This window comes from Glandiceps talaboti, chromosome 13 (genome assembly GCF_964340395.1).
Source record: "Glandiceps talaboti chromosome 13, keGlaTala1.1, whole genome shotgun sequence".
Taxonomy (NCBI): domain Eukaryota; kingdom Metazoa; phylum Hemichordata; class Enteropneusta; family Spengelidae; genus Glandiceps; species Glandiceps talaboti.
The window spans coordinates 11,457,991-11,530,079 of record NC_135561.1 but is presented as its reverse complement, the minus strand read 5'-3'; the positions used below and the strand labels follow the sequence as shown (position 1 = coordinate 11,530,079).

The 72,089-nt window shown below is 35.7% G+C and overlaps 1 protein-coding gene across 1 annotated transcript; it reads left to right on the top strand.

Moving 5' to 3' along the window:
* The first annotated feature begins 24,479 nt into the window (after positions 1 to 24,479).
* On the top strand, positions 24,480 to 30,597 carry LOC144444669 (two pore potassium channel protein sup-9-like). Its single transcript, XM_078134174.1, has 2 exons — positions 24,480 to 24,857; positions 25,994 to 30,597. The coding sequence occupies exons 1-2, from the start codon at positions 24,575 to 24,577 to the stop codon at positions 26,824 to 26,826; spliced, it is 1,116 nt and encodes a 371-aa protein (XP_077990300.1). The 5' UTR covers positions 24,480 to 24,574; the 3' UTR covers positions 26,827 to 30,597.
* Positions 30,598 to 72,089: the final 41,492 nt, after the last annotated feature.

The following is a 72,089-nucleotide window of genomic DNA, read 5'->3' as shown; positions in this document are numbered from 1 at the left end:
TACGTATGGCCAGACTGCTGATTTATTTACACTGAGTGATGTAATGAGTGAATCGTAAATAGATAGGATGCCACGAGTGTTTGGATTCCACATGTGGTAGGCCATCAAATTGAAGTTCAACATCAAGTGTGTGCATCAATCAATTTGAAACTGACAGTGTGTTACATGCAGAGGCCATTGAACGATATTCCGTCTTATGCATGCGATATGACTTGACGCTAAAATTTCACTCTACACCAAAATTATCATCATTTTTCTACCTAAGTTTTCACTCTGGTTTCATTTGACTAACAGTTGTGGATCTTTCGATGACTCAAAGAAATGAACCATCGGTTTGAATTGTGCACTCACACATTATGTAGCACTAGCAGCATTGTCGACAGTCTTCTTTCGATCCTGAAATTACTCTCGCCCCTTCCACACTCCTCCCCTACCTCACACAATGCACATTCCTTTGATATTATTTGAGCAAATGTTCCTGTTTCCCCGGGCACTTTATTCGCATCTCTCACCTTGATTTTAGAACATAACTTTGTCTAAATATTAACTTTCACTTCAAGTGATAAAAAGTTAATATAGATTTAAGTTTAGCTGTCTTATTTCTGACAAATGTCATTAATATAGATGTAAATTTAGTTGTGTATTGTGGGTGCTTTGCTCGTGCTATGAATAAAAATACCGATGTGCATATATATATGACATATACCTGAACACTCTAACACCCCCCACGCCACCTCTACGGTATGAAAAAATATAAAGTATATGTGTCCGTGTGCAGATGTTCATATATATATATATATATATATATATATATATATATATATATATATATATATATATATATATATATATATATATATATATATATATATATATATATATATATTTGGTAGTACTGGAACTCTTTCTTGGTTGCGCTCTGCCACTGCCGTATAGAGCACTGTCTTAGCAGATTGATACTCACCGAGTTATATATATATATATATATATATATATATATATATATATATATATATATATATATATATATATATATATATATATATATATGAATCAATGTAATCAGTAGAAAATGAGTTTAGCACTGACGCAAACAGCTCACAATTTGCAATTTAAAAAAAATAGGCTTTTTTCCCCGTAAAATTAATAAAAATTTGTCTATTTGATTCAAAAAATGTGGAAACGTAAATGATACTTAATGATATATATATCATTAAGTATATATATATATATATATATATATATATATATATATATATATATATATATATATATATATATATATATATATATATATATATATATATATATATATATACACGGGCATATAAATTTGGGTGGAAAATTAGGCAAATTTCAGAATTTCTCGTTTTTAATTCGTTAAAAATCGTTTATCTCTCACTAACATTGAGGGAGAAGCCAGTCTTCTGCCGAGGAAGTGATGGGATGAAGCCACTTGTCTTAATACTATAGCTAATTCCATTAAATTGAAAATTACCTGAAATAATCTGCGCGAGAAACGGGAATAGTAGTAAAGCATAAGACTAAAATTGATAAGAATATTAATTTCTGGATGAAAACACAATCTCTGTGTTTCGGAAGACGATGATCAACGATTTTCCATCTAATATTCTCACATGGACCCCTACTGTTTTAATGAAATAGAAACTCTAACTATTAATTAAGTTCCATCGAAAATTGGTTTCTAATCAGATAAATGACACCCTCTTAGATGTAAATTGAATTCACGCAAAGATCACCATGGCAACAGTGACCCCCGCCTAGTTACTGTATAAGGAGACATTTGTGAAGTGTTTGTTGCTGTTTTTGAAGTACGTCACCGTCGTCATGACGATAAGTAGCATCTCTGAAGACGTCGTCAAGGTCTAATCCAAACTTTCATCATCACCGTTTCTACCTTTTTATTTCTCCAACAATATAACATTTATGAGTACTTGGAGAGGTATCACAACTCATGATTCTTTCATACCGCTGTGCTAGTATGAATACCACTCTGTACTGAGTGATGACGTCAAACATATATTGTGCTCATTACTTTTTCATCTAGATAGTGTATATCACTTCATATCATAAGATAACATACTTACCCCGAAGCACAAACCTTCAGCATACAACGTTAGCTTGTTCCTGACAATAGACACATAGTTCTCGTCTCCCCATAACATATTTCTGTGTATCTACATACAGTAATCGGTAGAAAGCCGCATTTTAATTGAATAATTTACGCAGACAACGTAAACAGGATGCAACAAGGAACAAACAAAATATTTTTTTCAAAATTATTGCAAACAGGAAACTTGAAAGGCTGCACCCCAAAGGATAAGAACGAATTAAAAAAATATTGACGAAAATACAATCTAGATGTGACTCAGAAAACGAAAAAGTTTGTTTTTCAATTTTGTTTGACATGTAAATATCTATCTATCTATCTGTCTATCTATCTATATATCTGTCTGTCTGTCTGTCTGTCTGTCTGTCCGTCCGTCCATCCATCCATCCATCCATCCATCCATCTATCTATCTATCTATCCCTCCCTCCCTCCCGCCCTCCATCCATCCATCCATCCATCCATCTATCTGTCTACCAACCAATCTATCTATCTATCTGTCTGTCTGTCTGTCTGTCTATCAATCTATCTGTCTGTCACCGTCCGTCCGTCTGTCTCTGTATATCTCTTTCACACACACACACACACACACACACGCACGCACACACACACGCACGCACACACACACGCACGCACACACACACACACACACATACACACACACACACACCGCCCACTTCCAGATCAATAGGATGCACATTGTGTTGACCAAGTCGAAAATCCAATGATCATTGATTATAAAGAAAGCAATGACACATGCATTATAGAAGTTATCCATATCCATTCACAACCTGTATTCCTAGTTAGTTTTCAGATCTCTCCATAAAACATAAAATTATTAACGATATGGTTTAAATCATTGACAGTAATTATCATTAATATTGATGATTAAACCATGATAATTATAATATTTAAATATGAACAGTAATGATATTGAAATATTAATACCAGTAATCTCATCAATTTAATTTATTCATTATTTTTACTAAAGATGGGTGATTTACATGTAAATTTAATACTAGTACAATTTAATTATCTGTTGGGAGTATTGCTTGTTTTCCAGATTAATAACTATGTAATTCTCTTAATATTTCATTTAGGATCACGAAGCGTTAGAATTTTGAGATATTTATCAAACTAATATAACCGTATGAATATTTATTTACATATACATACATGTATATGGATACATACATACATACATACATACATACATACATACATACATACATACATACATACATACATACATACATACATACATACACATACATACATACATACATACATACATACATACATACATACATACATATATGCATACATGCATGCATACATACATACGTACGTACATACATACATACATACATACATACATACATACATACATACATACATGATACAGAGAGAGAGAGAGAGAGAGAGAGAGAGAGAGAGAGAGAGAGAGAGAGAGAGAGAGAGAGAGAGAGAGAGAGAGAGAGAGAGAGAGAGAGAGAGAGAGAGAGAGAGAGAGAGAGAGAGAGAGAGAGAGAGGGAGAGAGAGTATATGCGAGAGAGAGATTTTAGGCGGTCAAGAACAGTCAACGAAATATAACAAAAGAACTTCACTGTCCCTGGTCTTTCAAAATATTAAAATGCAATACATGTGGGATACATTGGGAACGAAGGCGCTGTTGATACATCTATGTTCAAAAATGGAAGGTTTCAAGCAAATATCAAAAACATCGTAGGATTACCATTTCATCCAAAGTACAATCATGCACATTGTGTTTTCAAAAAAATACAAAAGAGAAAAAAGGCGTAATATTATCCGCATTAAGTAAAAAATTTGCATATGAATGTCTTTAAAAATCGCTTTTGTCATGTATGGAGAGGGGGATAGGATTTGTCACACTCGTCTACTTAACATGCTCAAAATATCCAAAGAGATGATAATGAACGTACAGATACGATAGGTCGTTACGAGGGGCGGGGTAGGGGTTGGATGGAGAGGGGTGTACACTTTACGAAAATAATTCAAGGAAAATTACGAACACCTACTTCAATAATAAAAAAATAAGAAGCATGCTTTTGCGTTTGCGTTTGCGTCTAACAAACTATATTTACTAAATACTTGACGTTTATCTTGACGTTTGTTCGTATTCCAATTTTGGTAAATGTTTTATAGAAGTCGTTTAGATATACAAAGATAAAAATACTTCTTCAAAGATTGCATCGAAAATAAAACAGTAATTAGGCCTAATAAAAAAATGTGTGGTTCCGGTTAGACTCAATTTTAGACTAGGTGGGGTAGGTAGATTTTTTTTTTTGATTTTGTTTTTCATGTGTGGGTGTCTAGTTCAGGTTTTCCACTGTTTTCCATATGTTCTCTGTGTTATTGGTTTCTTTCCATCAGATGTACAGCCATTACAGCAGATTGAAAGAACCGTTTTATATTGTCTTTTTAAGTTGGTGTCAATTTCCGCTGCCACTCTTTCTCGTGAGACTTCACAATATTTGTGATTTTATTATTTTTTTCTCTCGAATACGTAAAACAAGTTTAGGATCGGCAGTGAAAAACTAGGTGGGGTCGGGTAACCGGAGCCAAACAATTATTTCTTTTACGCCTTACATACCGGCGGACATTAAAGTATGGCTGTGCGATTCTTTACGTTTATGTGTTACAACGTACCAACATATGCAAAAAATCAACGCTAGTCACACACGTGCTCTTTATCTCCGGATCCCTTTGGAACGAATTCACGGAATTGTGGTGTTTATCAGAAATGAATCTATGGTGTTATCAGTAGAAATGTAAGGTTCGTTTTATTCCATTAGATACATAAGCCAAAATGTATTTTTTCGTTTTGTTTCATTAATTGCAATAAACCAAAACGATAACGTTTGTTTTAGCGTCTTGTTTCATTGAACATTATAAGCCGAAACCACAGACAAAGAAGAGGAAGAAATTTCTTCCATGTCTGTATGGAAACATAGCCATCGTTCCATTTCATTGAATACATAGAGCTAGCGTATCTACACACATTTTCCTGGATTTGGCTTTCGCTCTCGTCTGATTTTTTTTTTTCATTTCCATATCTTCAAAGCTGTACCTGCATGATAATAAGATGATAAAAACTAACATTACTTTTTTGTTATACAGCTAAGTATGTGTCACCATATTTAAAAAAAAATACATATCCAGGATCCAGGAATGCGACATTGTATGACAGCTGTAAAATGTCCATGCTCACAAATTATCTTAACTTTTTTGAACTCAAATAGGTAATTACTGTTCATTGGTGCATGGAATACATAGACCGTACCACCACTTTAACCTCAGTTGTAGACTGTGTACCCTAACCTCAGTTGCAGACTGTGTAACCTAATCTCAGTTGTAGACTGTAACCTAACCTCAGTTTTAGACTGTAACCTAACCTCGGTTGTAGACTGTACCACTTTAACCTCAGTTGTAGACTGTTTAACCTAACCTCAGTTATAGACTGTACCACTTTAACCCCAGTTGTAGACTGTAACCTAACCTCAGTTATAGACTGTAACCTAACCTCAGTTATAGACTTACCACGTTAACCTCAGTTATAGAATGTGTAACCTAACCTCAGTTATAGACTGTACCACTTTCACCTCAGTTATAGACTGTACCACTTTAACCCCAGTTGTAGACTGTAACCTAACCTCAGTTATAGACTGTAACCTAACCTCAGTTATAGACTGTAACCTAACCTCAATTATAGACTGTACCACTTTAACCTCAGTTATAGAATGTGTATCCTAACCTCAGTTATAGACTGTAACCTAACCTCAATTATAGACTGTAACCTAACCTCAATTATAGACTTACCACGTTAACCTCAGTTATAGACTGTAACCTAACCTCAGTTATAGACTGTAACCTAACCTCAATTATAGACTGTAACCTAACCTCAGTTATAGACTGTAACCTAACCTCAGTTATAGACTGTAACCTAACCTCAATTATAGACTGTACCACTTTAACCTCAGTTATAGAATGTGTAACCTAACCTCAGTTATAGACTGTAACCTAACCTCAGTTATAGACTGTAACCTAACCTCAGTTATAGACTGTAACCTAACCTCAGTTATAGACTGTAACCTAACCTCAGTTATAGACTGTAACCTAACCTCAGTTATAGACTGTAACCTAACCTCAGTTATAGACTGTAACCTAACCTCAATTATAGACTGTACCACGGTAACCTCAGTTATAGAATGTGTAACCTAACCTCAGTTGTAGACTGTAACCTAACCTCAGTTATAGACTGTAACCTAACCTCAGTTATAGACTGTAACCTAACCTCAATTATAGACTGTACCACGTTAACCTCAGTTATAGAATGTGTAACCTAACCTCAGTTATAGACTGTAACCTAACCTCAATTATAGACTGTACCACGTTAACCTCAGTTATAGACTGTACCACTTTCACCTCAGTTATAGACTGTGTATCCTAACCTCAGTTATAGACTGTACCACTTTAACCTCAGTTATAGAATGTGTATCCTAACCTCAGTTATAGACTGTACCACTTTAACCTCAGTTATAGACTGTACCACTTTCACCTCAGTTATAGACTGTGTAACCTAACCTCAGTTATAGACTGTACCACTTTAAACCCCGTTATAGACTGTACCTCTTCAACCAAGGTTATAGATTCAGTCTGTGTAACTTTAACCTCAGTAATAGACTCTATCACTTTAACCTCAGTTGTAGACTGTGTATCCTAACCTCAGTTATAGACTGTACCACTTTAACTTCATGACAATCAGTCAAATGTTTTTGAGATATCATGGATACAGACAGACAGACACACATACACGCAGGCAGACATGATCATAACATTACCTCCCCTTCTTACGAGAGGTAAAAGTGTTAAAAATTGTGCGCCAAAAAGTCCGAAAATGGCTGTAGGCATGTCGTCCTAGCTTATTCGCCAAGGTAAATGTTTTATGACATGATTGGTTTCATTGACTTGTTGTAACTGTTTTACTAGTAATTCTTGATCACACGAGAAGGCTGCTGGGGAAAAGAATACAAATACTTGTCTGACTGTGATATCCTGTGTATGACCCGAGAGAATTGCATTGACGTCATAGTCAAGTCATCATGTGATGATTTCGTATAGTTCCCACTGAGAACCAGTGTCAGCCACAGCTTGGCATAAGCATATCAAAAACATGTTACATAACAGTACTTAATTCGCTTTAATTGATTGTCCTTGAGTCAAATATTCCAGGACTTTCCGCCATGTAATCATCAAATAAATCTGCTAACAACGTGTCGGAGAGTTTTAAGAGATTTTCTCTTTTAATTTAGTTTTCTTTTTATTTCTTCATTATTTGAGATTTTATAGGAGAATTTTGGTCTTGCGCTCTTGCTGACAATGAATGTATTGAAGAGACACAAATGTGCAGTTTTGATTAACTTAATTCGAGATTATTCCACGCACAATCGTTTTAGCCACACACCTCATGTCTGCCATCTTCAGATCCAATGAAATTAAAGTCACTGACATAGAGAGTCGTACATAGTAAATAGAGAAGTATTTTACAGTCCAATTGTAAATACAGCAACCATTTTACCAACAAGATCAGTTGTAATTGTTTGTGTCTACGCACAATTTGAAAATAAACTGCGCAAACACATTATTACTACACCACGATTCAAAACCCAGCTTTCGCTCGTGATTTAAAACGTGATTTAGTTTGTGTGTTGATATTGAATATATAATTAGCACTACCATATATAGGTATAAAGACAAATCAAACTAACATGATATCGGATTCAAAACCAAGGTTTCGTTTGTGATCTTAACCTGTCCCTACACTACCTACGAATAAAATAGACCACTAATTAACTGTTTTTTGGTAAGTAATTGAGCTGTTTTCAGCGAATATGTCTTTGCGTGTTTGAAGAAAACATTCTCCAAAGTTGAAATGACAGATTGGAAATTTCAACATAAAAGAAAGCAGTAAAGTTACAGCTAAAATGGTGTTGACTTGGTGTTTCACTCATGCAACATGACATTGGATACACAATCCTCTGACAGCTTCTAAATGCAAAAGAAACAATTACATTATTATATAATGTGATAGGGCGTTGTATTACCTCAATTAAACAAGTTGGTCTCAAGGACGAAGAGAAAAAGGATACGAGCGTATAACCAATTCAGGACGGAAGGCACGATAAAATGTAATCAAAATGTTGCTAAATTTAGAACATATAAAAGAAATATATGTATTATGGAGGATCTGGAAAATATATGGCCAGATCATATTAAAAGTATATTAGATTTAACTAAATGGTAAATTATTGCAACGTATTCATTTACTGTAAATTGTACTGTGACTGTTGATGTCCGTACAACACAAAGTCATTGTCAGCGTATAAATGCAAAAGAAACAATTACATTATTATATAATGTGATAGGGCGTTGCATTACCTCAATTAAACAAGCTGGTCTCAAGGACGAAGAGAAAAAGGATACGAGCGTAACCAATTCAGGACGGAAGGCACGATGAAGTGTAATCAAAATGTTGCTAAATTTAGAACATATAAAAGAAATACATGTATTATGGAGGATCTGGAAAATATATGGCCAGATCATATTAAAAGTATATTAGATTTCACTAAATGGTAAAATATTGCAACGTATTCATTTACTGTAAATTGTACTGTGACTGTTGATGTCCGTACAACACAAAGTCATTGTCAGCGTATATAGTTTGCAGATAAGTATGTCACGTGACCAACCCTTAGGTATGACGTCACTTTTCAAAAAAAAAATCTAGAAAACAAAATAACAAAATCCACTTGATCATGCATAACAATATTTCAAAACATCTTTATGCAACTGAAGAATTGAGATTTTTTTTTAGCAAAATAAGATATTTTTGAGGTTTTTTTTCTCTAATGTGAAATTTAAAAATCGGGTCAAATAATACATTAGAATAGAAAATTGTCAGCATAACAAATGGTGAAACCTGTTGTCCACTATATTCCCTGGGTTGACAGCTGCAATACCAAGCTCTAATTATCATGATTATTCGATATTTGTCAGAATAATGGATGGTACGGGAAGTAATCCTCGAGGGACCACAGCTATAATAATTGGAATTTCATAATTTATTATTCGTCAAGTGATATATTATTATTTTTGTCAGCAAACAACTGAGAAAGGTCTTCTCAACTGGTAAGCATGAGTAGCGGCTTTCCACTTTAGCGGACTGTATTGAACCTTAGACCACTACGAGATTCACCAAACATGTTGTACTGCTCGTCGTAGGAATTTTTAGTGACTCTTTCAGGAAAACGAACGAAACGAAACAAAACGAAAACTCTATTTGTTTAGACTTGTTACAGCTTGTTTGTGCCATTATTTGTCTATTTAGAGATATTTTAGTGTGACTCAACACACATCGGATTGCTCTTTTTTTACACTATGTAATTTATGCATCGCAAGGTACAGGGTGACTTCTTGACAGCGGTCATATAAAATAACGTTATGAATATAAGTTTTAAGCATAATATTTTTAAGTTTAAGAATATATTATGATAGAACATCGTTTTCATGTTTCCAAATTATTGAATGATTTTTGTCGCCCTTTTAGTTGTTATCTGCACTCTAGCGTATATAGTTCAAGCATTTGTACATGTTCAGTTTTGTGGTCTGAGGTACATGCAAAGGGAGAAAAGCCATCTCCTACCTGGCTTCAAAACTACAAATTCTCCACGAGTCCCGTTTCCCCATGAAATTATTCAAATTTATTTTCTCAAAAGCAATTGGCCAGCTGACTTTTTTATGTAGACTAAGGCAGAAAATGCTGCGATATTCTTAACATTGTCCGTGTTTTGGGCGTGCCCATAGAATGCTTTCAGTGAATTACATTTAGTTTTCCAAAACGTTAGAAATCGGTTGAATATCAACAATAAAGTTGAGCTATATATAGACTGAATTGTCCAATTGTACGATGTAAAAAACCGTGGATGATGACCTGTTTTTATGTTGACCTCAACGTATGGTCGCACTATCTAGTGACGATATGCTAAAAGATGACACAGGTGATAATATCTCAAAATATGACATAGACAACTGACAAGTACAGATATAGGGCAAAAATCCATCAGTTACATTTTCATCTATCACGTATAACGTCACCAAACGAAGTGACTGGCAAATGACTGACTGGATAACAAGCTAGCCAGCCAACCTGCCAAGCAGTCAATGAACCAACCAACCAACAAATCAATCAATTTGATATTCATCTAATAAAAGAAAAATGAAGGTAGCTATTTATCTCACTAGTTAGAACACAGAGTGCATGCACACACATACATGCACCTACATATATACATTCATGAATGCATGTATGCATACCTACGTACCAACCCCCTCCCTCCCACACAAATACACACACACATACATACATACATACATACATACACACACACATACATACATACATACATACATACATACATACATACATACATACATACAAACCTACCTACCTACCTACCTACCTACCTACCTACATACATACATACATACATACATACATACATTCATACGTACCTACATACATACATACATACATACATACATACATACATACATACATACATACATACATACATTCATACGTACCTACATACATACATACATACATACACACACATACATACATACATACATACATACATACATACATACATACATACATACATACATACATACATACATACACACACACACACACATACATACATACACACACACACATATATACATACATACATACATACATACATACATACATACATACATACATACATACATACATACATACATACAAAGTAGTTACGAGTGACATATTTCTGTAATGTATAAAAAACATCCGTTTTGTGGTATTTCATTTCAACAGCACTTAATTACCTCAATAATGGGTATGGAATGAATAGATACATATGGAATTAGTATACATTACAACAACATGTATTTGAAGATAAAATTTTAATGCCTTGGATGATAGAAAACGTGTCAGAAAAGGGGGTTGCTTGCTACTTTTTCAATTTGTACACCTAGTTGAGTGGTATGACTTTCAGAAAATTCGTTAGACTGTAAACTGAAAAGAAGCAACCTTTGGGTCCTGTTATTGCAGAGGCACAGTATATAAATATGCCATGCTATGGCAAACATGTTGAGTTAACACAAACTGAAACTATTGTTGCTGCATGATATAGATTACACAAGTATTAAGTGATAGGAGTGCCTTATATGGAGATAATGGGCCTGTAATGAAGTAAACAGTGAATGTGGTTGAATATATCTCACTTTAGAAATACTGGCTATCACCATACTGTGAGAGTGTAATTACATCAACGACCACTGATAGGGTATAACAACATGTCGCTATAAATGATATTGGTTTATGTCTGTACATGTGTTAGCTTGTGGACTACTGATCTGCCATTGTTGTCATTTCGTTTATTTATGTTATCCATATTACTAAAACATGTTGAGTCTCGCCTAGAAAGTAGTACAGATCTCATCAGAAATCCATCAAAATTGACATTATGACCTTTGCTGTGCCTATATTAAAGTTTGAAAAGTATGACACTATCTCGGTTTGTAAGCCTCGTTCCGAATACTTAACCACATGACCTCTGAACACACTTGTGAACCTCAGTTTCTAATGATTTGATTATTTGCAACAGTTCTTTGCAATGACAATTGTTATATTTTGATTGGTAATCAATCAATCAATCAATCAATCAATCAATCAATCAATCAATCAATCAATCAATCAATCAGTCAATCAGGAATCTTTCACAAAATCATGTATACATGTAAGTTGATATCAGTGATAAATACAAGTGTACTAAAGACAGAAAAAAATAGATAATACTTTTATTGCTCATAAAGACATTGAATGTCATCTTTGCTACCATAAAAATCACGCGGTAAGAAAAGACAATGTTAAACAGAATACAAAGCATATGTATAATGATTAAAATGCAACACTGTGATAAATAACATTGAACAAATTTAAGACTGAAAATAAAATTTCGAAAATGTCTTGATGTTCACAGACCTAGGTCGACAGTTGGAGTTTGGTTTTGATTTAACAATGAACGTTAGACAAAATGAGAAGGAAGATACAAATTATGCTTATAATGGCGATCGATATACCCAAATATTTGCTTTAGTCCAGCCAAGGAAAATACGAGTGATGGTGACCTAAGGTGCCTTTTTACTATGAGTCGCTCGACGAGTATTTTATAGTGTAATGAAGACAAATGTTGAGGAGTAAAAATATGACTGTACCTCTTTTATGAAAGATAATAGCGATTTGGAACGTTTTGACCCATTTTTAGTAGTAGTGACGTAAACACAGGATGTTGTGACGTAGAACAACGAGTGTATACAATCCATATTCTTTGTTAAATGACAATAACTTGGTTTTTGCACGGTATGGTGAGTGTTATTTAGTGTTTGACGTCAAATCCGTCAGGTGTTCTATAATTTACATCTGATTCAATATTCTATTTCCTCCCCTTACGCATAACTCTGGTGTGTTGTATCTTGCTTCACACCTGGATAGGAGGCAGGAAAAGTCTCAGATCCGACCAGAAGGTTTGGTTTTGACTTTGATAAACTAAAATGATGTTTATTGAGACTCTAAAATAGTTCTTACCATTTAGACATTAAATTTTAGTTTGATTTGTAATTTTCATTTCATGAAATGGGTTCCTAGGAGCTTTAAGAGGATCTAGCACCCATTTTACCTAGTAATTGGGCATAATAAGGTGAGCAGTATACGATTATACCTGTGGTAGCGTGAATGGTACAAAAAGGGGTGATATAATGGAAATTCGTCTACAGAATTACAGATTGGACTAAGGTAACAATAACGATGTTATTGATATCATGGCAGCAATATTAGGAACTGTGAGTATTATTTTTACAATTAAGGGAGAGTTCTTATTGAAATTTATTTCCAGTTAGTGCGTGACAGGTGATTCAAATTCCCACACAAAAGAAACTGTATACTATACGGTATAAACTTCAATTGTTAATATACAGTCGCTGGTATTTTGTTCACACACTTATTACAGTGTTGTTGTTTCAATGGTTTATTTTTCCCAGCGGTCAGACCAACAAATCAGTTGATGCAATTTAGTACGAATTTCAAAAGCTAGCAACGTTCAAATATGTACAGTTCCCTTGACGATGAAAGCATACATACAGGCGTTATCACGGTGACAGATTACCAGGTATTCGTGAAAAGAATGTAAATTATAATATTGTACTTTAAAATGGAATTATATATTATGTATGTGCTTTATTGTCAATAAAATAGCTTTCTCGGTCCTATTTCATAGATAACATGCGTCTGCAGTAACTGTTCTGATAATATCTCACCAATTTCATCATTTCAGAAACATGAAACTCTCTCACAATTTTTTTTTCTCGAAAGTTAGTTTAATTGACATGTTCGAACGCATATCCTTGTCGAATAACACTAATAACACTGTACATTCTATGCTGTCACGATAACATTAATATGCATCTATATTTATAAACTTATAAAAAAAAGAAATAGAATCGCGTATTGACCTCTTTCCCTGCTGTGAAAAAAATATTGAATGTAGAGGTTCGATTTTTTACCTTCCTTAAGGGAACTCATTCCGTGTTGTTGTTGTTGTTGTTGTGGGGGGGGGGGGGTGCGGGCGTGCGTACATGTGTGTGCATGTATGTGCCTGCCTGTCTGTCTGTCTGTCTGTCTGTCTGTCTGTCTGTCTGTCTGTCTGTCTCACTCTTTCTCTCTCTCTCCCTCTTTCTCACCAAACACCACTGGCTCAAGTCATACAATTTCAGGTGCAGTCAATGAAGCTATTCTTGTAAAAAGCTATTTTTCAGCGGACGGGCAACGATTTTCGATCGGTTTCTGGAGGAGAGCAAACAGGGAAGAATTACGGTCCTGATTTTGATACAGTGGGGGGAGGGGAATACATGGAATTGTGGGGGAGGGGTGCACATCGTGCACGTCAAAATGAATTTTTAGTATTGTGGAAATCATAAACGTTTTCCTGGTGGGGAGTGGGTAAATCATTCACAGTAATATGTGGGTAGTGAAGTGAGCTGAAACATAGTGGGAGGGAGCGAGGGTAGATATCCTTCACCACAGCTAAACACCCTACCCTCCACACAATTTTTTTGAGGGGCGATTCTATTAAAGACGTCATTTTTGGTCTGAAACAACATGTATGAAAACTACAATCTGCCAGCTGGCTGCACCTGCAAATTGGTACATGAGTTGACATGACAAAGCACACATGCCCTTTTTTAAAGCCTATTGATGTAGTTTTTGTTTTTAATCAGTAATTTGCATAATTAATGAGACTGAGCAATTAAGGGGTATATTATGTATGGCAGCTCAAAATTTTACATTCATAGAAAATGTAGAAACAATACTAATCATAATTTAGGTATTTGTATATTTACATAAGGCACATGATTCTGTTTGCGGCAGCACTCTGGTAAAGATTCTTGTAAATCATGTTGTATTTGAAATTTGAAAACGGAAGAATTGACAAATTGACAAAATATCACAATGTAGGTACGTTCAAAAGTTACTAGAAACAAGATCATTGTCTACAAATCTTTTGCAGGAAAATTGCAAATGTTAGTTGATATGTGACCCAAAAAGTTAAACAAAAAGTTTTATTTTCAAATGTTTGCGGAAGACTAGTGGTTTAACTTGACACAAATATATAGTGCCTAAACGTTACAGGAAATACAGTTTTGTTCGTCAAATTTCGACGGGGAAATGTTGCAGCTTTCCCATAAGTCTCTGGAAAAAATTCCTGACAATTTTTATTTTTTGCGGGAATGTGGTCAGCGCTGAAGCATGACACATTGATTATACTCGTTCTCATCGCATTACGTCATAGTGACGTATCTATAAAATTACACTAAATGAAACATTTCTATTAATGACATTTTGAGAGTTTTGGTTACGCATGATTAAAGTCGATTGTTTAAGCGAGAAAGTAAGGTGAACGACTTTTAACTTACCAAAAAAGATGACTATGTAAAATATGACTTTAACCTAATCAGTCAACCGAAATATATTGCACATTAGGTTTTTTTTCAAAAATAACATAGAACTTCATGAATATTCAATGACGTATTGACATCTGTGTCAAGGTTATAGTACTTGAAAGCACCCGCCACAGTATATTATGTACATGCAGTCTCGTTAAGAATGTGAAGGTGCCGTATGTCATACCTGTCATTCTTTTGTCCTGCTATATATATATATCTTGATAGACAACCGAACATTCACATCCACGATGATGTCATTGAATTAGAAAAAAAAAGTGCGGGCTGTGCTTTGCAAGGCAACGTGTTGAAACCGTATGTTATCATCATAACACCAATATTCAAATTAGTGTGGTAATGGCGGTCACGTTCTTAATGATATATGATTATTATGCAGTCCTTGTGGACACATAGAGATAAAACTGAGGATGCCCTGTTGTTTAGATAAATTTCACCGGTAAGTGTTGATTTGGTTTTACGATCCTATCTTGTTTTGTAATCCACACAGTCAGACATTCTTATTTATTCATCGTAAAACCGGTGTTTTTTTAAAAGATTGTACATGACGACTAGTTAAAATGAATATACAACTACCAGATAGTTAATTTAAAAGGTGTTTGTTTGTTTGTTTGTTTGTTTGTTTTTGTTTATTTATTTATTTATTTGTTTGTTTGTTTGTTTGTTTGTTTGTGTGTTTTAAAAAATACCACATATCGCATTGAAAATAAGTAGAATAATGAAAAAATAACGTCACAGCACCATTACTTGATAGCATGTATTGTATGACACATACTGTTTATTTAATTAGTTTTTAAGCACACTGTGTATACTGAACAACGTTTCTACATTATCGGTAAATATTTACTACACTATCGGGAACAGAAATTACTACATTATCGGTCAGTTGATACATTATCGTTTGTTTTACTACAAAACCAAGTTGTAACACTATGATGCCCCTGCTACCGAGCCAGCATCAATGTATTATCAATGCCAGAAGACAATTGTATGTCATCCGAACAAATACGTCAATGATGAACGAAACCTTATACTAGACATGGTGGGTCGGCTTTTTAAAAGTATTTGTGCACGAGTGAAAAAATATAGGAACCTAGTTTATGCGATTTTAAATATTTTATGGTTGCACCAATGGTTTATGAATATAACGATTATAACGATTATATCGACTATTTAACCTTTACATTACATTGAAAATAATAATAATAATGATGATAACAATGATAATATAAATTTTAAATAGCGCTATCCCATACTTGCTCAAAGCGCTTTACAATTCGCAGTACCTGATTCAGAAATAGAATATTACTTCCTAGGCGAATCATAAAAATAAAGAACATTAGATTTCTCGGCCGATACCAAAACTTCCACTCCACGCGCTTCTCTTATTGCTATAGGCGCGCGTGAGAATAAGTCGACCTTCTTATTCTATTTTGACCCCCAAGGATGGGCTCGAGGTAAAAAGCTATTCGAGGTACCGATCGAGAATAATTACCTCTGGCACGGATCTTTAGCGACACAGCGGCCCTTTATATCTTCTCAACACCCTTGTAAGCACATTGGATTGAAAACATTATATTCATATTGTAAGGCCTAAACAAATTGTATGGTTCCGATTACGCTCAGTTTTTTTTTTTTTTGTTTTTTTTTTGGGGGGGGGTGGTGGTTTTGTTTTTCTTTGGGGGGGGGGGTATTTTTCATGTGTGAGTGTGTTTTCCGTTGTTTTCCATATGATCTCTGTGTTACTGTTCTCTTCCTATCAGATGTACATCCATTACAGATTGGAAGAATAGTTTTATATTCAATTTATCTGTTTATTTTAAAGTTGATGTCAGTTTCCGCATCCACTATTTCTCGCGATACTTCCCAATTTTTGCGACTTTCGAAAATGTAAAAAAATGTTTATGGTCGGTAGTGAAAAACTAGCTAGGTGGGTCGGGTAACCGTAACCAAACAATTTGTTTAGGCCCAACCAATATCCTGTCAGGTGCCCATTGTACAAGGAATTTAGCCATCCAGAACAAACGGTAGCGGTGCGGCTCGAACCGACAACCTGCAGATTACACTCCAACATTCCTAACCATTCAACCATCATGATCCCACTTTTATAGACTGTAATAAGTTGACATGCATGTATAAAGTGCCTGGGATCCACCTTTCCTACACATATTGCGTAATTAAATGGGAATGTCAAATCCAAGGCAATACGTATGGATTTGGTATCAAATTGTAAGTCACCGTAATTCAATTTATGGATAAGCAGAGGTTGAAGTACTCTCTCTCTCTTTTCTCTCTTTCCCTCCCTCCCTCCCTCTCTCTCTCTCCCTCCCTCCCCTTCTCTCTCTGTCTCTCTCCCTCCCTCCCTCCCTCTCTCCCTCTCCCTCTCTCTCCCTCTCCCTCCCTCCCTCTCGCTCTCGCTCTCTCTCTCTCTCTCTCTCTCTCTCTCTCTCTCTCTCTCTCTCTCTCTCTCTCTCTCTCTCTCTCTCTCTCTCTCTCTCTCTCTCTCTCTCTTAAAGATAGCTCATCTAGAGCTGGATGCATTGCGTGAGAAGACGTCACTTTAGGCTTGTTTAATTTGTTTCAAATTCATTTCCATTGTGAAATAATGGAAAGACATGTCGACATTTTTAATTGTTGGTGATTTTATAGAACAAAAACTAAACGCCATCAATGACAGAGTAGGATTTTACTGGTAAACAGAGCGAGGGTACGACCAGGTTATCCCCGCGAGTATCGATTGTAAACCCATTTGCGAGTACATGATACATGGCGTTGTATGGAGAGACGCGCGATGCATCTTGGAACCGGCAGTGGGTCTATTATGTAAATTGGAGAGTAATGAGGGAGTTTTGTCATTAGTTATAGAATGGTTAACTGAATGAATGTTTAATATTCATATATGATAATGATGGTCGTTGTCAATCATCGTGATCTCCAGCGTGAGGCTTGTATGATAACAGGAAAGAAATAGCCTAAGGGAAGTGTGGGCGTAGGTCAGTGAGGTAGTCTCTTATGGCAACAAACAAACAAACAAACAAACAAACAAACAAACAAACAAACAAACAAGCAGACAGACAGACCGACAGACAGACAAACAAACGGACAGACAAACAAACAAATAGACAGACAGACAGACAGACAGGCAGGCAGACAGACAGACAGACAGACAGACAGACAGACAGACTGAGTCAGCTTTTTATGGCCAATTAGCAAACAAACGAACAGACAGACAAAGTCATTAACAATAAAAAAAATAACGACATTCGAAGAAATTGTATTTTATATTAGGCCATTAAACATAACATGAAAGTGACACGAGAATAATTATGTATCTGACCACCCACCCACTCATCCATCCATCCATCCATCCGTCCGTCCATCCGTCAGTCAGTCAGTCAGTCAGTCAGTCAGTCAGTCAGAATGTGAAGGATGTTAACTTTGTAACACATGGTTAATGGAAAGAGTGTAGTCATGTGCACTCGTATATAGAACATTACAACACACAGCAGTATAAGTATAGATAGTGGCATATTGTCATTTGTATGTATTGCAGTACATGATGATATACTCGTATCTAGAAATACGCCAATAAAATTAGCAAAACACTACCCCATGTACTTAGTTGATCACTTGTATGTATGCAGTGATCACATGACCACGTTCTGTATTTCATCATAAACCGTGTGATTGACGTGTGTTAACGGCGTGTTATTTATAGTAGTTATTATGTGTAATAAATGCAGACGTGAGTTCTGACGGCGGATTCAATTTAAGCCAACAATGGAGAGAATTACGGACCCAGCGCTTTCATTTTCGATTGTGTCGGTTCATTTATAAAGATGAAGTAGGCTTTCAGATTCATGACGATGTTTTTTTGCATTGATATCTAAGTGAAAATGATTCAAAAGAAATTGTGTGAAAGAAAACGTCAAATTCAGCGTGTAATCGTTCACATTCACGAAGAACGGGCTTCTAAAGAGAACGTCTTATCTAAAAAAAAAATTAAAAAAAAAACCCGTCACATGCAAAACTATCCAAATTAAAGAGCCGCGTGAAGACATGATGTTTTTGCTCATTTACTCACGGCATCATTTCTGTTTATTATATAATATAGTACATTGTATGTATTTTCAACCTGAATGGCTTTTCGAGATAAATATAAAAACAAAGCAATTATATTAATTGCCCCCCCCCCGCAGGAATAACTAGTCACGTGAACGTCAAATTGCAGTTCAACTCAATAGCGACATTGTGAGTGCAATGCCAAGAAATGCGAATAAAGTGTTTCATGCAAGAACTTTGGCGGGAAATGACAAGGGTTAACGATGTGATTATCCCATATATAATTATCATTATCAAATCTGACGGGAACTTGAAAAATTCTGACGTAATAAACTAAAAGTATAATTCTTCGAAAAAAAGATAAATCTACCTTATTTTTTATTTCATGGTTTTTATTGACAACTTCAATCTGAGTGAGTATTACACAAACCCATCTACTTAATTTGGCGGGAAATTGTCTATTTCTGACGAGTGTCATCGTTTTTGGAATTATTTGCTTTTTAAAATTCAATTTGAAATCTACCCGATAAATTGGGTAATTCCGTCACGTGACTATTGAAAGTACACATTGTATGATTGTATACCGACACTAATCAGAAATTGGCGGGAAAGACGGGCCTTTCATTTTAGTTTTCGTTAGCATATAACAATGGCAAAAGCTGGGTTTATACTTTTGTACTTAGATAAACCTTCGATTAGACTATTTGAGCATTATGTCGATGCATGCATTCTATGCCACTATTCAACTATCACCTTTGTATTGTTAGAAGCGTCTATTGCATAATAGAGATTTCTTGGACATTTTCACCGCGTTTGATATATGACGTCATCATCGGTTCTAAGTTATATATCTTAATACCAGGGTTGGGGTCAGTCACCTACAAGTGATGGCTTCAGTAAGTAGGACAGTGTGAGTAGCTTTTAAACATGCTGCAAAAATTACGCCAAGAAACGTATACACTCAGCTTGTGCACCTTTAATGAATAAATAAAACAGATAAAATACAGTAACCTGGTGATTAGTGTTTTCTTTACCGTTATGGTTGCCTATAGTATCCAATTACAATGTTATGACCACCAGTGAGTAGTTGATATTATTAGCGATAAAATAAATGTATAAGTGATACGGACTGTATCTTGCAGCGAATATCCATTAAACTCTGTTTTGAAGATAACGATGACAGAGCAACAAAAAATGAGAAAAATGATTCGATATTAGAAGATAAGCTGTAGTCGTTACTCGACGATTAGGTGAAGGGCATTAGGTCACAACCACAGTGTGCGTAAATACCAGTAATGTAAATTGAAGGAGAGAGACTGTTGGCTAGAGTTATAGGGTGGGTCCGTAGTGGAAGGAGGATGAGAGTGCGAGCGGGGGCTGATCTGAGGGAGGGAGGGAGGGAGAGAAAGAGAGAGAGAGAGAGAGAGAGAGAGAGAGAGAGAGAGAGAGAGAGAGAGAGAGAGAGAGAGAGAGAGAGAGAGAGAGAGAGAGAGAGAGAGAGAGAGAGAGAGAGAGAGAGAGAGAGAGAGAGAGAGAGAGAGGGAGGGAGGGAGGGAGGGAGGGAGGGAGGGAGGGAGGGAGAGAGAGAGAGAGAGAGAGAGAGAGAGAGAGAGAGAGAGAGAGAGAGAGAGAGAGAGAGAGAGAGAGAGAGAGAGAGAGAGAGAGAGAGAGAGAGAGATGGAGGGAGGGAGAGAGAGGCTTGCACGGACGTGTAATATTGTTTACTTGTTGATCTTCGCACTCAGCTGATAGATCAAGTAACTGCACTCGAATCACTCTCACATCTCATGTACCGACTCAACTTCTTTACCGGATGGATCACTACTTGAACTTTAGGATCTGTATGCCAATAGAATTTCAAGCATGTAACCACACGTAGTAGTAGTACCTGCGCATGCAATATGCAGAAACATTATAAGTTTACAGCTGTAGCGAAATTAATTATCTATAGATATCGTTTGAAAAGAGGTGCAAGTTAATAATCAGAGATTCACAACTCCGTAACCTCTGATCACTACTTGCAAATGATAGAAAAGTCTCATACTCGGGTCCCTCTCATACACAGAAACTTCAGTTCCGAGTTCGCGAGGAGTACGCTTCTGTAATTTTCCGATAAAATAAACCCTTCTCCCCGCTTTATTAATAAGAGATACGATCAACTTGTAAAGAGTGAATATTGTAAGACGAATTTATGACTTCTTGATCAGCTTTTCAAAAAATAAAGACCAGGATAACGTATACTCTCAAAATAATGACATGTAAAAAAATTACATCTTTATTTAAATTAATTTATAGTTATTTAAAGTACACATCTCCATTTTCTGTCAGAGTCATGAAGCAATCCTAAATTCTGCTAAACATCCAAAAATCTTGCCCAAAAATCATGAAAACAAGAAATTTCGTCACGAGCGACTTGATCCGAGTTAAGTCGACATGTCGATGTTCTATTTTCGGTTTCACAAATTCCATTGGTATGGCACTACTCGAGTAAGACATGAATTTTGTGATTTTAAGTGAAGCACTAGTCTATCTACTAGACCTCGGATGTTCTTCCGATACAATACGACACACGACTGAACATCGCTATCGAGGATGGAACATACAGGCCCTCATTGCGAACTTCGTTCGCTTATAGTATCGAAAGAAAGTCCGAACGTCTAGCAGCAAGACTTGTGAAGCACTAGAGAATGAGAAATCTCACGTAATTGTGGTATTTGGGAAACGTGTGGAGGAATTCTTTTGTCTGAGGTATAACATACCTTATGCGCTGCCTATGCGTTCACAATAGACGTAAAGAGCTACTAGGTATATACTGCGGCATCCTTTTGTTTCTGCGTATTTCTTACAAAGTCACCTCTAATAGGCTTACTTTGTTCTGATCATCTACATTGTGAAGTGCCGTGAGAACAACAAAAAAGCACTGCTTTAGGCTCAGACCACTAAAAGAGTGTCTGAGTTTATGGCTGGGAAGGACCCTTGACTACGACGACATTTGGAATGTTTTATTTTTGAACAAAATGTAGAACCCATGGATCATTTCGACATAATTTACGAATCGTACGACGAAAATCATGGCGTTTAAACATATTTATCATTTAATACGAAAATTCATCGTCGGCAAAGGAAATTGTATGGTTTCCCGCCTTCTAGCGCAGACGACAATTTTTGCTCAAAAACGTCACGATTTTGGTGCAATCATGGAGGTATAAGGGGAGATACCTCCATGTTACAATTAACATCATATTCATAGACAGCAGTTTTGGTATTCACCATTTCCCAAAAAACTGATTCATATAAAGTACAGCACCGTAAACGGTTTATGGTGACATATACATTGTGGGTAGAATCATAAAGCCGCGCCATTTCGTCTGACGGTCTGTGACGAAAGACATTTTAGATTTATGAAATATGGTGAAATTGAAAATGGCACTGCTAACATTTCAACCGTCAGTAACATCTGGTACATCAGTACTGACAAATTAATGCTGTTTAAATGATACATGATGCTATCCGAAAAAATGATTAATTTTTCAGTCTTTTTTGTCAAATACTTGTAGAATAATATAGTTGAAATGATGAAACGACGGTTATGGAAATATTACTTCCCTGTATTGTCTATCACGGTACAATCATGGGTGTATTAGGGAGTTCCACAGATTAATTAATTAATTAATTAATTAATTAATTAATTAATTAATTAATCAAATTACTTATCAAAAAACCGTCTAAAGTTGAATCCACAAAATGAACGAAAGTGAGGTTAAACATGTAAACATTTAGTCTCCGTCACGAGCCTTCGAGCTTCACCCATCGCCGCCACTGACGAGAAGACACTCGCATCTACTTGAAACTTGGTGTCATTATCTGTTTGTAATACAGCGGCTGGAGATGTCATGGTTACTCACACCAACCTCAAAGAGCAAAGCATAATTTATAAAACGGAAAAAAAACACGGGGAGCCCAGGAACCGTGTAACAGTTACAAATAAATACATAAACAAGCAAACGAAGGAAGGAATGAAGGAGGGAACATACGAGCACACAAACAAACAAGCAAACACCCCCGACCCACACACACAAACAAACAAACAAACAAACAAACAAACAAACAAACAAACAAACAAACAAACAAACAAACTAAAAAACAAATATAATATGCATGGCTGAATGAATGTAAATATTTTAAACTCATTGACAACTTGATATAGGCCTCCATGAACAATGAACGCAATGCATGTACGGGCTTGTATAATATTGACATACTATAATTCTATATTTCTCTATATATACTTATCCATGGTGTTTGGATAAGCAATTAATACATTTAGAAACATGGTATATTACTTCATTAGTATACAGGCCTGTATATACATACATACATGTATGTAGATAGTTAGCCGTGAGTTTGAAATAATATTTTCATATGCCTGTGTCTATTTGTTTGTTGTTTATTCACGGTTCCTGGGCTGCATTTCCTTTTATTCAGAGCCTCTATGTGGCCTTGATATTGGAATTCCATGTTTTCCCTTTTTCCTGTTTCGGTTAATTAATTTCCCCGGGATGCACTCACACTGCTTCTCAGACCCCATGAAGATTGTGTGTAATTTGTTTATTGGAGGGCACTGGCCGCTTTAAAGTAGGTCGATCGAACAACCAAGGTCAGCTCTCTGTGTGTCTTATTTGCATATTTACAGTTAGTGTACTCATCACATTGTATGTATGAGTATTGATTCATTATTAGTGTTGTTGCTATTGTTATTGTTATTATTATCATCATTATTTATTTATTTTTCACAAAATACGCCATCTGCGTCTTCATCGTGTATTACTATGACAACGAAAGAAGTGTTAAATGTTGTGTTATTCCAGTAGGAACAATTATCGTCCGCATGAAAATTGAACGATCTGAATTACATGGTACCGTTTCTTGTTTTTTTTTTCTCCTTAGATTTGATCAACTAGGTATATCCACAAAGTACAACAGATCTTCATTAATTCAGTGAAGCCAGTCACCGTTGCTGAAATTTTGTTTCCAGTTTTACGCCAGCTGGCGGTCGTCCTTTTACTACATATTTGCATATTCATCAGACTGCGTGGTGCTTTGACGATTTTGGGGCAGTGTTGCGCATTGCCAGGCGAGGAACAGTGAAAGCCGGAGTACAGTACGACTGTGGACTAAAAGGTGCTGTTCGCAGTATGGCGTGAAATTTGGGAAATTCTCCTTCAGATCAGGAAACATAATGAAGAAGCAGAACGTTCGGACCCTATCTCTTATTGTGTGTGAGTTCACCTATCTCCTTATCGGCGCGGCGGTGTTCGACGCTCTGGAATCGGACGCTGAGGAAAAAGATAAAGCCTTCTATAAAGCGTTGTCGGAAGAGTACAAGCACAAATTCAACATGACCGATCAAGACTACGAGGATTTTTCAAAGACGATTATAAAATTGGTACCACATACGGCAGGAGTACAGTGGAAATTCGCAGGGTCATTTTATTTCGCAGTAACAGTCATTACAACCATCGGTAAATACTGTATTCTGTTTTTATTATATTCAGTCTGTGCTTGCCATGTAGTACTATTAGCTAGTCGACAAGCGTATTGTTGCGCCCGGTCTTTTAAAATGCAATTCCGTTCGCTAGCAGACTCATCTTTAGTGCCAGACGTTTCATATAATTGTAGCGCTGTGCAATATCTGTACATACATACACACCCGACCACTGTAGGACGTCAGTGTGGTGTGATATAACACAAACCGTACTCGTTCACGAGTCACTGTTTTATTTACGATGACAGAGGACACTACCTAGTACTAGTATCCAGTGTATTCTTTCAAACAGTGCCACCGTTCTATGCCCTCGGTCTCCGCTACGGTGACCCAACTCAACTCGCTTTTATTCTATTCCACATTGTATGTATACACATCGTAAAAAATGGCGTAACGGACTCCCCTATTTGAAATGCAAAATAACCACGTTTTTTTCTTCTTTAAGTAGCCAAGCGTCTGTTTTAATAACGTTCTTTCAAAGTGTTTGTGTGTAGTAACACTTAATTTAAATATCCCCATACCATTAACAGCCTTGGGGTTATACTGTAATACTCACGGCCACCGACGTACGTATGTGACATCACACTCAGCGACTCACAATTTATTTATTTCATTTCGGCAAAGTGTTGTTTTGATATAGCGTAGAACACTTCTCAAGTATGTATTTTGCGAACACCACAAGGATTCTTCTCTCTAGCCTCGAACAAACGCCGACGTTTTGTAGTGCTTCTGATCTATCACCGGTGATGTTATAGCTGTTTCAATAATCCGATATTATGATATTCTAATGTGCCATATTTTTCTAGTTCAGCAATCATTTTACTCTCACACATATTCATACACATGATAGACAGTACAATTAGATATGTGATAAATTGACACATGTTACATGGCGTACATACTAAATATATTTATGATATATATATATATATATATATATATATATATATATATATATATATATATATATATATATACATATATACATATCACATACATATATGAAACGAGGTGATCACCTTCGAATGATCAAATGGATACAATGGCAAAATTAATGTTTTATTAATATGTTTCGTTCTAATTTCTTTTCTCTCCACTATATCACACCTTAAGGATACGGACATACCGCTCCGTTAACAATTGGAGGTAAAATCTTCTGTATGGGATACGCTCTAATCGGGATACCCCTCAGCCTTGTTATGTTCCAGAGCATCGGCGAGAGGCTCAACGTTTTCACCGCTTACGGTTTAAAACATATCAAAAAGTGTTTAGGATTTCGGAACACGGAGGTGTCGCACACGAACCTGGTTGTTGTGGGAGCTTTTAACGTGACTGTCATCACTGTTGCCGGGGCGTTTGCATTCACCAAATTTGAAGGTTGGACATTCATGAATTCTTATTATTACATATTTATAACGTTGACTACAATAGGGTTTGGCGACTACGTCGCACTACAGGGACCCGATGCCCTTCAAGAGAGACCTGAGTACGTCGCATTCAGCCTCATGTACATACTTGTGGGATTAACTGTAGTGGGTGCCTCGCTGAATTTGTTAGTGCTGAGACTTCTAACTCTGAATACAGAGGACGAACGACGAGAGCAACAAGCTCAGAGAGAAGCAGAACTCGCAAGAGCGAATCAATTCACAGACTTTCACGGGAACAGTATTGAGGCACACCATATAGATATTACGGATATATCAACACAGTATCATAGTCCACACTCTGGGCCTTACCCAGATTTTAAAAGCGCTATTTCATCGGTATGTCCATGTTCGTGTTTGGGAAGACGGAAAAATTGTACATATTCGAAGGCGGGAGCACCAAAATATCCGGGTAATTCACTGCCTCTCCAGCCCATAAATGATATTTATAACGGGTTTTCGGACGAACATAATACCTTTCTTACGTATCAAGCACTCAACAGGAAAAGGGCATCGATCTAACTTGCCGAAGTTTGTGCCTGCGCTCATTACCCTCGGATACCAGGACACATTTATTGTGTACTCGTCGAGACCTCTATAATAATAATACATCTCAAATATTTAATAACTCTTCAGTTCACCCGGAACAACTCTCCAACATAAAGTGCAAATGCAAGAAAGGCTTCTTCGTGACACCCTCGCACTCTAACAGTATCCATTGTTGAGTAAGAATGTTCGAACAAACGGAAGGACGTTTGTTTTCAGTTCTCAACTCACCTACAGGTATTCTTCCCAAGGTATTGTGTCAATTTTCTTCATATACAAGCTATACAAGTGTGTAAGGACGAAGGAAAAGAGTGCAATATATGCTACAATGTAGCGTCAGAATTGCCACAAATACTCAGCATCATTGACATTAAAAATACATCTCGAAATTTTCATCACTTTATACAAAAACATTGACTTTGTCAAATCGACGCCCTTAAACATTTGTTCACTTCAGTCTACATTTTAAGAATTTTTTTCTTTTTATATAAGAACAACCACGGAAAGAAAGTACCTTGAAGATCGTCTTTTCTTGAATTTGTAACGATTTTTCCCAGTGGGTGTTATGCAATACTTCTTAAGCCAAACTTATTCTTATCGCTTTGTGGTTGGTAGTATTAGAAAGTACATTATACATTTTAGATAAAGGAATATTCAGAATTGCTGCAGTAGACATAGTAAAAAATAACCTTTTAATGTATAGACTGTAGACCCTTACACATTTAATATTCCTATAACACAATTGAAGCGTTCCTAATGGTATAGATTTATTTAATCTTTCATTCATCCATCCATCCATTCATTCATTCATTCATTCATTCATTCAAACATTCATTCATTCATTCATTCATTCATTCAATTACGTCACGTGTAGGAGGCCATACAATTTGACCGTACACCCTTGTGGCCAAACCATATACAAGTGGTTTCCTCTTTCGACAGAGCCAGCAATATGACACCAGAAAAAAAAATCATCACCATTTTGTATGTTTATAAAGTGTTATAATGTCCGAAAAATATTGGATATATCGCCAGCCTTTTGTAAATACCTTTCGTAATTTATTGATGTAAGTTTCTACAGTTTCACTTTATCTTGCAAATGTTTCACCCAACAACAGACAGTAATAGTTTACGATTTTAAGGGGGTTCTTAGGCAGAATTCATTGTAGTTATTATCACAAGTTGGTTTTACTAGTACCACCAACATTTCTCCAGTAAAGCCCCAACTGCTTTGAGAAATATTTCCACTATCTTGCATCCGCGTAGAAATGCTCGTTGACATGCAATACGTACACGCTGTCATTGGGCTATCGTCACGTCTCGGTTGATACAGGACCTTCTTGTGCTAAAAATAACCCGCATTTAACCCAAATGCAGACATCACTTTATTATTGCCTACACGCGAGGGTTATTTTCCTCCAAATTGTAAAACCTCGCCATTTGTATATGCATCAATACGGATCTCGAAAATATTGATGTTTATATTGTTTTGGTAACAACTGCCGACGTCTAACAACAGTGCTTTAGTACCAGCACGATGAGACCGTGTAGTGTACCCATAAAATCCTGTTATGTGAGCCACTGACATATGTTTGCCCTCGGATATTTTTAGCTTGGCGAAATCCTCGTCTAGAATAACCTCATTTAGTTACACGTTTACTACTACTAATATGATGGTGGATTGTAAACGGGGTCGTTCCTTTTGGCAAAATATTTAAATCGTTCCAACGCCTTCAAATCTCTTGGTAGCCCCTCCCCCTTCCCCATAGACACAGCCCGAAGAATGATCCATGTTCCCCCGCCCGTGCGTCAGTGTTAGTCTGTATATCCATATCTCTGACACCCACAACAAACAAACCTGGCACAAATTTCAAACTTTATGGATGTATATGGACATCACTTTATTTAGCAGCGATAAAAATAAGTTTCGACTATAACATGGAGTTGAAAACGCAAAAACACCATTACCATGCAAGTATTTACACCCATATTACCAGAGACTGGCTTTCTTGTAAGACCGGTTCACTCTGGCACTGACCTCCATCTTTAAGATCAAATAGGAAGTACACAATAACTGTTATAATAAAGTTTTCAGTGAGACACTGTCAGATGAATTTCACCTTCAAAAACCAAGTAGTAATTTGTGATTTGGGCGTGTATACCTATGTTATGAGGTGAACTTCTGTTCGGAAACTTACTCTTGATTCTGTCCTTTGATTAATATGGTGAAATAGTAATTTGCTAAGAGAAAAATAGTTATATTTCACAACCAAGGTAATTTGCTAAATAAATTTGAATTATTTTTTCACCAAGACATCATTCAAGTGTCGACACCCATTTGGGATCAAATAAACCTCACTTTATGGTATTAATTTACATTTCTATGAAATATTAAGGACTTACATTGAATGCAGGCGTTGGAACTATTGTATCATGTTTTACATGTAAACACAAATTAGCAAGACATAAGCGTTGGGGGCTATGTCTTCAAACATGGAATATTTGTCGAATTGAGTAATCAGTGTAAAGATGGTCACCGCACTATGTCCCGCCTCTCCTCCCAGTTGGGAATAGGAAGTCACTAAGGCCCCTACGGTTGGGAATCAGAAGTACCAATCTTAATTAAAAATGCACATTTTTGAATAATTAATATTCGATGCCGCGACTTTATTTAATTATATTACCACTAGGCCACTGTTGTGTTATGTCGGATTCTAAACCGGAAATACGTCATCGTTGTATTTTGACGACCATCACACGGCCCGGTCAGCCATCGCGAATTTCAAAGCTTGTATTAAAGCATACAGCAAAGTACGGTTGTAACGCAAATCTATTTGCCCGTAAGATATCGGAAAAAGACGGGTCACTTTTTACCCAGATATATTTAATACAGTTCACTACCTGATACTTGCAGAGTAAGAATTATAGTAGCACCAATTCCAATCCAGATATTGCCACAGTATTTGTACAAAAAAAACAAACAAAGAAACGAGCCCAATTTACTTTTGGATTTTTTATTTATTTACCTGTACCTGCTAAGTACAGGGAAACTTGCGGAGGTTAACAGATATTTTATTTATTTGTGGCTCGGTTTAATCGAGATAGTATTCCGTTAGGTTTAATATACTTTTTGGATACACCTCATACATTATGATGGCTTGTCCAGTGCTATTCGCTCGCTTCTTTTCTACTGTAACGTTATCTCGCCCCAAGCTTCCGATGAAATAAAATATTACACCCGATAACGTTACAATTTCAGTTATCATCGAAGCTTTAAACAATCAACATGTTTCTTCGTTGGGGCAGAGGGGTTAATCGAGCATGCGCAGTTGTCACCAGTAACTGTGCTCGATCAAATAACGACCAAATCCGCTGTAGTGAAATCTTCAACCCTGTAGATGTATTTTATTACAATATTTCGTTCCAGGAATTTCTCAGATATCCAAAATTGAGTTTTATTTTCTCCGACGTAAACAGTCGATATGTGCAAACAATTTTTGCAAGTGAATGTGTTTGTTATTTTTTATTTCTACATTTTTGACAGATTTATTGTACACGTCACAGATGTGAATTTTGTTATGTTCGGAGGCAGATGTAAACATTTTGATATTTCCAAGTTTTCTCATTCCCATGTCACGTGACTAAGTCTTATATGGTGTATGTTTAACATTTCATTTTACATTACTGGGAGCAATGGAACTTATGCTGGCTTCAAGTTTTGTACGGAATAAAAAACGGTTTAAAAAGCTCCAACACATATGACGTTTTCATTATATTCTATCGTCTTTGTAGATTTTGGCGGCAATACTGCTGTTTCAGGGGTGAAAGCGTGTGTGTACTTTTGAGAACTTGTTCTGTCGTCTGTGAAAAAAATCGCAAATTTTCAATGCTATAATCCTTTTACACACTGAATTAACTTGTTGACAACAACTTTGCTGATCGTAGATGAATGTTCGTGCGTACATACGATTTCTAATTCTGTCGTCTGCGAAAATATCGCAATTTTTCAATTTTATCGTCATTTTGCCGAACGTTAAACATTTTGCTGACAATTCTGCTGTTTCAGAAGTGAAAGCGCTCGTGTCCATATCTAATTCTGTCGTCTGCGGAAATATCGCAAATTTTCAAATCCATCGTCTTTTTAAACATTTTTGTGGCATTTCTTTCCGTGTCACAATTGTTCAATGTATGCGAACATTTACAAGTTAATCTTTCAACAGGGGAAAAGCTGCACACTCGCGAAAGGTGCGAATTTTGACAATTTGAGAAGTTTAGTTTAATGGAATTTTACGTGCTTGCTGCGCAACAGAGAATATACCGCCACTTCTGACACATTTTATAAACCTGTAGCGTTAACAAGTATATACATTTATGTATAAAGAAAACGATAACCTAGAGATGCTTTTATCCTCAGGTTTTTATAAATAAAAAATATCCTAGAACGGCGGACGCCATTGTCAACAAAGATCACCATTAACTCATCAATAAGGCTATTCCACTATGAAAAGAGGTGGGGCCGTGTTCATATTTTGATATTTAATAGTACAGTAATTATTCATAAGTGACTCATTTAAAAGGTGATGTTTTCAACTTTGGTAAATTAAAAAGGTCAAAGGTCATATCAGCTGTCAATCTCGCACAGTGACATGAGGGGGGAGACTCCAGAACGCATGTCTTTTGTTCTCGGAGCGTGCCCTGTTGACATTATCGAATCGAGCTACATAAATGTTGTACCATATACGATGTCTGTGCGTTTCATACGTCTCGTTTAGTGACAGTGTAATTGCCGTCTTTACTGTACGCTTTCAAACTCAGGCATCGATTAGCCATTGACAGAAAAAAAAAACATACCCCATTATTATGATAATGTTTTTTTTCCATATCTATGGATTCTGAGGTCCATAATATAATTGGAGAGCGGCATTATGTTGTGTTATTTTTGTCGAATATGCAAAACATGTACCGAACGACAGTCATACTGGGTACATGTATGGTTGTATATGCAGGCGTCCAGTTTAGCTAAGCAGATCAAAATAGATAAATTATAATATTAAAAAAGTGTAATAGTATTACTAACTAGGAAAATGGATAAAAAGTAAATCAAATTTTAATCTATGTAAATACATCGTATTGCATATATATATTTTTTTAAATATATAAATAAAATTAATATATATATTATAATTATGTAATATACATAATATATATATATATATATGTATATATATATATATATATATATATATATATATATATAATACGTATGTATATATATCGCAAAATATAAATATAAACAACATTTTGAAATACACACATTTACTATTCAGACGTTGCTCCACGCTGTTTGAATGATAGACGAGAGAACAGTGTCACCAGACATAAATTTTGAAACATGTTTTATTAATACATCATATTATTCTGGCTGGGTATTCATATCAAAATTCTGGTCTGTGTTCTTTTGCTTTGTGTTTTTATTTTGATTGCAACAAGCGAAAACCATATCGTGGCTAATTAAACCGAAGAAGTTGACGATCAGAACAATGTGATACATGACTCCCCAGTGAACTTGGAGGCATCCCACTTTCTCCAAACAGAGTAACCTCAATTGATAGACTAACATCAAGGTAATTCTGGTATCGCGTCAAGTAGCATATGTTATCGTCTGTGGATGAAAATTCGCTTTGGTTCCTGTGAATATGACGTATATTCACGGTCACATGATGAACATGTAAGATTAATACTTAAAGTATACTAACGCTTTTAGTTAACTTGAGGGAGCGGAATACCTTTATCCATCAATATAGCCGTCATTGTTATAGTTATAGTACGGAAACCGTCGTCGAAAGTGACACTCTAACAACCGTTGATTCCACTTTCAAATAAATGCATGTTTAGTCATTTGTTGGTCCCATGTAAATACTCGTGACCGTACGAAGGTATGCTCTCAAATATAGTATTTGAAAAATGAGATCCGAGCAAATCCGATAACAAGCTTCTTCATCCAATAAACAACGTCTTCAGAACACAAAATTGAACCACTTAAAATGTAAGTGTCGACTCATTTGTAATGTTACGTCACCAAGGACAACAAACTGTTCAGATCACTGCCCTGCAGCATCGTACAGAGCAAGAGAAGTTACAACGTAATGCAAATGTAATGTGTTTAAACAAGTCTTTGCATATGAGAGAGAGAGAGAGAGAGAGAGAGAGAGAGAGAGAGAGAGAGAGAGAGAGAGAGAGAGAGAGAGAGAGAGAGAGAGAGAGAGAGAGAGAGAATGGAGAAGACAAAATAAAATGTATAAGACCTAAGTGTTACACAATTATTTAGGTGCTACAGTGATATTAAATAGGCCATATTCGTCCTTTATACATATAAACGGGTCTAAAATCCAGTATGATGTAATACATTCGATAGTTTGCATTTATTACTGTGGGTGCATAAATTACCAGTCGGGCTCCATTCACGAAATTAATATTTGCTTTAATTAGCATAAGCAGTAGACTACGTCCAAACACTCAATTTCCGAAATATTCCACACAACATACGCACTAACCTTTATTTGATCAAATACAATTACATCGGCAGACTTGATTGTTCAATGCATTTAATATCACCCGATTTCTAAAATGAAACGCGTAGAATAAATTATAATTATTTTGTGTGTTCTGAAATCCTGAAATACGACGTCTCTAAAACATAGCAATGTGTCTTGTATGCAATACTAGAATGAATATACTAAAGGCCATATTCGGAGTACGATTTGGTGTGAAAAACAGTTTTCTGGTACAGCTATAAATAGATTTGGTCCTGAACAAAACATTGCCCTTTGTAATCCTTCTATATTATAACACTAATGTTGGAATCTAGGATTTAAATTCAGGCCAACTACTACAAAATATCGAAACATGTTGCTCTTTATGACATTCTAAAAATGCTTATGTCGTCTGCTCTTTATGAAATGCTAAAAGTTCTCTATATCGTCTGCTTTCTTTTGAAAGATTTTAGTGGAGTCATGGGAAACCGGACTCCAGAAGTCGTCCCTGGACTAAATGATTAACATGAATACTGCTCTTATTTTATCATACACTGTGTTGTTTGCAGAAATTCGTGCACTGCGCATCTTTGCTGACATATTAAAAACTAAAAATAGAACAAGCAGAACGTTCACTGTGTGGTTTTGGTGAAATGTTATAAAAATGATGACATTCTTAATTTTTTTTCAGAAAGTTGAGATATTGTATTTCTGATTAAAGTGGTCACGGATGAGGAATAAATGTCTATTTTGGATTTAAAAAAGAAGAAGAAATTTTCTGTATTGTCGACGTCAAAAATACCTTGAAATAATCATAAAGACCAAGTCTATGTGTGTAACTCAATACATTGTAGCAACTGCAAAAAATGTGTCTAAAGTTTGTTTACAAATCACTTCCTGTACGTACAATAACAACCATTTTAGACATATTTGTAGTTGTTTGCAATTCATTGAATTACAAATAACCTTATGGACTTGGTCTAAGCTTCTATTGTTTCAAATTTTTTTCAAGTATAAAAATATGTTTCATTAAATAAAAATCCAAACTAAATACCTCTCATCCATACGGCCAATGTAATCGATAAACGTGCAATCTATCAAATGTGAACTTTTTTCCCGCGCGTGTATTTTATGTAAAGATATGACTTCGCATCATTGTAAACAAAGCTGATCATGTTTTACTGGTGTGCAATTAGATCACGGTGGTAATTCTTCTGTCGTAAATTCGACAACAACAACAACGACGACGACGACAACAACAACAACAACAACAACAACAACAACAACTTTTTCATCATCATCAACAACAAAAGCATGGCAGAAACAAAGCTATAATAAATGCACTTTTTAAAGACAATTCCACTAGGCCTACTATCTTATCAACTTCGTGAAATATTCTAAATTTCTGAAAATAAAGTAATCCTATTCTTATTCACCTTCATAATGTTTTAATATCTATAACAACTGCATATAACTAAATGATAAACACTAGGTCAATATGAAGTATTTAGAATCTGAAAGAAATTAAGTGTTTGGGGAGGGGGACGACATAAGAATATTGATCTTGATCGCTGCGACCATATTATATACCGAGTGTTGACCGTGAGATGGATTGTGGCATCATGTTTATCGAGATTGTGAAGTATTACAGGCGTAGTAGAGTTAATTGTGTACTTCTCCGTGATTTTATAAATGCGTAAATCAAATGTATTAGCCTAGAACATACACAGGGGACACATAGTAATTGGCATGAAACATTGGAAATGAGAAGGGTCCATACGGGATAGTAGATGTCAGACATCGTCACTCATAACACCATATTTCTTGTGCTTTCTAGAGCTCAAGAGAAAACGCAGGGATATTAATATTATTACTAGTCTCCCACAGAGATGTTTCGAGTCGTACAAATATTAGTTCGCGGTTTGTTCAATAGCCATGTAGTTTCGCCCGCTTGTGATTCCACCCCCCGTATCGTACGTTTGAACGATTGCGAATAAATCATGTTGGCATGTGATGGTTTGAAATAAGGGTAAGGCCGTGTAATTTAATACGCAAAGATTTGATGTTGCAGGTTAAACCATGGCTGTGAACACTACTGAGATGTGACTACCTGTCGTGAGTCACTCCTGGTTTCAATTCCACGAACAAATATCTATATCATGAATTATGTCCCCGAAAAATACATTTATTACAATATCTGTAACTGTTTACTCTTTATAGAAATTTAAATACTAAAAATATTATAACGATCCGTGCTGGAGCAGGAACGTTTTTGATTAGTCTGTGTGGGTTTTCTAATTCAATTAAATACACAATATATCCCCTACTGTTACACGCAAAATGTGCCCAAATCGATAAATGTTCATGAAACCAAACCAAACCAAACAGCTCGGCTATTCCACCCCCGCGTATAAATAGATACAGATTTACTCTGCGGGGACGACATATTGCTATACCCGTGTAGTAAGTCTGAAGGCAAAGAGGCGAATTATTTATAGACAGACTATACAGTTAACTCTGAAGGCTGATTGTGGGTTACATGTCTCGAAGCTTGTAATAATGTATACACTCGTTATAGTATACTTTATCATCTATTTTTATAGATTGCAATGAATGTTTACTCTGTGAATTTCTCTAGATACTTCCAGTACCTAATTTGTGTTCCAACAACGAAAGAAATGTGCACTGCGCATACTTTAGCGTGAAGGCGAGGCTTGTGACCTCTCATGTACACATATACGTCATTAAAGGTCATTAAGCAAACAACCTGGCCAGTTTCAGTTTCACCCTGAGTGTCATTTCCATCGTCTTGCTCTAAATCTTTTGATCCGACAAATTACATTCGTTGATTTTTGGTCAAGGTGATTCGGAGGATGTTGGGGATAGCGATGGGGTGGGGGTAGTGTTGAATGTAATCTAAGGTAACGCTGGTTGTGTTGTGAGTTAAACCAAATTTCTAAATTCAAAGGAGTATCATGTTAATATGTTGTTGTTGTTGTTGTTGTGACAATGGCCGTACCTCACGCTAACCAATTTCTTCCGCTACACTTCGAAACATTTCCCAGTGGGGCGGCACGTACGTTAAGAACGGTTTGCGATGATGAAACCAAGTTGAATGCGTTCGAACATAATTATGGGATTTAGGTCTATATTTCGGTTGGTCTATCGTCACGACAACGCGCGAATTACGTCGTGGGTTTGTCGGTGTTCAACATATGAGGCTAAACGTTCAAATTTGCCATTATTTTTCGTGTTTTTTCATAAATTATCCTTGCGCAAGCATAATTACATTATGTCCCGGTACTTTTTTTCAGCCAGAAAATACTGGAGACATAGTGGGTTTGCTATTACTCGTCTTCGACTCGCAGTGACAAGACTCCTTAGTTGAGGCCACTGGTATCCCCTTGGTTGAGCTTCCCAAGAACAATATTGGGGCATAATATCTCATTCTCACAGACTAACAATGATTCGCTCATCCAGGAAAAATATCTTTGATAATAGTACCCACAAACACTAGTCCTTGACAATTTTGACTCGTGAATATTAATTTTCATGGATCCGAAGAGCTTGGAAATTAGACAGTTTCTTTGAAATGTGTCTATTCAAGTCAACCTTTGCCAGAATAGTCGCTCTTTCTCTCGCTCTCGTACATGACAACAAAACTGATGACGTATCTGACATTAAGTTGTGATGTGGATCGAGCATAATGTGAATGTCGTCAACGCCAATTTTAGCCTAATTCGAAAACCACAATTTTGCCAATACAATTTCATCAAGTTTTTGGCGCACGTAGGAATGGCAAGAAGGAAGACATTTGTTCAATATGTGGCCAGCTTAGCTGTACGCATGCAAAGTTTGTTTCGCAGAAGACACAAATTTTTCCCAGGCTTGTACTCAATTCGCAGTTCTAACTTTTAGATCAGCTTTGTGAATTCAGTCGGGGTTAAGACCGACAACCTTTTCAACTTGTAATCTTAATAGATCTTTTCCGCCTTTTTATTTCTACATTATTATTGAATCATACGGCAATCTCCTAAGTTACTTGTTTATTTCGCAGTCTCGTATTCACCTACATTTCAACCATACAATATTGATACTGTCAGCCAAGCGAGCAATGCAACGTCTGTTTGGTATCGACCCATTTCAAACTCTTTGTAGTAGTAGTAGTTTATAAAAAAAAATAAACGTCATTATTGAAAAATGATTTAATGGGAATGTTAGCTGGAAGCGTACTACCACGAGGGTCGCGGGGAGCGAATTTGCAATAAGAGAAGCCGAACCACCGTCACTAAATTATCAAGCGTGCGTTGAAAGTAAATCCAGACGATCGCGACCTTGTCGGCATTTGAATTGAATCGTGTAATATAACCGATATATTGACAACCATCCAATTTTATTACTTCGGGTAATTATCCTGGAAATTTAACTACTTGCATTCATGCTTTCTGAATCATCGAGAGAAAAAAACGCAGATACTTCCGTTATTATCGTTTCATACGTGCACACAAGTTTCTGACCGGATGTAGCTTCTGTCGCCTCGCGTGAAGCTGACGATCAACATTCGTCTACATAATTTATGTGATTGTCATACATCCAAGCTGTCGGTCTTTATAATATCAATGCATTCGTCTTGCATATTGTGTCAGCTTTGATAACAATGTCCGCGAATATGTAAGTGAGTATGCTCATAAATGTATCTATACATTTTGATGTACCTGCTATCAGCATTATCACTCCAATTGCAATTCACTATAATAGTACTAGTAAACAAACAAACAAACAAGCGGAACTGAAATTTCCTCTGAATTTGAAAAAATAAACAATATTTTGGGGGGAATTATTGATTAATTATCGGTTATTCTATTATCTAAATCCAAAATAAATTGAAAATAATAAAAAACTTTAGAATACCGCTAATATATGTTCACATTTTACCTTGGCGGGAAAATGATTTGACGAATAGAACGAGACTGGTGCTTCACATATCTTTGCGCAATCTTGAATTATTTTAAAAGCTAAGTAAGTGGCCCGTAAAATGTTACGATAAGAGGATTTAAAACTTAAAAGTCAGAGTTCTAGTCATTTTTTTATACTAAATTCATTTCTGCTGTTCACAACCATTTATGTAAAAAGAAAAAAAATACTGGGATAGGTTATCGAGTTTTTACCTCACAAGGAGAACAAAATCGAAATATCAAACTATACTTCCAGCCACCAGAAGTAGGTCATATTCATATATTCATATTAATTTACATAATGAATACTAATTTGGCACTCTATGTAATAATTTTTATTTCAATATGTATAATGCTGTTTCCTAACTTGAGCAACAAATAACGACAAAATTGGCTTTTAAAGACGTTTACTATTACTCAAAATTAATTATGTGAACCATCATCTCATGATTTCCTCACAAGTCTTAGAGTACATTTATACTCAAGTTTATAATGTCATCCTAAAGATGGCACTCATCTTGACGAAATGACGCAATAACAGTTTAATAAGTTGATGGCGATGTCTAAATTTTGACAAGAATGCCAATATCAATAACTGTAATACAATAACATGAATATCGTAAATTGACAGCAGAAGTAACGAATTTACATGCATGTCAGAGTTATACGTATAATATACGTGTGTGTGTACATACATACATACATACATACATACATACATACATACATACATACATACATACATACATACATGCATGCATGCATGCATGCATGCATACATGCATACATTTGTATATATTTGTTATATATTCATATGCTATATGACTTGTATATATAATATGTATTATACATATAATATATATATATACACGTATAATATACGTGTGTGTACATACATACATACATACATACACACATACATACATACATACATACATACATACATACATGCATGCATGCATGCATACATTTGTATATATTTGTTATATATACATATGTTGTATAACTTGTATATATAATATGTATTATACATATAATATAATATAATATGTATATATATATATATATATATATATATATATATATATATATATATATATATATATATATATATATATATATATATATATATATATATATATATATATATATATATATATATATATATATATATTATGCACATGCATCTCGAATGTTGATTACTCACAGGCAATTTTCATGTGTCTGCTTGCCAATAGTTATTTATATAGCTACGTACTGGTTAGTTTATACATGGGACATTGAATCGGAATATGGCACTTGTTACATTCACAAGTACATACGTGTATACGGAGTACAGTCACTAATTGGAGTGAATGTGATAGCGCGGCGACCTAGTTTTGGGCTGATTGTGTTCTAAGCCCTCCAAATATCATTTGGCATGTCATGGTCTCCTAGGGAATAGAAGACGTCTTGCTATGTATTACTATACGCGTCACGTCCTCTTTACAAGAGACAAGAAGAAGAAAGGGATGTAAGGAATGCATGTTTCACGTTCTTGTCGTGTGCACAGTCTTTGTGTGTCGTCAGTGTCTATACAAAGACACAGGGGACTTTGAATTGTATTCAATGTTCGATGCCAAGAATGAATTCCACACCCTGGTCACTAAGCTCATTGTTACTACTAGTATATACCACCGTTAGCTTTTCAACCGAGCTCATATTTAATGAAGGGATTTCTTATATCTGCATTGCAAACACCAATCGGTTGATTTTAATCGATACAATTAAAAAATGTCATGAAATAGATATATTTACGCTGTAGAGAGTAGTGTCAATGCAAACTGAACCTCAGCACAGACATGCGCAGTCATTCGCAACTTGCAGGTGGGAAAGTGTGACGACATGACGCACATGTCGTCATGGTGAAATTTCATAAGCTGTTGCAATACTGCCCAAAGGGATTGGCTCATTCAATGTCTAAATTAAATTGAATCGTTATTAGCTGCAGAGGGAAAGGGCAGCCGTAGCCTTCCCAATGACGGTCGTCGCCTTTGAAGTGAATCATCTGTGTGTGTATTTTTAATTCAAAACTTGACTCCCGCAGTAGAATTTTTTTTCAATGTTGCACACAATATGATGATGTTTATTCAAACTGTAAACTTTTCCTCCTTTCACAGTTATGCTCCCCTGAACTGAATCAATGGCAAAGCAAGCATGTGTAAGTGAGACCGGGAGACGGCCCCTTGTGGAAAATGGCGTGCGTGGTTCCATAGCAACGCGCTGGGGAACGCGCTGTAATGACACTTGATACGGCCCCAGGACAATTGTGCGTCTATTTTTAGCTACTTTCGTATTAATGGCCGTTAATGCCAATTACTGAAACCTTGAATAGTGTCTTTTGAAAATGTGCCAGGGCAGTGTATGATCTGATCGTGATTTCAATTACAACTTGACGTCTGCTATCCATTTTTCGTCTTCAGACTCTCACAAATATCATAAGATTCAAATAATAAGGTGTTAGAGTTTTTAGGTTTGTGACTAGTTTATTTTGCATTTTTTGTTGACATTCCACGTCAACTTTAATTCAAACTATTGTGTTGCTATTTCTGGATCAGATTACTGATGCAGCATATAATTCTCCCTTTTTTCTTGATGCACTCAAGCGTGACAGTGAACGTAGGCGTCATACGCATATGCATAGAGAAAAGATAGTCACTGCGCAGTCTCTATTTATATGTGTATATCTCTCTGTGGCATGATGTTGCGACTGCGAAACAGAAATTCATTAATGAGGGCCATAACATTACATGGAAGCTTACAGTTATTAATAAATTCTCGACTTTCATAGTGTCGTTTTGGATTCAGGAAAAAGAACAATAAAAAAGTTGCTGCTTGCAATGTAGAGACATTTGACCGCACTGAACAGATACGTGGCGGTGGCATTATGTACAAGAAGTCAACGACTTCAAGTTCGTAGCCCGCTTACTGAGTCAGACCGTCTCATATATACTGGACTCACCCGACAAAGGAAGGGCTACAGACGGTAAACTAGTGACACTGTTACTTCAGTCGAGATATTGTCGGTTGAGTAACATACCAATCATGTAACATACGCCTTGCTGATAGTGTGCCCACTATATTAAGACAGACCTTCACGCAGCGACGATCAAAGTCGTCTACCGACTCGTAAAATACGAGATCCTCACCTCTCCACGACCCCTGGTATCCGCCTGGCGAACCAGCTGTCTCTTGTTATACAAGTAAATGACAAATTTTGAAAAGCGAAAGTACTGTTTTTTTCTTGTTTCAAAAGACGTAATCAATAGACTAGCAACGACTGATGTCATTGTGGCAAGGGTCATAAAATTCGATTGTCCTCCGTGCTCCTGTCATAAAGCGATGGAGACATATGGTCTGTCTTGTGCAGTTGTGGAAGTGTACAGTTTTGTAGTCCAATATAGCTCCTAACATGTAATAGATCCCAAGTCACGTAATGTACGGTATGACGTCATCCATCAGCTCAGTACGGATATAACTATGACATGGCGATCCGCGTAACTTGGTTATTGCTGAGGATGCGTCATTGGAACTGGTAGGCCTTGTTATTATCATAGAAAGTGTTCGATCTGTCGCTTCTATAATTTGACCGCACGCTGTATCACCTTTTATTCAAATCTAGTTCATAACTTCGAGCATCATGTGGATTATCTTTCCCGCAATTACGATGATTGATATGCACTATGAACCCCCTTGGTGACCTTTGACCCTCTTGACGTCATCGTCCTTCAACGCGCTATCACCCGTTTCGTTACTAGAAGTGGCATGGAATAGATAATACGACTATCAGCACAGCTGACAATCTCCGACAGTCAGAACGAACGTGGACTTTGGAGAATTGTCACAAGTTATAGTCGTTTCAAAAACACATTATTTTCAAACAATAACAACAATAGAGGTATTGGGGTTTTGTTTGGAAGAAGTTCTAAAGGGTCATGATGTTTGATGTGGCTGTTTTAGTTTGAACATAGAAAATAAAAAAAGGACTTTTATTAGTAGTATTGCTGGTAGAAAAAACTTGAACAATACCCACGCTTGTTTCTTGCTATTCCTCAATAGTGTCGTAAACCAGACATGTTTTAAAAGCTCTTCAAAAGTAAGGGTACTTCATTTTTCTTTCACCGTAGATGAATTATTTATTCGTCTCTCAAAGCAACGGAAATTGCGCTTAAGGTACGTTCCTCGATAATAGTTCAGCTGCGCCTGTGTTTTATTGGGTGTACAGAGTCAAATGTAAATTGAGTGCGACGTTATAATGTAACAGTCGAGTAGAATCGATACAATACAAACCTTCCAATAGTATTTTACGCAATGTTAAAGAATGGATCGACAGCTGCCATTCATCGCCAAAATTGAATGGCGGTTTTTATAATCAATATTAAAGTCATATGTTTGATCAGTATAACATGCCTCTCAATGAGGGACGTGTGTATTATTGCAAATTAAAACCATAGCTTGTCTAATGTGATAAGTGCGGCTCGCAAACTGACGTCACGCACGGGGTCATGTCCGACATTTACCGCTTAAATTGCAGACTAGGAAAATTATAGCGCCAAAATGAGGTTTCCACATTTTTTAATACTGAACTATAAAATATGGCAAGTTTGTGCATAAAAAAGAGAATTGCTTGATTTTGAGATGTAGATTAAAATTTAGAAATAATATTTTCGATGACGTATGCAATTATCTATATTTAACAAAATTATTCATTGTGCTTTAGTTCATTGGAATAAGTGATATATTAACTTGTGGATACTGTTGCTGTGGGTGACGAACAAAACATTGAATTCGTTCATATGCTCAAGCTTAGCTATTGAATGGCAACGGATGTCACTGTGATGCAATTTGAATTACAAGCTTCTCTGTGTGTTTTTTTTTCTAAAAGCGATCGTAAATAAAACGCGTGTCCACTTAATTATCCCTCGTCAGCCTGAGTACAAAGTGCGAATGACGTCGACTTTAACGCTGGCGTAAATATGCAAGGATACGGCAATACAGTAACACCGGTTACAGGTTGATTATTAGAGTTGTGGATGTTGGTCGTTTAATTTATATTGCTTAATTACTGTTTTACCTGATTTAGAACGTCTCCACTTGACGTGAAATGCCCCTTGGACACAAAACTGTTTAAATTTTTGCTGTCACTCAGTTCAAGAAAACTCCAACCCATTCTCAGTCAAAATCAAGAAAAAGATCAAGGGGTCACTGTTATGTACAAAATATTGAAATATAGGTCGAATGTCAGCAAAATCAAGCCATTTTAGAATCCAATATTATTGCCGCCAAATACTTATTGTTATATACTATGGTTATTATTTCCCAAGAACCAAAACCAAGCTTTCATGCAGCAAAGTTTGAAGAGAGTTTAAGAACTTTGAGTTCCAGTGAAATTCGTCCCAGAGGCACATTCTACTTTAAGGAAGACACAGGCTGACACACAACGGTTGCCCTGAGTTAATACAGTTTTCACGTGAATATATATATTTACTCATTTCTGCACTATTCTTAAATTCTTATTTTAATTACTGTTCTAAATATGGTGTGTTATTTAATATGCAGATTTAAAATACGAACCAAAGATTTTCTGGATAATATTCCTTTAAATAAAAGAAAAAAAGAGAGGGAAAAGCCAGATGTAGATTGAGTATTTTCCTTAAAGATTATTGGTCCTAATATCATCAACGTATATACCAAATTACATGACATTATGCATTATTCAGATATAGAACACGTTCGTTTTGCATTCGTCAATGTATGAACCAAGTCATATGAAATTTGAAATATACATAAAGATATTACATTATTAAAAAAATCATTAATTGTTCAAATAACTCAAAAGAAGTGTGCAGAACTATCGCAGCACGCGATATCAACCATTTGCGCTTTGTTATCACCAATGCAATTACCAAACTTGCATAAATTTGCCTAATTACCAAAAATTACTATTCATGCAAATTAGCCACCTAATTAAAAAAACTACATCATTTAGCTATATCAGACGCTTGGGCTTTGTTATCACCAATGAATATACCAAATTATAGAATTTGATGTTTTTTTTAAATACTGCCTAATTGCCAAAAGTAGTTAAGCAAAGGACTCATTGACATTTTAAAATGTACAATGTGCTTTATTCTCACAAGTGAATATACCAAATTATATGAAATTTGAAGCTTGCAATCGTAAGGTAATGCCTTATTACCAAACAGTAATTATGTAAATTGCTCATTACAATGAAAAGCTATATCTCACTAAGGTTTATAATGCACATGTGTTTTATTGTCGATGTATTTATAACATTATATGAAAGATATAGATTAAATTCTTAAGATATTGCCTAATTATTAAAAAAAACATAATGTATGTAAAGTACTCATGGAAATCAAAAGCTACACTTGTATGCTTGACAATGCACTTGCGCTCTGTTAATGTTAATGTATGTACCAAAGTTTATGGAATTTTAAGATTTCATTCTCAAGATATTGCCTAATGGCCAAAACTCTTTAATTATGCAAATCCTCATTGAAACTAAACTATACACAAACAACCTTTACAGGACACGTGCGCTATGTTATCATCAATGTATGTACCACCTTCTATGGAATTCGAAGCGTGCATACTTAAGAGACAGACAGACTGACTGACTGACTGACTGACTGACTGACTAACAGACATATAGACAGACAGACAGACAGACAGACAGACAGACAAGACAGACAGATAGATAGATAGATAGATAGATAGATAGATAGATAGATAGATAGATAGATAGATAGATAGATAGATAGATAGATAGATAGATAGATAGATAGATAAAAACATAACACAATCTTCCCTTACAGAAGGTAAAAATGAATAAAAGAAAACACATTAATATGTTAGTCACACTTATTAGCGATATTTACTACAGTATAATTTTCATACTTATCCCTATAAATGTTACTGTTTACCATAAAAATTATTGTCATGAAATCTGTTATTATAACGAGCGAACATCAAAACGACCGGCCCCAAGAGACATTCACAGAGAAAGTTGATGTATTTACATCACGTCTTCAGAGGGGGCATGATGGTGGCGTTGTGCACCTTCTTAACCGTCTGAGCAGACGGTCCCAGGACTCATGAACTAATTGACCTGCGTCGCAGTGGCGCGAAAGCGATATCGTCTGGAACTACATCACGAGATCCCGCTGAAATGGACATTTCGAGATAAACGCTCAGACCTGACCAGTGTTAATGATTGTATACAACATCTCGGTGGTCTGACGTAGTTTTTTTTTCAATTTCTACACTACCTTTGCACCACTAGATTGAAAACAAATCAATCGATCTTTTGCTATAATTGTGAGAAGTACCTGTAACAACTGAAGGGTGAAGTCAAGTTGTATCACATTTCTGATATACACAACTTTCTATGAATTGAGTATTTGTAGTTTCTTGGCGGGATCGAACACGGACACAGGAAGTCTGTCGTGCTTATTGATGTAGAACATACAATTATACCTCGTGTAATATTATTCTTTCAATTGTACTTGCCCTAGGTATTCTCCAAAGACCCAGGTGTAGGAGGGTTGTGGTGGTGGTGGTGGGGGGGGTGAAGCCGTGTCTGGAATACTACTCACATTATAGTTTATGAGGTGCCATAGAATACATCAAAAGCGGTGGAGGTGAAACGATTGGACTGTCTTAAGTAATACTTAGGGCATATCCTCGTTACTTTTATGTCGTATCATTTGATTTCTGAAATAACGATGCCACTTTTATTCGAGTTTTGTGGAAAAAAAAAATGGCCATTTTATAAGTTTATGACCGGATATTGAACTCGGAATACACTACAGACGGATCCCTTCATTTTAACGTAAGCCTCGAATAATGAGTATTTTTTATGATGTTAATGTTATTTCTTTATGTTATTGTAGACGACAGTCTGCAAGTAGTGAACGATAATCTACTGAATGGTGTGCCATACAGATCGCATAAAATCGTAATATGTAGCCACGATTGATGGTATAATAAGTCATAATTTCCGTTTCACAACCGGTAATATCGATACCGCCACAAATTAAACAGGATACTTCTTTTCTGAAACCATCTATAAGGTTGGAAAAATAGCATTTCAAACTTACATTCATCTAATGACAAAAACAGACCAATTATATAAATAAACCTTCACGCCACGTGTGATACCGATTGCAACAACCAGGGTCTAATCAGAAATGAAAGAAGGTGGGATAATTTTGTGGGAAAAGGAGTGACGTCAGAGATTGTTTTGGTGAATTGGAAAGCTGTTCTATACGTTTTCAGGTAAGTTTGTTTTAGATTTATTCTTATCACAGTGACATTTTTTTCATTTGATACATAATTAATAATAAAAGGACGATTCTTTGTAAAATTCCTCTACAAATTGAACAACATAAAACAAACAAAACTTGCCATATATGCATTCACGCACGCACGCGTACACACACACACATGCTTACATACATACATACATACATACATACATACATACATACATACATACATGTATATACATACATACATACATACATACATGCATACATACATACATGCATGCATGCATGCATACATACATACATACATACATACATACATACATACCTACATACATACATACATACATACATACACATGCACGCACACACACACACACACACACACACACACACACTAATAGTGATTAAACATTGGTCTCCCCAACAACCTCTCTCCTGTCTCTGTGTACCTGTCGCCTGACGCGCAACAATTTTTACGATGCGTAATTCGATTCTTGTTTTCACGATAAGCAGGGTAGGTACGTCCTCATATTATACGAACACATGACGTATTCTATACATGACGTCATCGGAGTGAAACACGTATAGTTTATTAATATATTCCATTTCTCCGCCAGCAATTGTGCACTTCCGCCTACGGGTTGATCATGTGAACTCCTGCTCAACAAGCTGGAGAATGGCAAAATTGTTCAACTCCCTACTTTACAGTCAACCACCTTCCGTCTTGAATTACGCACGTATCAATCAATATGTCCCATCGCTATCCCTGGCCTTCCAAATCAATTTTGAAATGGTCGACAGATCTAGAGATAGAGAGGAAATGGTTGAATGACTAGAATACCAGTTTTACTAGTACAACGCGTCAAGGATAAGTGTTTCGGCTACTTGCCCCATTCACTTATTAGAATGTTCATATCAGGTGTAAAATGACGATGGATTGACTGCTTTTATTATCAGCTCAGTAGCTGTAGCTCTAAATGTAATCTATCTGTATACAATGTTTACTCATTGGAAAGGATAGACCCTAGCTGACTGCCATCAGTGAATGAAATGTCAATAAAAGTTGTCTGTATTCTAATTGTGACACAGTTGGCTTTCGTCTGCTGGCGACATTGTTTACAAAAAGTGAGTACACTTAGAGCACTACTATAGCTACTGGGCTGATAATTAACACCGGCATTTTATATTTCAGTCAACCCAGCTGTAAAATTGGGGACCTGGTAGGATGTAGGTTGCAATGTGAAGGCTTTAATCCTATGCGCTTAAGTGGCTGACATGGATTGTATGCTCCCCGGGGAGAGATGAGGAAGACTGAAGGGCCGTTGTGCCGTTCTGATCCGAGCCAGGAGTAATAACTGTAAAGCTCTTTGAGCACGGTGTGGGAAAAGCGCTATATGAGAACCTAACAGTATTAATACACCTGATATAAACGTTATAAGTGAATGAGACAAGTGGCTGGAACACTTTAGTTATCCGTCACGCGTTGTATTGTGGTACTACACATTCGAGGGCGCGAAACGAAAGAAGGAACACTGTTGAATGTCGATGATTTATACCCTTATATTTTTACTGTACAGCAAGTCAAGTGGAACATTCGTGTTAATGATACATGTAGCTAATTCTGTCTCTAAACCCGCCATGGAAACGTAGATGATTCAGTTCTGCGTGGGTAAACTATAATACCCTCAAAGCTTACCAAAACACGGAAGGAAGCTCCCTGGTGGTTGTGTCAACTACAAATTATAAAGACGTCCTGGGTGAACTGTGGCGTAGAAACCTTAATTCCTCCACGTACTGAAGAAGGGTCATAACCGACAGCTTTCAAAGGAAATGATAACTTTTTGTATTTTTCAAACTCAGCGATATGTCTGCATTAAAAGTGACCGTAATTGGCAATGCGTTGCCGTTATATAATTTCACATTTTTATTTTTTTTAACTTTTTTTTTTGCAGAAAAATCTTTAAAATGATTTTTAAATAGTATTTTCTTGTGATCCCTTCACTTTTGGAGGGCCGTGATCAGGTTGCTCCCAGATAAAAGAAAGAAACTTGCATTGTATGTTTAGCTTGGAATCTTTATGTGAAATGTAAAGAAAAGGAGTCTGTTATGCTCATATATCATTGGATAATATTTGCATTTGTAAATATGATATGTAAATTAGGTTTAGGATAACGCGTGTACTATGTTGACACTGTAAGAACCATGCTAGCTTTTCTTTCATTGACCCCTTTATGCGGCAATATATTTCTACTTGATAGTCCTTTGGCCTAGTTTTCAGTAAGGGCAATTTTATGAATGTAAATTTAGATGACAGCTATGTAGCGTTTGCATTTGACTTTCAAAGTTGAAAACACGATGAGTGCTACTTAGCACAAATATGAAAAAAAAACCTGATATCTTTTGACGTTAAAAGGAATTTATAATAACCACATACACATATTTAGGTAAACGGACTTTGTCTACGCAGATTGAGCAGAGATTTCATCTGAGAAATAAATCATGATTTTAACACCACTGAGTTTATGTACTAAATGATATCGGAACACGCTGTGCAATTTGCAAATGTCGGAAAACGGTGTACAAATACCGGGAGGGCATTGCACGAAAGAACTATCGGTAGCTCGTGTTACCCGTACTGCCTTAGATGTAGTAAACCTGTATTATCATTAACTATGCATGTAATATTTATATTAGTGCATCAGTAATTCTACCTGTTTTTATATTTATGGATATTCATAATATATACTGGATTAAAATATTGCGGCTTGATTATTTTATTCGCCTATTCACCTAATCTGTCTTGTAGTCTTTCTGTTTTCCAATAGGCCTCGGTTGATATGACCTCGATCGAAGAACACGCGGAAGCATTTGTGAAATTATTACTAAATTATAATTTCATGTCCGATGTTTTTTGTATTTGATTTCGGAAATAGCCTAATGTTTTCCCAGGGTATTACGATATTTACATATGGCAACGGGCTGCAACAACATACACGACGCATATACAGTCACGTGATCTGTTCGCGTGTAGAAAACGGTTGAAAAGGTCACAATGTGGGGGTATCCAACAGCTGTTAATATTTCATACTCATATCGTGGATTACAACGGATGATGTATTGTAGTGTGTCGGGAACACATGGGCACTGTTTACAGTAATAATACCCTGCATTTAAAGTCTTAACCGGCCTTTTGTAAATTGTCATTGTTGATACTGACAGCTTTTGCGTACGAAACTGCAAACAGTAGGGGAAAAAAATACTGCCCGGATCAAAACAGCAGTTATTTACTTTTCCAGGTGACGGACTGTAGAATAAATATGATGATTAGTTTGTTTCCGATTTTTGTGTAAAGATTCATAACAAATACAATATTCCGAAAAAAATGACTTGTAAATTGATATTAGTGGATTTTAAACGCACCGTCGCCAAAACCATTGACGTCAAATGTTGGCAGTCACTGTTTATCCCCAAATATTATTTTTCTACCTTTTATCTACAAAAGTCTGGAGTTACCTTTGTTAACTATCCAAATACTTGAACACTGACAGCGAAACACCGTTTGAATTCTTAATGCCATTCGCTTTGTCTGTTATCCGTGGGGACAAAAAATGTTATGAACTTAATTTGACTAAAATGTCACCCGAGAGGTATCACCCCTGACCCGGGACAGTGTTCCAGTTAGTTCGCTTTGATGTTTGTATTTTATGACCTCCAATTAGTCTGAAGGGCAAGACAATGTACTAGCCAATGGCGGCGCATTTTCTCACAGAACCCAAACATATTTTGCTCTCATCATTTTCCAGGACACGAAGCAATGAATTTTGCTCCTTCAAAGCCCTGTATTGTTATCTCGAGTGGTAACTTGCAAAATATCCATTACAAAAACAACAACATCTCAATATCTTGGCGATCGCCCAGCAACCAGTGGTGTCTTTTCTTTTTTCAAAGTAAGGATTGCAACTTTGTCTGTGAGATCGTGCCTCATCTGAAGGTAAAAACTTAGAAAAGCCATTGTCTGATTTCACCCACCGGCTAGTGGTGCTAACCCCAATGATTTCAATAAAATTGTCGTACGTTCTAGAATGCGTAAACCAACACTCACGCCAACAATTGGCTTTCGTTTTGTCAGAGAGTAGTTTAACCCTTGCAGTAAAATGAAGCGGGTTGTAGTTTCTAAAAGTGTAAATTATATTGTAGGTTAAGGGTGCACAATTATTGATAGCAAAGACTCTAAAAATAGTAACTTCATCACGTACTCTCTTATCAGATAAATATGTGGGTTTATTTGTTCTTGGGAGCTTCCTGGATGATGGTGATGTTGTTGATGATGATGATGGTGATGGTGGTGGTGGTGGTGGTGGTGGTGGTGGTGGTGGTGATGTTGTTGCTGTTGTTGTTGTTGTTATTATTATTATTATGATGATGATGATGATGGTGGTGGTGGTGGTGTCGTCGTGGCGGTGATGGTGGTGATGATGATGATGGTGGTGGTGATGTTGTTGTTGTTGTTATGATGATGATGATGATGATGATGATGATGGTGGTGGTGGTGGTGGTGGTGACGGTGGTGATTATGATGATGATCAGAAATCTTGCACATTTGCTTTGGGTCATTTTAACATTAAACTGCTTCAGTCGTTTTGTCGTCAACTGTGGTCCAAGTTCAACTTCAAAAAACAGACAACAAAGGTCGTGAACAAAGGTCGTGCAGCGTATACTAATTACTAGTATTTTAGAAATCTTTTTACGTTGTGTGTTGTAGTATTCGTTCTACGTTTTGCCTGTTTCTTACACGGTCTTGTCTTTTGATGACCTTATGCGTGAAAAGGGACGTAATTTTGTTGAGAGCAGCAGACAGTAGCAACGTGTAAGGTATAAACATGTATGTATGTATGTATGTATGTATGTATGTATGTATGTATGTATGTATGTAAACATGTATGTATGTATGTATGTATGTATGTATGTATGTATGTATGTATGTATGTATGTATGTATGTATGTATGTAAAGATTGATTTTTTCCATCAGCTCTGGATTTTTTGTTGTTGGTTTTGCTTGTTATTTTTTTGATAGGATAGATCAAGCTTGCATTTTATGTATTTTCTTTTTATTCTAATGGGCCTCGCGCATTGTAGCTTGAAACAATTAATCGCGTAGGTTTATTTGCTAGTGAAAGGACACTAGCCCAGAGAGTATACGAAACGTCTCAAATGAAAATACAAAGAAAATGTAAAGACGTTGTCAAAAGGTATGAAAATGAAAGTTCTCTTATATTCATGGCATAGTATACACTATTACAAATACAGATAGTTGATTGGTTGTACGTGTACATAAAAAGATATACACAAACTTCCCACTATTGTGGATTGTTCGGTAATAATTGGTATTGCAAGGCAATGTGCGAATTCTAACCCAATATTTCGACGCAAGCAAACTTAATGCGAATTCAATTCTAACTTCAGGAGAGGGAAATGTCGCATGTCGTGATGTTTGTACAGGTCATCTGAAGGTAAAATAGGTATGAACAGTACAAATTAGATACCATCTCAGCACATTAATGCCAACGGTAACGACTGGAGACGTCTGAACTTCAAATCGTGATATGTCAATATTTTAAGCGGGAAATACATGGAAGATGCAAACGACATTTTGTCGTGGTACAGTAAAAATTCAATGACTCGTTACAATATATATAACTTTAAACTAATTTCTTTGTCTGTCGACAGGTTTAGCAAAAAACCACAACAAGGTAGAAAATGACATCACACAAACAGTTCTTTGGGGTTTTTTTGTAAAATATTAACTTTGATTTGAAATATTGGCATGGGCGTCTCTTAAAACAAAACCACAAATCCCATAAGGCCTACATCATCAGTGGTATTTCTGTTCATCTAAGTTTTAAACGGATTTGATTTGGCATCTAAGCTAGATTGATAGACACGCTCAACGAATGTAGTTGACGTTTATTGGTTGTTATGTGTCGTCTGCCCATTTACGGACTTTTCATATGGATCAAATTATTGAGTGCGGTGTATTGTAATAATACCGCTGACGAATTAGTCGACAATTTCCCAGTAATGACCCTTAATAGAGGTCAGTCAGGGGAGATTGCAGATGATGGTACAGCACCTCTCTTGAGGAAAGTCTCAATCCCTCGGATACATCACGCTACCTGACCACATCTCTTTTGATCAGCGGTAATTTCAGTGAACATGACTCCGCCATCAGATTTCTCCAATCACCACGTTCAGTCACATATAGCCCATAAATACAGAATATTAAAATTATTATGAACCTGACACAAAGCCCGTTTATTAAGGCGGAATATACATGCGAATAAGATACAGGCGATTATATGTTTAAGGAAATATTAAAATTTCCAATCAAATCGAGGCTGTTTCGTCTTGTAGCACGGTTAATTAAACCATTCAGTGACTTGATTGACCGCGTATTCATACCTGCCAAGGATTGCTATTAAAGCCCAGGTCAAGCATTACGATAATCGTAGATACATTGTACGGAATGTCATTTCTCATTTAGTCGGTTTTATTAATAGATTATATTGTGCATAAAATCGAGGTCTAATTCATCACTGACAGGGCCAAACATTGTAATATTACGTAATACGTCTTCTACGTGACTTGCAATATCGTATTATTATTTCCTACCTTATGGACAAGAACAGAAAAGAATGCATTTTTTTGTCTCAAGCACTCTCTTTTTCTTAATATCACGTTGTGTATTTTCGTCATGTGTGTGTCCCTAAGGGGTAGCACGCAATGCCTGCAGATAAGGACAAATGGCAGTGTACAGGATCAGAATTCTAGAGTGAAAACCATGATCGAAATATTAATGGTTATGACTCTAAGCTTGTCAAAGGCTGTCACAGATCAAATGATAATTTATTGTCGTACTGTAGGTATACAGCCGAGGGCAGTGTGATTGTTTTTTATGGCATTTCTTTACTATATTAATATGCATTACCGATTTTTACGCGATAGAACTGTGCATCTGCAATTTCAAGATTTCAAAGTACTTGCTCAATTAAACCTGTGTACTGTGCAATTTAAGCGACTATCCAGCTGCAAAAGAAAGTACTAAGAAAAACCAACTTTGTGTCCGACCAGAACACCAAATTTTGGCTCTAATTATGGAGGTATTCAATGCCTACCCATTTATTGCGTATTTTGGCTGTAATTATGGAAGTATTCAATTCCTACACAGTTATTGCGTATTTTGGCTGTAATTATGGAGGTATTCAATTCCTACCCAGTTGTTGCGTATTTTGGCTGTAATTATGGAGGTATTCAATTCCTACCCAGTTGTTGCGTATTTTGGCTGTAATTATGGAGGTATTCAATTCCTACCTAGTTGTTTCGTATTTTGGCTGTAACTATCGAGGCCTACCCAGTTATTGCGGCACTCATATTAAATATCCATAACAGGCAACAACTTAAGTGTCAGTTTAACGCTGGGCATGAAAGACAAGGTCGTTCCAGATATAATCATTATTGATTAATTCTTGTAGGCTAAATCGTCAACTCTTAAATAGAGAGGAGAGTGTTTGGAACTTTTATAGCATACTAGCTATTAAATAAATGCCTTCATTTCACTAGCGCATGCTCACTGGATACTTATTGAAAGTGACTAAAGGCTTTTAAAGGGGCACAAGCTGAGTTGATATGTTTTGGGGATGTCATTTTTTCTGCATATTTAAAGGTACTCACAGTTTTGTACTTAATGTATACTTAACCATCACTTGCAATAGGGAACTTGCAATCCAGACTGAGCATGCTCAGACGCAAAGGACTGTGGGATTATCTGTGGTTATCATAATACCTAATCTTCAGCTACCGATAAAATAAACCTCCCACAATGGTCAGGGTAACTATGAATTGATTATTTGTGGTTACAAACAATGTATCAACATTGTTTACAATACTAATTGATTAGTATTTATTATCACATTCCCCATGATGCAACATTCAACATGGCGGGTTTGCAAGTTCCCTATTGAACTCGAAACTGGAATTATAGGATATAACCTACAAAAGATGCGATGACGTAATTTATTACACGTATTAAAATATGTACAGGAACTCCCTCCTATTGCAATGTCAACAGTTCTAAGAATGCCAGAACACACAATGTAATGTCATAGAATGTATGCGTCGGCATTGACATACGACAAAAGTGAATCGACGTTAGTTTAAAGTATCTACACGTAAGCAAAAAGGTTATAAATTCAGCTTGTGCCCCTTTGAGCGAACACTTTGGTAGACTGGAGTAATTTGGGTTAGAGATTTTCAATAATGTATTGTTCGTTGTTAGGTATACTAGTCAAAGAAATAAATAAATGTGTATCAACAGTTGAACACGTTATCAAAGACTTTTATGAAAAAAGTGCACCATACTAAAACAAAATGGCCGAAAATTAGTAGAAAGCTATAAAACACTTAAAATAATAGGAACTACTTAAAAAAGTTAATAAAAAGCTATTTTAAAAAGGCAAATTTTACGAACAGATTTAAAAATTGACAGGTTTGTAGGGTTGAGAGGTGCAGTCATATCACGATATGTTAAAGGGTAGTGTAATTGTAATACGCATGCGTCCACTTTTCACATTTCCGTGCCATGAATATTATAGGTTTACTGGCAGGTACACTTTCATAGCTTGAAGCCAGCACACAATTACATTTCAGGTTGTATAAAATAGTAAAAACTCTACTGGTAACACTGGTATCTGATTGATAACCAGACTTCTTACAAATTATCATAGATTTTAAATTTCAACAGAGATGTCATTCATGGCGTTTTACTGTAAGCATCCAATGTTTGTTTCTCATGTTTCTCATTACTTTTTAATGGCAACTATGGGTCAGGCGGTCTCTTTGCCTCTCCTTTTCCCCCTCTCGTTCTTCTTTTCATTGGATTTCTGGTAACAGGCCCTTTCCCAGCGTCTTTACACAATTGGCATGACCCCCTCTACTTACTTTTATTTTGTCAAGTTTTTAAAGAGTTATTTGTGTATGGTTTGTTGTCTTTGTATGGTATGTATTTATGTATTTTTGTGTTGTTTTGTTGTTATTTGGACTTGTTACCGAAGTAAAGTGACTACATATACTAAAACTACGTTAGTTTGTTGGTTTTTTATTTCAGATATAGAAAACAAAAACATTGGTTGTGTTGCACTCATACATGCACATGCGCAGTGAGGCGACTAATCATCTGTGAAGATGCTTTTGTAACAAGGAAATTTTCACTGAAGTCTAATTTTCACATATTGTCCTGGAAATCAACAAAAACGTGAAATTATGTAATAACTGATTGAAATAAAAATACATCCAGGCGTAGTAGTTCTCCCAAAAAATAGTCCATTGGGAAATAGTTTGAGGCCGTAAAAAGTGAGAAAACTTTCTAGACATGCAAATTTAGGTTTACGGTATGTTTTATATATTTAATAACGTCAGACAAAGAATTGAAACATATGTGAGAAGCGCTTCCGGTAATTATTTTATCAATACTATCAAATATGGTTTCTAAAATTCATAAAGCCGGTAGCATATTTTGATGATATTAATATTATATGCTTGTAAAGTTGAACAGACCCTAGTTATTCATATTTGATAATGTCAAAGTAATTTCTGAAAAAAATCTTAACATCGATATTTTTATTTTGTGACATTTATTAGTAGTGTTACTTTTTTATTTACTCGTATTAATTTCTGAAATCGAGAGTGAATATATTCTTGTCTGACGTCAAACTAGAGGGTTTCCTCTTATCTTTTACCAGAATCGACAACAATTAACATGCCTCGAGAAATCCTGTGGGTTTCATATGGATCAAATTATTGAGTGCGGTGTATTGTAATAATACCGCTGACGAATTAGTCGACAATTTCCCAGTAATGACCCTTAATAGAGGTCAGTCAGGGGAGATTGCAGATGATGGTACAGCACCTCTCTTGAGGAACATATCCTTGTTTGATGGCAAGTACTTACCAACCAAATAAGCTAGTGTACAAAATGCACGTACATCATATACATTAAAACATTTAGGAGCAAGTTGCCCTTGGGGAAAGGGGGAGTGGGGAGTAGCTACATTGGTAATCGTACCATGATGGGGGGAAAAAGCTTCACGCAGACCGCCAACCCAATGTGTTGTATGCAACATCTTATGAGATCCTTTCTGATACCAGAGCCTAATATGCATATGTCTTGTCTTTTCTGACGGGGTCATAAATATGTTGTTACGTTGATTGTGTTATAGGTTTTGGAAGACTGTCTCACAGGAAAGGTAATCATGATAAACGTATACTCCTGGAGGAGAACTCACATTTCCTAACGAAAAACTCTGTTTAAAAGTTTATTTTCTCGTGAAATCTCATTAACCTGATGGCTGTAATAAAAAGGACCATTTTTAATTAAACTGTCCCTCCCTGTATCGCCATCTATGGTAGTTACAAATCGGCATTGAAACCCCGTAGTGAGTACTAGGCACAAGGAGGCTCGAAAACCGAGACTGGTACAGCGTTTCCAGGATGTTTGGACACTAATGTAATATTGTCATTTTTATATGACATCCGTATACATTGATAGAGCTCTACCAGTTAAAAGACGCGAGTCAATATGACTGTTTTAATAGCTTAAATAACCAGTATATTTGAATATGAAGCGGATGTAACCATAAAGTAGTGCACAATCTGTCTCATTTACGGCCAGCTTGGAAAATAGGGATTGGTAACGTGACTTGGCTTACATGCTTCAGGCTGAGAACAAACAGCCTGTTTGCAAGTATGTTTGAAAGAGTTTTTACGATGTAAAAAGCAACGAATCTACTGATGGTATGTCATAGCATAATATCATGACGGCTGCTACGTCTGTTTTTTATACAACTCAAGTACGAATAACCGAGGTTGATGCATTTTTTTTGTGGCTAATCGGGGGTTGGCGACCGTTAAATGTAAAAGTTCTTGCCGAGGGATGTAAACAGGCTTTTAACGGAATGAATTTTTAGAGAGACGACGTTGTCGTGTGTCTTTTTTCATAATTCTTTACAAAGTGGATTACGGGCGATTAAAAGCATTCTAGCCAATTATGACACCAAAATATCATAATGTTTACAAGAAATCCCAAATTGGTTGCCATGGTAACGAGATTGGGTCTATTCAATAAGCTTGGCAAAGCACTGGATTAGCATTGAGGACATTGGGATTAGCTTAATCCCTCACTGTTGTACTTAAGTGGTTGTGTTGCACAGTATGGAGGCAGGGGGGGGGGGGGCGCAATGAATAATTACTGTAGTTATATATATATTTGGCAAAACATTAAAAGGCCCCAAGCTGAGTTTATGTGTTTTTTGGGGTGTAATTTTATCTGCATATTAAAAGGTACTCAGGCAATGCTACTTACTGATGTATACATAGCCATCACTTTGCAATTAACTGAATGCAAACCTGGTATCTAGGATATAACTTACAAACGATCTAATGACGTAATTTATTATACGTGTACAGGAACTCCCTACTATGTAAGCAACAGTTGTAACAATGGCAGAATACAAATTGTAATGTCATAAAAGTTAGGCACCTATATTAACATTATACTAGAATAGTTGAATGGAGGGTTTTTGTTTAGTATTTTCACTTCAGTAGAAGCTTTTAAAGTCAGCTTGTGGCACTTTTAATTTTTGTTTTTAATTAAAGTGACACAGTATGTATCTAAACACTTTTCTTTGTCTGAGGCTCATTTTCGACTGAGGTCAATATGATAGACGTGGTTATTATAATCATTGTTATTATTTATCTATTGTTTATATTTATTTATTTATTGTCTATCTATCTATCTCTATCTATCTATCTATCTATCTATCTATCTATCTATCTATCTATCTAGCTACTTACCTACCTACCTACCTATCTATCTATCTATCTATCTATCTATCTATCTATCTATCTATCTATCTATCTATCTATCTATCTATCTTATGATCATTGTACAAAGCTGGGAAAGTTTGAAAGTCAACAAAAAAGGACAGAAAATAACAGCACAAACACAGAGAGAAAAACAATCAATATGCACACTGAAATTGAAGGTCGAGGTGTACTTTTCGATTTTATTGGTAGCCAAAATATTGATGTCACCAGAACGAAATTTTTACGCGGTATGTGAATTTGACATATAAAGGAGAGAGACGCAGAAGTTGCTAGACATGACTGAACGTGTTTTGAGAGATGAAATAATGTAAGTACCACCAACCGGACAACTAAAAGTGAATATCAGGTGGTCAACATGTACCACCACTAAGGACACTCTTCTAACTATGCTAACAGCCCACCTGTACAGACACCTAGTCTAATTCCATGAACATAACTTCATTTTGCACCGAGACATACGAGTAACACACCAAAACTTCCATGTGCAATGTCACGCATGCGTCGGGACTTCAGAAAACCCGGCCCTGATGTATCAATGCGTGCTGAATACCTGGCGAAGATTATAAAAGCTTTGGTGAGTTACTATTGGTTCTTGGTGCAAAAATTAATTGAAATTTATGAACTTAATTTTCAAATTGCTTTTACGTTTTAGTCACGTGACAGAAATGATGACGAACGTCGATGAATAAAAGAACTACTAAAGCTAAGAACATTATTTTATATTCAGAAGTTGTAGCGTGATTATTGCGATAGTACATAAATAGAAATTAAAAGAAATAAATGCATGGCAGAGCATAAACACATTTTAAGGCAATCTCGACCGTCTAAAAATAAACAGTAAGTGAGCGTTCCTTCCATTGACAACATGAATTTCCAGAGTCATTTTAATGGAGCAAATTTCCGTTTCTTGTAATTTCGATCTTTTATTGAAAGGATAGTTGTCGTAGATTTATTGCTAGCGATTGATTGATTGGTAGACTACAGGTAGATAAGATTTGCAGGTGGTGGCTGTGAAGGCCGATGATCTGATAACCCAACGTGACCTTTGAGGAAAAATGATGAAGGCATTCCAAAATGAACGGAAGAGGAAATGGTGAAGTAATTCAGACGGGAATTAGGCAAAGTACGGCCAGAGTCAGTTTGTAACAACGGAAATCAGACCATGCGAGTACGAGTACTCACATACATACATAATCATATAGAGATATTTGGGATTTGGGTGCCTGCCTGCCTGCCTGCCTACCTGCCTGCCTGTATCAATGTATCTATCTATCTATGTATCTATGTATTTGCGTGTGTACGTACGTGCGTGCGCGTGTGTGTATGTACATGTATGTATGTATGTATGTATGTATGTATGTATGTATGTATGTATGTATGTATGTATGTATGTATCTATGTATGTATCTATCTATGTGTCTATGTATGTGTTAACATATTTATTAATTTTTATAAGCTATCTGTTAAATATTCTTTTAGTTGAAAAGTGGGTTAAAGAGAAACAGATTGCATCAAGTCAACTTAATATGAATTTCAAAATGACAATAAAACAGATTATAGCAGTGCTTGTATCAACATATCCGATTTGGTCACACCTGTACGAATTGCAATCAAGTATGTCAAATGTGTTCAATTGTATAGGTCTATTTTCAAATATAAATATTAAATTTCTGATGATTTGAATCATTTGGGTATCATTATATTAGGAGAGCATTCCAAATTTGAGGTGCTATGCATGCCATATCTATTATTATATAATCTTATTAATATTTCAATACCTTAGTACACCGGGCCGGGCCTTTAAGTATTACATAACTGAGAGAAATTAGTTTACATTTAGAGGGTTTAGATTAAAGAAAATGATAAAATGGACATATTAAACAGAAATGATGTTTATCTTCTACATTGTTGTTATTACAATAAAGGCAAACTCGGTCTCTTCCCTGTACATGTAGACGTTTATCTGCTTCAGTACGAAGGGTATGACAAGATGTTCTAAAACGGCAGAGGGCATCTCAGAAACATTGTTTATTTATTACTTGTTAAATACAATTCTGGTTTGAACATAATTTGCTTATTTGGTACAAAACACAAACAAACAAACAAACAAACAAACAATGAAGCAAGTAAAGGCAGTAATTTAAGGTGAATGACATGCCTACATCTTCCCGCTTAAATGTGAAAACATCGAATTTTATGTAATAAACGTAGAACAATGAAAGATATATATCGATTGGGCTTCATTTAATATCTAACAAACAAACAAACAAACAGTCGCACGGCAGTGAACAAAATATGATGTAAACGGATGTTGTAGTAGATAAATCTCAAACTTCTAAGTTGAACTAAATTGGTCATGTTGACATTTGTAAATAAAGTGAGGGTATTTTGTCTTGTGGAATATAATACATCAGAATACAGGCATTTTGACGAGGTGGCAAGTAATACAGGCATTTCTATGTTGTTTTCCATCAATATTGTATGGATGTCAAGCACATTCTAAATAAAAAAGATATTTATAGCATACCTTGTGGGCAATCTTTAACAATGAATATTAATTATTTCCGATGTATTATTCTTGACATGAGAAATGAAAATTGACGTCCATATGCAGCAAAACATTGCATAAATACGTAAATAAATTAATCCTGATAAATACAAACTTCGTCAAAAAATTGCATTGTAATAAAATGAATTATGAAGGAGCTTGCTGTATATTAGAAATTATAGTAATATTTTCATGATAAAATGTAAACATAAGTATATAAAGCAAATATACTTATTATACAGTAATCCATGATATAAAAGCACAGCTGGTTTCAATGTACCCATCACTATCATAACAGGTTGTTGTGAAGTGAATTCTACAACGAAATATACATAACTTAAGGGGAAGTGTAAACATAAGCCAGTGTATTATATAAATCAGGAAGAGTAATTTTCCAGGAGCCCTTTGATATGGAAAAAACCACGAAACATCAATTTTGTCAATCACAGGATAATAGATGAATTATGAGCGCTTAGTTAAAATGAGAATCTATTGTAAGTCTTAAAAAAGAAACAAATCACGCATTTATTATATTGAACAGGGGGAATTATTTTCTCAATAATTCTTGATTTAAGAAAACGAATGAAACATCAATTTTGTCGAAAAAAGCACATTATGATAAATAAAATATGAAATATCTTACTGTTTATTGGAACTTATTGCAACATTTCGCCCGAGAAAATGTAAACATGAGCATATTTATGAAATAAAAGAATGAGTTATTCGAACTAATGGGATGGCAAACCGACGAACTCTTTGCTTTATTAATGTAATGTTAACTGAAAAATATTTGCATTGTGGATACTGTTCTTTTTTAAGCTCTCCATTTAGAACTAGTTTCTAGTATTTATTGTAATCGATTTGGCAAATATTGGCATTACCACTTAACCTGTTGGCTCACTCACACAAAAAGGAGATTCCATTGGTGTAAACACTGAGCCATCTATTACAGTAATGGTGGTAGAACGTTACACGTAGATACGCCGTAAGAGCGTATTTTATCCGGTTGGCGTCATTTACATGTACGTAACTATGGACATGTGTTGATGTAATGTCAACGTCATTTCACACTTGAAGTTAGAATTCCAATTGTGTCAAAACTGTACGTCTGTTTGAGAAAGTGGAATAGTTACATCAAAGTCTCAGAGGATGGAGCGCTTTATACCGAGTGCTGAAGATGTCGTCTGATTGTAAGACAAATTGGTCGCTGTTCAATTTCTTCCTATAGTCTAAGGTAGGCAGCAGCCGTTAATTCTATGTTTCATCAGTCCACAGTTGTACTGTGCAAAGATAGCCAGACAGCCAGACACCGGGTGATTACAGGTCTTAATAAATGCTGATCAGAGTTTCTCATTTTTAGACGGATGGACAAGAATAATTAACTGAGCAACCGTTATTTTTAGATAGATAGACAGACAGGCAGGCAGACATAATAGACAGTTGAATCCAATCAAAAAGAACTAAATTGTGGCTTAATGACTGACTGATGAATGTATTCACTGACATGGAAATATAGATAGACTGATTAATTATCTTATAAGAAATTCCTTTTTCAAATTTTGATTGATTATTTTTCAGCCATAGCATGATAAATCAAGTGATCTTAAGCTTAGGATCTGTAGCAAGAATAATGTCAGTTATATTTCATTCAATTATTTTTACAAAGTGCCAAACACAATTATTTCTTGTGCATTAATGTTTCATGAAAAGAAGTCATGTGTATCAATTATGTGTTCTATTCCTATGCTCAAAACCTGGGCAAGAAACGTGAAGGTAAATGTATGACAGTAAATGAACTAAACCATTACTGCGGAAATCATTTAATATTCAATTTTCAGTATTTCTCGATGTTTTGCTGCCATCGGATCACTGTAACTGTGAAGTGGCCACAGGGGGATGTGCTAAAATGGTAAAAGTTAAAAAAAAAAATTTGACGAGTTTGTCAAAATGATAAATGGATAGCAAGATATTGGTTTGTCTACGTTTTTACTTAACTCTTCATATCCAACGTATGTGCTTAATTTGTATCCCTTGGTTATAATCATAATTAGTGATACGCCTCCTAAATCTGACATGTTTACTGGTGTTTACTTTTAAGTCGAAATTGCCAAAACTAAAGCCATCGAAACATGGATGCTTTTACAATATCTAGTCCGGGTCATGAGGTGATTAACCCTTTGTGAACTTTCCTAACATGATGAATGTCAGTTCAAATGTTTGTAATCATTGCATCAAAGTAGCAATCAATTTACACAGATCCCTAAATGTCACGCAATTTGTCACAGGCCAATTTCATTTGTCAACTCATTTGGATACATATGCTAACCTTTATGACCTCGGCAAGTCTTAAACATTAGCGGAAGTGGTGAACACGCCGATGGGATTGCCTTCTAATGCTGTCTAAACTGTCTGGGCAGGACTCCACTTGTCGGGATTCACCTCTCCAACTCTTTGAATATCACACATTTACAACGTGGTTTTACTTTAGAAACTCACACAAATTTATACTTATATAAGTATAAATTACACTGATTAAACTGATATTATTTCATTTTACTGACAAGGACACTGATAACTACTCGAAATGTGTTCAGGTAATAAAGGTTTGTTTGGAAATGGTATCATTTAAACAAATTCTCATTTATCAATAGCGAAGATATTCTATAAACGTCCTCTTTAAAAAAAACACTTTATATTTTGAGTGAAATAATAAGAAGCAAGATTTGATAATCCATAGAAATAAACAGACTGAGATTTAAGTAATGATTCTCCTAGCCCATGTCGTTTTTCTATCGAAAAATCTAGTATGACTCATTGCGTGCGAATGCCATTGAGGGCATTCTTTCATCACGCTTCGTTTATTTTTTCATTTCTCGTCTTTCTCTCTCTGCCGCCAATATTTGTCCTTCATGCACTGACGGACACAACTCGTATCTATGTTTTCGCGATCACGACCTTTTCAGATTTCGTCAGTCATCAAACTTGTTCCTGAACTCACCCATACGTTCAGGCCGCTGTAATCGTCATATTTTTTGTCAATAAAAAAATCAAAATTTAAGAGGAACTAGGTGAATTATTTGACAATACTGTTTTAAAAATCAACAAGCCTGCGATGGTATTCCATGGCAACTAATTAGCATTTACAAATTCCTCCTTGATAAATCAACCAATTTATAAACTGGAAATAAGTGAACAATTTTTCAATACTATTTTGACTATCAACAAGTCTGTGATGGTATACCATGGCAACGAATTACCACTCGCTAATGTGTCCAATTTTCCCTTCATGTGCGTTTACAGTTTAGGAATTGAACGCACGAATATACTGTTGAAATTAAATTTACGTTGCAACGTTATTTTACTGCAACATATAAAACAGAGTTGAATTACATTGTGTAGCAGGGTGAACAAGATATATAGACAAGACACCCTTTTACGACTCAAAATGTATGACCAGATATACTGGCACAGACAGACCACCCTTTTGCGACGCAAAATGTATGAACAGATATACCGGTACCATCGCTGAAAACACTGTATGTCAGGATATCCACGATACTACAAGTGCGGCATACAAAATGACCAACACATGTCAATGAAATTAATGTTCATTTATCTTTTAGTTAATGGCCGTTCAAAGTAATAAAAGTTATTTCCAACATCTCAGTATCTTGTCTAAGTGTGAAATGGCGTGCATGTAAAAATAGAACAAAAATACCAAGCACACTTATTGGTTACTTAGATACACCTTGAACGCCATTGTCATCATTATGTTATAATCTAAATCTGACTACACACATGCGTCGAGTATAGTATTTCTAAAGGGTCTCGGTCTCCCGATGACGTCAGCAATCAGAATGATTCAACATCCTCTCATATGGTGGTTCTCGTCTTACACCTGTTGATGACGTCATCACATGTGACCTCATCCTAGACTTCGTTTATTACAAGCCAAGTAAACGAGATCTGTCGCCGAGTAAAAGGTCGGCATGACGTGTTGCAGTGATTAAACTTTCTAATTAACAACTAAGGACCTTTAAGGGAAGAACTAGAAATGTCTCTAACTTTGTTTTACTGTACTATGTGATATACTGATTATCATCTCATGGGTGAAAATACTACATAAAAAACGTTGATGCACCTAGAGAGGGTGCGGTATATAACTCTTTGCCATTTTAGATCTCATACAATATTGACTGCTATTATTTCTGGTCTTATAAAATAATAAATTTGCTACTTTTCTGTTATATTTCATATTTCTGTTATGTTATGTTATGTATGTATATATGTATGTATGTATGTATGTATGTATGTATGTATGTATGTATGTATGTATGTATGTATGTATGTATGTATGTATGTGTGTGTTTGTGTGTTTGTTTGTTGTTTGTTTGTTTGTTTGTTTGTTTGTTTGTTTGTACAACCAAACAGCTGGATACATAATGCATTGCTAATTCATTGGTTATTGTAATGACTTACATTATATCCTTCATCTGACAAAAGGTACAAGGCTATTTAATGTTCTTCGCAAAATTTGGAAAAGAACTAAATATTGGAAACCATCTATCACCTATTTTGATATTTGTAGACACATATTTTAAATAAACTAGTACTTGTATCAGTTATATCAAACTATAGCGGTAATGAAGTAAACAAATATGTCAATTTGGTAGTGGCAAATGTGACAATAAACTATAATTTCAATAAATGTAATAAGATAAAGATAAGATTAGTGCATTGCTTGGCTGGTCCCAGGTTTTCTACACATTCTTACAGTTTTCAGATATTCTTTTTGTGGTAAGATGAAAATCATTGTAAATGACATCTCCATTTCTAGACCTAAATATTGAATCTGTATTATTCCATACTAACAATGTGTAGGACGGTCCACAAATAGAAGGGAAAACTAAAAAAAATATACTTTTGGTTAACTAATTCTTGATAGAAAGTGCATGTTACTGTAGGGCCTAGGGTTAACCACAGACGGTGCACACTTGTAGTCGCCCTAGCAAATAGCTTGGTGGCCTCTTGAACTTTTCCGATCTGATTTGTAACCTCAAATGCCCACCTTGCGTACTCCTACTAGCTTATACGATATTTTAGACTGTATCGCCCCAAGAATGAAAATCTTGCGTTACAAGGGACGTGCCGTGGGTTGTAATCTAGCCTTGTCTCTGTAATCGTGTTTTGGCATGTAAAGTATCTCTGGATTAATGAGATTTTTGATATCAAAGAAGCGGAGACGTGATCTGACTGTTTTTTCTTTTTCATATTGTATCTGGTTAATATGAAGTCTAAATTTTGTTGTTTTTAATAAACAGAAGAAAAATGTACGAGTAACCATGTACCATGAGATCCGTAGCAACACATTTGGGCAATCAAAAACCCCAACCCTGTTGGACGATTATTCATCCAGAAAATGTCATTAACATCAAAAACGTACAAAAAACTGCAGTATATAAACCTGTCAATGCCGATCGGCGGCGAATTTATATTTATTTCGAGGCGCAGACTGATATCAATATGGTAATAAATGATTTTCATGAAAATGTCCATTTATTTAATATGTAGGTAAAGAAATGGTAGCATATGACTTTAATGAAATTTCTAATATTAACATGAACTGCAGGAGACCAAGTGAAAGAATATGCGAACGTTTGCCGTCATGACTGTGGGATCGGAAATGTAAACATAGCAAATCAGAATTGTAAAGAAAGGAAGAATTTGGAAAAAAAAGGAAAAAAAAGAAGAAGAAATAATGTCGTAAAAATAACTTCATATCAAACGATTATTAGCGATTAATAAATGACGAGTTTTCTAAATGAACGTAAATGAATGGATAGAAAAGATAGCTACTGGCAATGCATTGTAAATGCACATTTTAGAATGACTCAAACGGAAAATATTCATCTATAATACACGGAAACGTGAGCGAATGCTGTACTGTAAATTAATTACAAAACACCTGCTGTTTGGTAGGGGGGTGTTCAGAAGTAATCAGCATTTGTACTACAACCCACATTGTTAGGAACCACCTGCGTGTTTACATCCACCGATCCGTAATTGAATTACTGATGCTAATTATAACAAAATAGAGCAAAATAGATTTGATTTGACAAACCGCCAACCTGTTTTTTTTTTGGCGCGGGAAACTTACTTTATGCATATATACCGACAATAATTGAAAGCGCGCGCGCGGGAATATTATGAAACGTTGGCGCTTTAAATGCTTGTCTGTTTCAATTAGATTTGACATAATTTTGCCTTGGGGTTATTGTACTGTATTGTGACCGATCAGTTAACACCCAACTGGGGGTCACTGTGTTCCGCTATTCGATATGGTTTGATGCTAGTAAGTTTTCAGGGGTTCTAACTACTATGTGATTACAAAGGTCAATTTTCAATTACCGATAACCCGTCTCAGCTATATCATGTCTACTGAAAATAAGTAGAGACGCGGAACGTTAGATTTTCATACACGATAACGCCTGAAAAGATTGGTATGTGTTTATTAATGTCATTTTTTTCAATTATCATCTCCCACTGAACCGCAGCTCTAGTATTTTAGTTTAAAAAAGTAACAGATTTAGATGGGCTTTTCCAAAGGTGATAACCACAAAACAAATTGCTATAAAATTGATATCTCTAAATCAGAAATAGTTGTTTGAAAAGTGTAGCGCTCTCCCTGCTCACTTGTTGAACCATACATGTAATGCACTGTATGTATTTATGTAAAAAATAGTATCTGGTGCAGAAAGAGTTGAGGGTGTCCTTGAGAAACGAACATGCGCAGTACGAATAACGAAATTTAATTAATGCAACAGCATACTCGCCATTCAAATCTCGAATTAAAAATATCGAAGGAGAAATCAGGCAGAAAGGGTGACCTTTTGTAACCTGGAGCAACGAGGGATGTTATTCAAGAAATATGTATGTAGTTGGCGAGCAGATCAATTCACGATAGCAATGAATGACGCCAGTGCTTTGAAGATTATGGAAAAAAATACACCGCACTGATTGGAAAGTACCTGCCTTCAAACAGGGATGAATATTTCTGAGAGTCCAAGCAATAATACTTACTTATCTTATTATAACTTAAGATTTATTAATAATATTGATGGCATATTTGCGAACTACCCTAATAGTTTACTTATGTCAGTTATTTTCAAACATTGTAAAACGAACAGCGGAAATTAAAGGAACATGATATGGGCGGGGGGGGCGGGGGGGGGGAGGTTCATTGACATCATGCAAAATTCATGATAGTCAAACATATAAGTCATTTGTCGCACCAGCTAGCACAAAAGTCGTCACCGACACAGTTTAAAATTCTGATTCTTTAAACTAATTCAGAATCTGGTTTAAGTGAGACAATCGTACCTTCTCCATGTCAAACTGTCTTATCAAACCCATTTGAATTTTACTTTAAATTAAACCAGAAGCAAATGAATATTTCATATCATTTTTAAAAGTGTAATTTGTACAATCCAAGAATCGGTGGAGTGCTTTGAGTCATCGCCTTTTTAATTTGTGATGGTACAATATACCGTAATTAGTTTGTGAAGGTCCATGTATATGTAAAGCAGGAACGATTTGTAAGTAAGATGTAGCTAGTATGTATAAAATCTATATATTCAAAGGACGCTGTCGTGTACAAGATGTGTATAATGATACATTGAACTAAGGTAATAGGAGCTGTGAGGGAGAGGAAATGGCAACGACTTGCGGCACATGAGTCCTAATCAAACTGTGTTAGCCCAAGGGAACGGTGATGTGTATTTGCTGATAAAAAAAATCAGGGTTACGCCGCTACGTTCACCCTATCCTGTTTATTTATTAATGTTTGGTTAAATAAAGTATTATAGGTAATGTTCTGCTCTTCGCATACTTAATGAGCCCCCGATCCAAAAGAGATGGAATAGATAGATAAATAAATAAATAGGCAAGTTAGATATTAATCATACAGTATTCTTTAGTTTGTCGATTCGTTATTTAGTCAAGTATGTATGTATGTATGTATGGGTGCGTGCGTGCGTGCGTGCGTGTGTGTATGTATGTATGTATGTATGTATGTATGTATGTATGTATGTATGTATGTATGTATGTATGTTTTAAAGGTTGAAATATCAGTGGCGGCCTACTAAAAGAACAAATTCAGATTAAGAAAGCTTATAAAAACTTACGGCAGTTGTATAAACTACACTTTGATATTTTGTCACAATGAATTACTCTATTTGATAATTGCTTTTGGAACACATTAGGTATATAATTTAATACGAAAATGCTAACCTAAAATATCAAGTTATTGTATTCAATAATTCCTTTCTTGTGAAATGGCACAAGTATCATATTGTATTCACACATATCTAAAATAAATATCATAATCTATATATATATATATATATCTAAAATGTCATATGTATTCAAGAAATTCTTTCTTGTGAAATGGCACGGAAAGAGGAGATCAAATTTTGAAGTGTTCTGTCAAAATATTGAATATTTATGATTGTTCCGGATAGCAGACGAAGTAGCCAAATGCAATCACAAGACTTAGTACAAGATATGACCGATAATGTGAAAACTTGTCTCAAGTGATGTATCGACATTAAGACTATGCATGATTGGGAATAAAATAGTCAGGTATAGTATATATTTCATTTTACTGTAATGAGACATGTTTTACTCTTGAAGGTTTGTCAATTCATACAGGCGTATACTTTTGTGAAATGCAGAGGCATAAATATAATAATAAAAATATTTGTTTCTAATAACATGACTTCAAAAAATAGGCTAGGTAGGGTTGGTTTACATTTTATTTATCTTTTTAATTACTTCGACCCAGAGTGTATGTGGGAATGGTTTTTTTTTTAAATCCTTCAACATGTTATACGTACTATGCACATGTATATGTGAATGCTTACAAATTCTTCAGAAAGGTCATACTATGAACTATGTGCGAATGAAAGCATCTTCAACATAGTTTTAATATGTGCATGTAAGGCTGTTGTTATATCAAACTATGCTAATGGGGTTAAGACTTACAGGCATTCAGTGTACACAAAGTTTCTTAGTTGGGAGTTAATCTAATTAGAAAAGACGGTAAATGGAATTAGCCCCGTTTGGTATTATCCATTATACTAAGTAAGAGTGAACTCAATGACCTAGGGTTGGGTAAAACAGTCGTTATTAATCCGCACACAACCTAGGTTGAACATTTTCAAACAAAACTAAGGGGTTCTATAACCTTGTCATTCGACGTCACGACAACTCAGATACGTCACCAGTTCTGCGATGTTCGAAATAGAAGTGCAACATTCCAAATCTTCGTTATTTTTCCCCAGGTTTTCATGAGTTATGCTTCAGGAGGGGTAATTTTATTATTTGCAAATATTTTTTTTCATTCGGTATGGAAATACTTGCAACCTAAGGATTTTATTTCGCCTCGTATTTACAAGGCCCCTTACGTCACTCGTATTTTCCCCGGCTAAATCAAGAAAATATATCTTACCATACCCTATCAGTTGTCAGACAATTTACCAATCTATGCATACTAAATAGCTAGGGGCGGAAAGAGAATATCTACCGCGGGTGAAGATGGTGTAAATCCCAATCAAATTCATGAACAAAATTGCACAAAACACTGAAATTGTGACATGCTGTAGAATTCCTTTTAGAATCCCGCCAGTTATCAGCTATGATTTGGACAATCTATGGATAAATACTATAACAAATTCCAATACTAAAGGGGAACACCACTCAATAAAATAATGGTATTTTAATAAACTTTAATTTTGTGTTCTTGGGACCCATTTCATGATTAATTCAGATCGCAAAACCACATTGAAACTCTTTTCACATCTAAAACTCTTTGAGTGATACACCATTGCATCATGGGAGTTAACAAACATGAATATTCATTACGTGCACACTGAATATTCCTGCTTATTTCCTACTTGACTAACTATTTATCTGAAAATATAAAACTCTAGCCCTCACTTTGTTCAAGAAACCTCCAACCCATTTCCAGTCCTTTATATGAAGAATTGAGGGGTCTTCATGCAATTTTTTGAAATAGAGTTCAAAATCTCAAACTTATTTATAATCCAAAATCATGGCCGTCGAATATTTTGTTAATTCTACAATAACAAGTTGACGATTTTCTTGAAAACAAGGAAGCGAATCGCAAACATTGTCATTCTTTTTTGATCAAAAGACACAAGAAGCAAGCTTTCATATAATATGGCAAAGTCTGGAGAGGTTTAAATAACTTGTAGTTTCAGGTAAATTTGGCCTCAGGCGCAAAATAGCAAGCAAGGACCAAGTATAAAGATATCCGACTGGGCGCCCATTGGAAAATGAACAAGTTGGAAAATAGATGGAAAATTATATTCACATTGCAGACGACGCGTTCAACCTTTCACAGACTCAAGTTTGTTTTAGCCACAATATTATGTCATATTAATTACCACGTACATATTATTATCATTCAGGAGGGAAAGGTTATACCAATATAATGCAGCACACTCTAAAATAACTGCCAATGCATTTACACATTAACGTCTTAGAAAAGGTTAACAGTAATGACAAATCGAGAAGGTAAACTGTAAATTCCGACCTTTATTTGACGCTTTGCACATTTTCATGGGATTCCATTGAGACTAAACACCCTTTCCACTAAAAGTTGGAGAAGTAATCCCCTTTTCTTCTGATTTTGGTTAGTCTAAACAGTTACGTACTAGACATTGACTCCATAATGTAAAATATGAGGACATGCACCTTCTTCTAGTGTAGAGTCAGTTTCTTTCCTCAGTTCATCTTTATTCTGACGACAATTTGTTGCAAGCGTAGAGTGGGCGGCAAAGTTGTCTAATGGATATACAGGACATTTATAGTCAACTAGTGCATAGGTCTGAACACGTAATTGATGGATAA

What these genes read in the sequence shown, in the direction of transcription:
- LOC144444669 (XM_078134174.1), top strand. Translation starts at nt 24,575, where the DNA reads ATGAAGAAGCAGAACGTTCGGACCCTATCTCTTATTGTGTGTGAGTTC. An exon ending in AACAGTCATTACAACCATCG is followed by an intron (nt 24,858 to 25,993) that starts GTAAATACTGTA and finishes TCACACCTTAAG; the next exon opens with GATACGGACATACCGCTCCG.